This window comes from Macaca fascicularis, chromosome 15 (assembly GCF_037993035.2).
Source record: "Macaca fascicularis isolate 582-1 chromosome 15, T2T-MFA8v1.1".
Lineage (NCBI taxonomy): Eukaryota > Metazoa > Chordata > Mammalia > Primates > Cercopithecidae > Macaca > Macaca fascicularis.
Genome location: NC_088389.1, coordinates 14,576,796 through 14,646,866, shown reverse-complemented (window position 1 = coordinate 14,646,866; position 70,071 = coordinate 14,576,796). Strand labels below are relative to the sequence as shown.

General features: G+C 50.8%; 3 long non-coding RNA genes and 1 other non-coding gene across 4 annotated transcripts; 3 read left to right on the top strand and 1 right to left on the bottom strand.

The window, feature by feature from the left end:
• Positions 1-25,811: 25,811 nt before the first annotated feature.
• LOC141408597 (uncharacterized) lies at positions 25,812-36,185 on the bottom strand. Its single transcript, XR_012424280.1, has 9 exons — positions 36,087-36,185; positions 34,126-34,324; positions 32,149-32,382; positions 31,634-31,761; positions 31,309-31,469; positions 29,419-29,489; positions 28,905-29,154; positions 28,708-28,803; positions 25,812-26,114 (listed from the first exon to the last, which is right to left on the bottom strand). It is a non-coding gene; the product is annotated as an uncharacterized lncRNA (long non-coding RNA).
• Positions 35,784-43,466, top strand: LOC141408598 (uncharacterized). The gene is made up of 2 exons (XR_012424281.1): positions 35,784-35,814; positions 43,049-43,466. It is a non-coding gene; the product is annotated as an uncharacterized lncRNA (long non-coding RNA).
• Positions 36,444-39,306, top strand: LINC02913 (long intergenic non-protein coding RNA 2913). The gene has a single exon (XR_006692778.3). It is a non-coding gene; the product is annotated as a long intergenic non-protein coding RNA 2913 (transcript).
• A 1,738-nt stretch (positions 43,467-45,204) lies between the features above and the next one.
• Positions 45,205-47,968, top strand: LOC135967364 (uncharacterized). The gene is made up of 2 exons (XR_010581419.2): positions 45,205-45,313; positions 46,146-47,968. It is a non-coding gene; the product is annotated as an uncharacterized lncRNA (long non-coding RNA).
• Positions 47,969-70,071: the final 22,103 nt, after the last annotated feature.

Here is a 70,071-nt window from a genome sequence, read left to right as displayed (position 1 = left end):
TCCCCCACCTACTCCCATCCAGACCCGTCACCTGAGTGTCAGCTCCTTGAGGCCAGGGTCTGGTTCTGCTCTGTTCACTGATGCCTCCCCAGCGCCTGGTCCAGGCGCGGCACGCGGTGGACACTCAGGAAATAATTTTGTTGACTGCACAAACTCCACACATATTGCCCGAATCCCTCCCCACCCCTAGCCAGGGTCTGGCCGGGAGCTGGCACACACAGGGAATTACGGTCTGCAGAACCAGTAAACCACCAAAGACCCAAGACAATCTGGCAAGTCCTTATTGCATACTTGTCAAACTGGGTCCTGGATTCCAGGGCCTGTGGAAAGGAGGAAGACGCAGCCTGGTGGAAGGGGGGCCCCCAGCACCTACACTCTGCCCTTCCTGCCTCACCCCTGCTTCACCAAAGGCCTCCCCCGGGAGGTGGCGCCGGAACAGAGGTGCAAGTGAAATTAGGGAGCTGGTCTTGAGAAGATCTGGGACACAGCTTCCTTTGGTATCGTATTTAATTAAAGTGCCGGACCCCTGGGCTTGCTGTTGGCTTGTGTGTCTCTTTCCATCCATTTACTCTCTATCTGTGACTTTGTATGTAAGTGTGATGGCTCACGCCTGTAATCCCAGCACTTTGGGAGGCCGAGGCAGGCAGACCACCTGAGGTCAGGAGTTTGAGACCAGCCTGGGCAACATGGCGAGACCCTGTCTCTACGAAAAAATAGCTGGGTATTGAGAGGTGACAACATGCTAGCAGCCCTCACTCTCGGTGCCTCCTCGGCATTGGCGTCCACTCTGGCGGCACTTGAGGAGCCCTTCAGCCTGCCATGGTACTATGGGAGACCCTCTCTGGGCTGGCCGAAGCCGGAGCCGGCTCCCTTTGCTTGCAGGGAGGTGTGGAGGGAGAGGGGCAGGCGGGAACCGGGGCTGCGCGTGGCTCTCTCGCGCCAGCGTGAGTTCCGGGTGAGCGTGGGCTCCTCGGGCCCACGCACTCGACCCTGGGCAGTGAGGGGCTTAGCACGCGGGCCAGCAGCTGCAGAAGGTGCGCTGGGTCCCCCAGGCCTCAGCTGCCTCCACACGGGGCAGGGCTCAGGACCTGCAGCCCGCTGTGTCCGAGCCGCCCCTCAGCGGTGGGCTCCTGCGCCTCCCAACCACTCCCCGGTTCCGTGGCGCCCGGTCCCATCGACTGCCCAAGGACTGAGGAGTGCAGGCGTGGCTCGGGAGTGGCGGGCAGCTCTGCCTGCAGCCCCAGTGCAGGATCCATAACATGAAGCCAGCTGGGCTCCCGGGTCTGATGGGAACTTGGAGAACCTTTATGTCTAGCGAAGGAATTGTAGATACACCAATGGGCACTCTGCCTCTAACTCAAGATTTGTAAATACACCAATCAGTACTCGGTATCTAGCTAACCTTGTGGGGACTTGGAGGATTTTTCTGTCTGGCACTCTGTGTCTAGCTAAAGGATTGTAAACGCACCAATCAGCACTCTGTGTCTAGCTCAGGGTTTGTAAATACACCAATCAGTACTCTGTGTCTAGCTCAAGGTTTGTAAATACACCAATCACTACTCTGTATCTAGCTAACCTAGTGGGGACTTAGAGAACTTTTCTGTCTAGCACTCTGTATCTAGCTGAAGGATTGTAAACGCACCAATCAGCACTTTGTGTCTAGCTCAGGGATTGTAAACGCACCAATCAGCACTCTGTCAAAATGGACCAATCAGCTCTCTGTAAAATGAACCAATCAGCAGGATATGGGTGGGGCTGGATAAGGGAATAAAAGTAGGCTGGGTGCGCTAGCTAGTGACAACCTGCTCTGGTGTGTTTCTGTAGAATGCAAGCTTTGCTCTTTTGTTGTTTATTATAAATCTTGTTGATGTTCACTCTTTGGCTCCACGCTTTCTTTAAGAGCTTTTACACCACGGAGGTCTGCAGCTTTCCTCATAAAGCCAGCGAGACCACAAACTCACCAGCAGGAAGAAATTCTGAGCATGTCCCAACATGAGAAGGAACAAACGCCGGACACACCATCTTTATATCTAAGAACTGTTAACACTCGCCGCGAGGGTGTGTGACTTCATTATTGAATTCAGTGAGACCAAGAATGCACCAGTTCTGGACACAGTATGGTGGTACCAGTGTGCTTATGGTCCCAGCCTGGGCAACATAGTGAGATAACATCTCTTTAACATTTAAATACAGAGGAAGGAAAAAACTACTTAAATACTTCTATATCTAGCTACAATAATCTTTAAGAATATGTGTAAAGTAGGCTAGGTGCGGTGGCTCATGCCTGTAACCCCATTGCTTTGGGAGGTTGAGGATCACTTGAGGTCAGGAGTGTGAGACCACAGTGGTTAACAGGGTGAAACACCGTATACTAAAAACACAAAAATTGGGTGTAGTGGCACGCACATGTAAACCCAGCTACTCGGGAGGCTGAGGAGGGAGGATTGCTTGAAGCTGGGAGGTCGAGGGTGTAGTGCGCTGAATGCCCCACTGCCTGGGTGACACGGTGAGACCTTGTCTTGAATAAAGTGCAAGTCTGCATTTGGTTTCTCTGTACTTCCTTTCCTACGCTCTTTGCATTATTTAACGTTTGCTCAAATGATCACAAGACACACTCCTAACCTTCCATAGTTAACTTAGAGTTTACATGGGGCCACTGGATCAAATGTGGGAGGCTGCAGCAGCACGGGCCCATCGACTGCTGCCTTGTGCCCTTCACACCACCGTTGTTGTGTGTATGTAATTCCTGCTTTAGATAATGCTATATATGTTACAGAAATTAAGAGGAAAAAATGACATTTTCTTTTTACCAGATATTTGTCTTTTTTTTTTTTTTTTTGCAACAGAGTCTTGCTCTGTTGTTCAGGTGAGAGTCCAGTGGTGCAATCTCGGCTCACTGCAACCTCCGTCTACCGGGTTCAAGCAATTCTCCTACTTCAGCCTTTTGAGTGGCTGGGATTATAAGGTGCCCGCCGCCACTCCTGGGTAATTTTTTGTATTTTTAATAGAGACAGGGTTTCATTATGTTGGCCAGGCTGGTCTTGAACTCGTGACCCCAGGTGATCTGCTGCCTCAGCCTCCCAAAGAGCTGGGATTATAGGCGTGAGCCACCACACCTGGCCGCCTTTGCATTTATTCTTAAAGGATATTTTTGCTGGATATATAATTATTGGATTGAAGTATTTTTTTCTTCCTCTTTATAGTATTTAATTTTTTTTTTTTTTTTTTTTTTTTTTTTTGAGGCGGAGTCTCGCTCTGTCGCCCAGGCTGGAGTGCAGTGGCGCGATCTCGGCTCACTGCAAGCTCCGCCTCCCGGGTTCCCGCCATTCTCCTGCCTCAGCCTCCCGAGTAGCTGGGACTACAGGCGCCGCCACCACGCCCGGCTAATTTTTTTGTATTTTTAGTGGAGACGGCGTTTCATTGTGTTAGCCAGGATGGTCTCGATCTCCTGACCTCGTGATCCGCCCGTCTCGGCCTCCCAAAGTGCTGGGATTACAGGCTTGAGCCACCGCGCCCGGCCGTATTTAATTTTTTAAAGAGGTGGCATCTCACTATGTTGCCCAGGCTGGTCTGAAACTCCCCATCTAAAGTGATCCTCCTGCCTCAGCCTCCCAAAGTGCTGGGATTACAGGTATGAACCACCATGTCCAGCCTCTTTTTTTTTTTTTTGAGATGGAGTCTCGCTCTGTTGCCCAGGTTGGAATGCAGTGGCTCAATCTCAGTTCACTGCAAGCTCCGCCTCCCAAGTTCATGCCGTTCTCCTGCCTCTGCCTCCTGAGTAACTAGGACTACAGGTGCCCACCACCATGCCAGGCTAATTTTTGTATTTTTAGCAGAGACGGGACACCTTGTTAGCCAGGATGGTCTTGATCTCCTGACCTCGTGATCCACCCGCCTGGGCTTCCCAAAGTGCTGAGATTACAGGCGTGAGTCACGGTGCCCGGCCTAGACTCTTCTTTAAAAAAAAAAAAAAAATTCTTGGCCGGGCGTGGTGGTGCACGCCTGTAATGCCAGCTACTTGGGAGGCTGAGGCAGGAGAATCGCTTGAACCCGGGAGGTGGAGGTTGCAGTAAGTCGAGATTGCGCCACTGCACTCCAGCGTGGGCAACAGAGTGAGACTCCCTGTCAAAAACAACAACAAAAACCTCTTATTTTGAAATAATTATAGATTTAGAGAAAGTTCCAAAAACCGTACAGGGAGCTCTGGGCAACCTCAGCTAGTCTCCCCCGGTGGTATATCTTACATAACAGTATAATATCAAAACCAGGAAATTGACATTGGTACAATGTGTATATAATTGCATGCTGTTTTCTCACCCATATAGAGTTGTGTAGCTACTGTGGCAATCAAGGTGCAAAACTACCCCATCACCACAAAGACCTCCCCAATTGCCCCTCTGTAGCCACACCTGCCCCCTGCCCCCTACCCGATCTGTGGCCTAGCATCCACTCATCTGTTCCCTATGATTTTGTCTTTTCCAGGAAGATATGTAAATGAAAACACACAGTGTGTGATATTTTCAGAATGGCTTTTTTCTTTTTTTTTCTTGAGACAGTCTCACTCTGTCTCCCAGGCTGGAGTGCAGCAGCATGATCACGGCTTACTGCAGGCTCCAACTTCTCTGACTCAAGCAGTCCTCCTGCCACAGCCTCCTGAGTAGTTGGGACTACAGGCTTGCACCACCATGCCCAGCTAATATTTTTTCTTTCCTTCTTTTCTTAAATCCAAATACTTCTGAATACTTTTTAAAATTTTTTAGAGACAGGGTCTCGCTATGTTGCCCACGCTGGTCTCAAATTTCTGGACTCAAGCCATCCCCCTGCCTCAGCCTCCCAAAGTGTTGGGATTACAGGCATGAGCCACCACGCCCAGCCAGACTAGCTTTTTTACTCAGGGTAATGCCATTGAGATCTATTCAAGTTGCTGTGTGTGCTCCTTTTTTTTTTTTTTTTAATTTCTTGAGATGGAGTCTCGCTCTGTTGCCCAGGCTGGAGAGCAGTGGCATGATCTTGGCTCACTGCAACCTCCACCTCCTCGGTTCAAGTGATTCTCTTGCCTCAGCCTCCCAAACAACTGGGACTATAGGTGTGTGCCACCCCGCCAAGCTAATTTTTTGTGTGTGTTTTTAGTAGAGATGGGGTTTCACCGTGTTAGCCAGGATGGTCTCGATTTCCTGACCTCGTGATCTACCTGCTTAGGCCTCCCAAGTGTGTTCCTTTTTATTGCTAAGTAACATTCCATGGTTTGTTTAACCATTTACCTACTGCATTTACCAAAGGGCATTTTGGTTGTCTTCCAGTTTTTTGGCTCTAACACATGTGGATGTAACTTTTCTTTTCTTTGGGGTAAATGCCCAGGAAGAAGATTGTTGGGTTATATGGTAAGTGTATGTTTAGTTTCTTTTTCCTTTTTTTTTTTTTTTGAGATGGAGTCTCGCAATCTTGGCTGACTGCAAGCTCTGCCTCCTGGGTTCATGCCGTTTTCCTGCCTCAGCCTACTGAGTAGCTGGGACTACAGGCACCTGCCACCATGCCTCGCTAATTTTTTTGTATTTTTCAGTAGAGATGGGGTTTCACTGTGTTAGCCAGGATGGTCTCGATCTCCTGACCTTGTGATCTGCCCCACCTCGGCCTCCCAAAGTGCTGGGATTACAGGCATGAGCCACTGGGCCTGGCCAGTGTATGTTTAGTTTTTTTAAAGGCACTACTAAATGATTTTCCAGAGTGACTGTGATGTATTCCATTCCTCACAGCAATGTATGAGTGACTCAGTTTCTCCGTGTCCTCACCAGCATTTGGTGTTATCATTTTTTTTTTTAAATTTTTTTTTAGCGGTTCTATTATAACAGGCATGCGGTGATGTCTCACTGTGGTCTTAACTTTCTTTTCCCTAGTGGCTGGTTGAATATCTTATATGCCTATTTGCCGTCTGTGTAACTTCTTTGATGAAATGTCTCTTCGCACGTTTTGCACATTTTCTAGTTGGATTATTCGTAGTTTTTACTGTGGAGTTTTGAGAAGTCTTTATATAATATAGATACAAGTTCTTTGTTGGGTGATTTGTTAGGTAATTTGCAAATTACCTAATCTGCAGCTTCTCTTTTCACCTCTTATCAGGGTGTTTGGCAGAGCAAAAGTTTTAAATTTTGATGAAGCCCATTTTATCGATTTTTTTCCGATGTGGATTATGCTTTTGTGTTAAACCTGAGGACTCTGCCTAGCCCTTGATACTAACGATTTTCTCCTATGCTTTTTATTCTGAAAATTTTATAATTTTACATTTTGTATTTAAGTCCTCCATCCATCCTGAGTTAACTTTGCATAAGATGTGAGGCTTAGTTCAAGGGTCAATTTTTTTTTTTTCTTTTTTGCCTGTAGCTGTCTGATTGCTCCAGCACCAGCTGTTTGAAGAGGTATTTTCCTCCATTGACTTGCATTCGCACCTTTGTGAAATATCGGTTGGATGTATCTGTGTGGGTCTTTTTCTGGTCTGTTCTGTTCCACTGGTCTAGGTGTCCCGCCACGAATACCCCAAAGTCTCAATTATCGTAGCTACGTAATGTTTTAAAATCAGGTAGAGTGACTCCTCCCACTTTAGTAATATTTTCCAAAATTGTTTTAGGTTTTTTGTTGTTGTTGTTGTTGTTGTTGTTTTTTAAGACAGGGTTTCGCTCTTGTTGCCCAGGCTGGAGTGCAGTGGCATGATCTCGGGTCACTGCAACCTCTTCCTCCCAGGTTCAAGCAATTCTCCTGTCTCAGCCTCCTGAGTAGCTGGGATTACAGGTATGTGCCACCATGCTCAGCTAATTTTTGTATTTTTAGTAGAGAACGGGTTTCACCATGTTGGCCAGGCTGATCTCAAACTCCTGACCTCAAGTGATCCACCCGCCTCAGCCTCTCAAAGTGCTGGGATTACAGGCATGAGCCAGCGTTCTCGGCTGTGGGACTTCTTACTTCTTCGTTTCTGATCTGTGGGCCTTTTATTTCCTTTTCTTGCCTTACTGCTCTGGCTAGAATTTCCAGCATTAAACTTAGATTGTGAGAGTGGACCTCTTTACCTTGCTTCCAATCTTAGGAAGAAGGCTTTCGGCCTTTCACCATTCAATATAGTGTTAATTACAGATTTTTTTGTTGGAGGTGGTAAACGTTCTTCAGGAAGTTCCCCTCAATTCCTGGTTTTCTTAGAATTTTTTCATGAATGGTTATTGAATTTCATTAGATGTTTTCTCTGCGTCAATTAATATGAGCATATGATTTTTCTTCTTTAGCCTGTTATATGGTGGATTATATTGATTGATTTTCAAATATCAAACCATTCTACATCCCTAGAATAAACCCCACTAGGTCACAATGTAGAATTCTTTTTTTTTTTTTTTTAACAGGATATTGTTCTGTTGCCCAGGCTGGAGTGCAGTGGTTTGATCATGGGTCATTGCAGCCTCAACCTCCTGGGCTCAATTGATCCTCCCACCTCAGCCTCCTGAGCTGCTGAGACTACAAGCACATGCCACCACCACACCCAGCTAAGTTTTGTGTTTTTTTGTAGAGACAGAATTTTGCCGTGTTCCTCAAGCTTGCCTCAAACTCCTGGGCTCAAGCGATCCACCCCCTCAGTCTCCCAAAGGGCTGGGTTTATAGGCATGAGCCACAGTACCCTGTCCGAATTCTTTGTATATATTACTGAATTCTATTTGCCAATATTTTGTTAAGGATTTTGGCATCTGTGTTCATTGGGGATGTTGGTTTGTAGTTTTGTCTTTTTTTGAGCTGTTTTTAGTTGTGATACCAGGGTAATATAGCCCTCATAAAATGAGTTGGGAAGTGTCCCCTTCTCTTTTCACAAATTCAATTTCTTTAAAAGTATTCATGTGATTTATTTCATAGTGGGTGAGTGGTAATAGTTTGTACTTTTTGAGGAATTACCCATTTTATCCAAGTTGTCAAATTTATGTGTAGTTTCCCTAATATCTCCTTATTATATCTTCCAAGTCTTTAGGGTCCATAGAGCTGTCCCCTGCTCCATTCCTGATACTGGTAATTTGTGTCTTTCTCTTTTTTTCGCTTTGTCAGTCTTGCTAGTAGCTTCTCAATTTTATTGATCTTTTTAAAGAATCAGCCCTTTTCTTGATTTTTAAATATTATTTCTTATTTAAATTTTACTGATTTTGCTCTTATTTCCTTCTGTTCATTTTGGTTTTATTTCGCTCTTTTTTTCTAGTTTCTTAAGGTAGGAGATTGAATAAATGACTTAGATTTTCTCTATTTCTAATATAAACATGTAGTGCTACAAATTTTTCTCTGAGTGCTGCTTTGGCTTCATCCCATAACGTTTGATATGTTGTGTTTTTGTGTTCATTCAGTTCCATGTGTTTTTTGTTTTTTGTTTTTTTTCAGTTTCCTTAGAGACTTCTTTGACTTATAAATTATTTCTTTTTTTTTTTTTTTTTTCTTTTGAGACGGAGTCTCGCTCTGTCGCCCAGGCTGGAGTGCAGTGGCGCGATCTCGGCTCACTGCAAGCTCCGCCTCCTGGGTTCACGCCATTCTCCTGCCTCAGCCTCCCGAGTAGCTGGGACTACAGGCGCCCACAACCGCGCCCGGCTAATTTTTTTTTTTGTATTTTTAGTAGAGACGGGGTTTCACCGTGGTCTCGATCTCCTGACCTTGTGATCCGCCCACCTCGGCCTCCCAAAGTGCTGGGATTACAGGCGTGAGCCACCGCGCCCGGCGACTTATAAATTATTTCAAAGCATGTTCTTTAGTTTTCGACAGTTTAGAGATGATCCTGTTACTTTCCCATTATCTACTTTGGTTTCTACTTTGATTCTATTGTGGTCAGATAATACACTCTGCATGATTTCAGTTCTTTTCTTTTTCTTTTTTATTATACTGTAAGTTCTGGGTTACATGTGCAGAACAGGCAGTTTTGTTACATAGGTATACACGTGCCATGGTGGTTTGCTGCACCCATCAACCCATCACCTACATTAGGTATTTCTCCTGATGTTATCCCTCCCCTAGTCCCCCACCCCTCACAGGCCCTGGTGTGTGATGTTCCCCTACCTGTGATCATGTGTTCTCATTGTTCAACTCCCACTTGTGAGTGAGAACATGGTGTTTGGTTTTCTGATCTTGTGATAGTTTGCTGAGAATGATGGTTTCCAGCTTCATCCATGCCCCTGCAAAGGACACGAACTCATCCTTTTTTATGGCTGCCTAGCATTCCATGGTGTATATGTGCCATGTTTTCTTAATCCAGTCTATCACTGATGGGCATTTGGGTTGGTTCCAAGTCTTTGCTACTGTGAGTAGTGCCGCAATAAACATACGTGTGCATGTGTCTTTATCCTAGAATGATTTATAATCCTTTGGGGGTATATGCCCAGTAATGGGATTGCTGGGTCAAATGATATTTCTAGTTCTGGATCCTTAAGGAATCGCCACACTGTCTTTCACAATGGTTGGACTATTTTACACTCCCACCAACAGTGTAAAAGCGTTCCTATTTTTCCACAACCTCTCCAGCATCTGTTGTTTCCTGACTTTTTAATGATCACCATTCTAACTGGTGTGAGATGGTATCTCATTGTGGCTTTGATTTGCATTTCTCTAATGAGCAGCGATGATAAGCATTTTTTTGTATGTCTTTGGCTGCATAAATGTCTTCTTTTGAGAAATGTCTGTTCATATCCTTTGCCCATTTATTTTTATAGAACTGTTTGCTTTTTTCTTGTAAATTTAAGTTCTTTGTAGATTCTGGATATTACCCTTTGTCAGATGGATAGATTGCAGAAATTTTCTCCCATTCTGTAGGTTGCCTGTTCACTCTGATGATAGTTTCTTTTGCTGTGCCGAAGCTCTTTAGTTTAATTATATTCCATTTGTCAATTTTGGCTTTTGTTGCCATTGCTTTTGGTGTTTTAGACATGAAGTCTTTGCCCATGCCTGTGTCCTGAATGGTATTGCCCAGCTTTTCTTCTAGGATTTTTATGGTCCTAGAAGACCATTGTTTAAGTCTTTGATCCATCTTGAGTTGATTTTTGTATAAGGTGTAAGGAAGGGGTCTGGTATCAGTTTTCTGCATATGGCTGGCCAGTTTTCCCAACACCATTTATTAAATAGGGAATATTTTCCCCATTGCTTGTGTGTGTCAGGTTTGTCAAAGATCAGATTGTGGTAGATGTGTGGTGCTATTTCTGAGTCCTCCTTTCTGTTTCATTGGTCTATATATCTGTTTTGGTACCAGTACCATGCTGTTTTGGTTACTGTAGCCTTGTAATATAATTTGAAGTCAGGTAGCATGATGCCTCCAGCTTTGTTCTTCTTGCCCAGGATTGTATTGGCTATGTGGGCTCTTTTTTGTTTCCATATGAAATTTAAAGTAGTTTTTCCAATTCTGTGAAGAAAGTCAGTGGTAGCTTGATAGGGATACCATTGAATCTATAAATTACTTTGGGCAGTATAGCCATTTTCACGATATTGATTCTTCCTATCCATGAGCATGGAATGTTTTTCCATTTGTTTGTGTCCTCTCTTATTTCCTTGAGCAGTGGTTTGTAGTTCTCCTTGAAGAGGTCCTTCATATCCCTTGTAAGTTGCATTCCTAGGTATTTTATTCTCTTAGTAGCAATTGTGAATGTGAGTTCACTCATGATTTGGCTCTCTGTTTGTCCATTATTGGAATGTGTGTGATTTTTGCACATTGATTTTGTATCCTGAGACTTTGCAGAAAGTTACTTATCAGCTTAAGGAGATTTTGGGTGGAGACAATACAATCATGTATATTTAGTTGAATATAATATAATTGTAGTTGAACAATATACAATCATATCGTCTGCAAACAGAGACAATTTGACTTCCTCTTTTCCTATTTGAATACCCTTTATTTCTTTCTCTTGCCTGATTGCTCTGGCCAGAACTTCCAATACTATATTGAATAGGAGTGGTGAGAGAAGGCATTCTTGTCTTGTGCTGGTTTTCAAAGGGAATGCTTCCAGTTTTTACCTATTCAGTATGATATTGGCTGTGGGTTTGTCATAAATAGCTCTTATTATTTTGAGACATGTTCCGTCAATACCTAGTTTATTGAGAGTTTTTAGCATGAACGGCTGTTGAATTTTATCGAAGGCGTTTTCTGCATCTGTTGAGATAATCACGTGGTTTTTGTTGTTGCTTCTGTTTATGTGATGGATTATGTCTATTGGTTTGCGTATGTTGAACCAGCCTTGCATCCCGGGAGATTTCAGTTCTTTTAAATGTGTTGAGATTTGTTTTAGTGCAGAACATGGCCTATTTTAGTAAATGTTCTGTGAGCACTTGAAGAGAATGTGTATTCTGTTGTTGGATAGAGTGTTCTGTAAATGCTGACTAGATTAGTTTGGTTGGTGGTGTTAAATTCATCTATATTTCTGCTGATTATCTGTCTAGTTCCATCAGTTGTTGAGAGAGGGGTGTTGTCTTCAACTGTAATTATAGATTTGCCTATTTCTCCTTTCATCCATCAGCTTTTTCCATTCCATCAGTTTTTTCTTCGTGTAATTTGAAGTTCTGTTGTTTGATACATATACATTAGAAGTACTATGTCTTCTTAATGTGTTGACCCTTCTTTCAGTATGTGATATCCTTCTTTGGTGATTTTCTTTGCTCTGAAGCCAACTTTATCTAATATTAATACAGCCACTTCTGTTTTGGTTAATTTTTGCATGGCATGTCTTATTTCATCCTTTGACTTTTAGTCAACCTATAATGTTATATTTGAAGTGAGTTTTTCACGAACAGTTATATTTGGGTCACTAAAAAAATCCGCTCTGCCATATCTGTATTTTAATTGGTGTATTTAGGCCATTTGCATTTAATGTAACTACTGATGTGTTAGGTCTTAAGTCTGCCATTTTACTTTTTGTTTTATGTTTGTTCCCTCCGTTTTTAGTTTTTCTTTTTTCCCCTGCCTTCCTGTAGGTTATGTAAACATTTCTTAGATTTCCATTTTTATTGAGCTCTAGTGTATCTCTTTGTATAATATTTTTAGTGTTTGTTTTAGATGTTGCACTATACACACGTTAAGTTTTTATTTATTTATTTTAGGGTCTTGCTCTGTTGCCCAGGCTAAGGTACAGTGGTGTGATCCTAGCTCACTATAGCCTCAAACTCCTTGGCTTATATAATCCTCTCACCTCAGTCTCCCAAGTAGCTGGGACTACAGCTGCACACCACCACACCCAGCTAATTTTTTACGTTTAGTTTTAGAGACAGGGTCTTGCTATGTTATCCAAGCTGGTCTTGTACTTCTGGCCTAAAGCAATCCTCCCACCTTGGCCTCCCAAAGTGCTGGGATTACAGGCATGAACCACTATGCCTGGCTTATACACACATAATTTATTATAGTGTACTAGTATTGACATTTTACCAGTTTTGAGTGAGTATGGAAATCTTACCTTCATTTCAGTCTCTTTACCTTCCCTTGTATGTGATATAATTGCCTTAAATATTTTCTCTACGTATTGGGAACCACATCAGACACTATTATAATTTTTGCTTCAGTCATCAAACCTAATTTATAAAACTCAAAAGGAGAAGGGAAGTCTATTGACTTTACACATATTTTTTACTCTTTTTATTGTTCTTCCTTCCAAATGTTCCAAGATTTCTCCTTTTATTATTTACTTTTGGTTTCAAGAACTTCCTTTAGCCCATTTTTAAGGGTAGGTCTGCTGGTGACAAATTCTCTTAGTTTTAGTTCATCTGAGAATGCCTTGACTTTTCCTTCAATCTTGAAGGATATTTTCACTGGATACAAAATTCTGGGTTGACAGTTCTTTTATTTCAGTATTTGAAAACTGTTGTGCCACTTACTTCTGGCCACCATGGTTTTTTATGAGAAACCTCCTGTCATTCAAATTGTTTTCCCCTTTTTGAAAGGTATAGTTTCTTCCTTCCTGCTTTCAAGATTGTTTTATTTAGTTTTGTGATGTATCTTTTTATAATTCTCTTTGGATTTATCTTATTTCTGGTTTTCTCAGTTTCTTGAAACTACAGGGTTGTATCTTTTGCCAAATTTAGGAAGTTTTCATTCATTATTTCTTCTAATCCTTTTTTAGTCACATTCTCATTCTCCTTTCCTTCTGGAAATCCATTGGCATACAAGTTATTTTCTCTCTGGGATTTCCTTCCTTCCTTCCTTCCTTCCTTCCTTCCTTCCTTCCTTCCTTCCTTCCTTCCTTCCTTCCTTCCTTCCTTCCTTCCTTCCCTCCTTCCCTCCCTCCCCCCTCTCTTTTTCTTTCTTTCTTTTCTTTCTTTTTCTTTCCTTCCTTCCTTCCTTCCTTCCTTCCTTCCTTCCTTTCTTTCTTTCTTTCTTTCTTTCTTTCTTTCTTTCTTTCTTTCTTTCTTTCTTTCTTTCTTTCTTTCTTTCTTTCTTTCTTCCTTTTCTTTCTTTCTGTCTTTCTTTCTTTCTCTCTCTCTTTTCCTTCCTTTCTCCCTTCCTTCCTTCCTTCCTTCTTTTCTTTTCTTTTTTCTTTCTTTTCTTTGTTTCTTCCTTTCTTCCTTTCTCTCACTCCATCACCCAGGCTGGAGTACAGTGGCACCATCTCGGCTCACTGCAACCTCTGCCTCTTGGGTTCAAGTGATTATCATGCCTCAGTCTCCTGAGTGGCTGGGATTACAGGCACCTACCACCACACCCAGCTAAATTTTTGTATTTTTAGTAGAGACGGAGTTTCACCATGTTGGCCAGGCTGGTCTCAAACTCATGACCTCAAGTGATCCAACTGCCTCGGCCTCCCAGAGTGCTGGGATTACAGGCATGAGCCAGCATGCCTGGCCTATGATTAATGATTTTCAGTTGTGTTCTGCACATTTTCGGTATGATGTTCTGAGACTGTGGATCTTATTGAAATCTTCTGTTTTAGCATGTCTCCTTTGATACCACATTGGTGGGGGAAGAAAAACACTACCTCATCGCCGCCAGGCAGGGATGAAAGCCCAAGTTGCCACTCGGTCTCTGCTGACACCAAGTGAGGAAAAGGTGCCTCGTTACTGCCGGTTGGGGTGGAAGTTTCAGTTCCCCACTCCACTGACACTCCCCTGCTTGGGATGGGGAGGGACCTCTCATTACGCTCTCCTTGTGGTCTCCACTGATACTGTGGAAGGTGGGAAGGACATCACCGCTGAGAAGTGGTAAAAGCCCTGGCTCTTCACTAGGCTTCCTCTGATTCCACTTCAATGAGGAGAGGAAGAGGTGCTTCACTATCACTGGGTGGGAGTGTGAGTCCAGGCTTTCTCTGTGGTCTCTGCTGACATCACAGGACTTACTGCCTGGTGGGGATGGAAGTCCTGGCAAGGAATAGTGGGACTTGGTTACAGCCTCGAGAGGATAGAAGTCTAGGCTCTCCACTCTACCTTTGTCGACCAAGGTGGAGTGGGGCCACAGTTTTCTTATGATGTTTGGCTAGTTTGGGGTGGTTGTTGTCTAAAAGTTCTGTCTTGCCAGGCAGCCCCTTTCCTGGTATTTTGGCTAGAGAGAGGAGGCTTTCCTTGAGAGCTTTTTGTGTCAGTGTGTGTGGGGCAGGTCTGCACTTACTGCTTTTTTTGGGCTGCTGGGTTCTCTAGCCTCCCTATATCCAGGGATATATGAGGCAGAAAAGAAAAGCCAGGAATCTTAAGGTCCTACCCAGTTTGCCTTCTTCTTTCTACCTTTCGGAATCATTTTATGTTTGTTTTTAGCTGGTTTGCAGCTGCATTTAGTGAGAGGACTAGGGAGAAGCACATCCATTCCATCTTGTCTGGAACCTAAGTTGAAAGCATTTTTTTTTTTTTTTTCAGTGCTTTGATGTTCCACTTTCTGGTCACCTCCATAATTTCTGATGAAAAGTCAGTGATATTTCAAATCACTTTCTCTGGACTGAATACGTCACTTTTCTCTGGCTACTTTCCAGATTTTCCCCTTAGCTTTAGTTCTCAGCAGTTTTGTCTAGGTGTGGCTTTCTTCTTATCCTGCTTGGGGTTAGCTGAACTTCTTGATTCAGAAATTCTTTCAGAAAATATATAAGATTTCTGGTCATGACTTCTTAAAATATTTTTTTTTCTAACCTCCTTTCTGTGCCTCTAAAAAAATTAAAAGAGTAATTTAAAATCCTAAACTAGAGAACTCTATATCCAGTGGTTTCACTGGTGACTTCTATTAAACATTTAAGAAAAAATAATACATCATAAACTCTTACAGAAAAAGGAGAAAGAGGAAGTACTTCCCACTTGTTTTGTGGGGTCAGTATAACCCTACTGCCCAAACCTGACAAATACATTACAATAAAACTACAGAGCAATATCCCACAAGAATATAGATGCAAGCATTCCTAAGAAAATATTAGCAAATTTAATCTAGCAGTATATTATAATACATTAAGACCAACTGAGTTTTATCTCAGGAATGTAATATTGATTTAATATTAAAAATTCAATCAATGTAATACACAGTATTCACAAAATAAAGCAGAGAAACCATATGGTCATTCAAAACACAAAAATGCTTAAATAAAACTCAGTGCTTATTTGATGTGTATACACACACACACACACACACACACATACACAGTCTCTCACCAACTAGAAATAGAAGAGACCTTTCTCAGTCTACAAAAGGACACGTGGGCTGTGCATGGTGGCTCATGCCTGTAATCCCAGCACTTTGGAAGGCCAAGGCAGATGGATCACCTGAGGTCAGGAGGTCAAGACCAGCCTGGTCTAACATGGTGAAACCCCATCTCTACTAAAAATAAAAAATTAGCCAGGTGTGGTGATACTAGCAACTCAGGAGGCTGAGGCAGGAGAATTGCTTGGACCCAGGAGGCAGAGGTTGCAGTGAGCTGAGGTCGTACCACAGCACTCTAGTCTGGGCAACAGAGCAACTCCATCTCAAACAAACAAATATACAAAAACAAAACATAAAAAGGGCATGTATGAAAACTCTACAGCTGATATTATACTTAATAGTGAAACAGTAAACACTTTCCCCCTAAGACCAGGAAAATGGCAGGGATCACAGTCTCTCTCTCTATTATTGTGTTGAAAGTCCTAATTGGTGCAGTAAGGCAAAAAGAAAAAGAAAAGAAAGAAGAAAAGGAAAAATAGAGAAATAAAAAGCATGAAGATGATAAAGAAGTAAAACTGTCTCTATTTACAAATGAGATCATTGTCTATGTAGAAAATTCTAAGAAATCTACAACTACAATAAATAAATGAATTTAGCAAGATTGTAAGATATAAGATATATATGTGTTTATATATAGTTGATAATTATATATCTGTACACTAGCAGCAAGCAACAATGTTTTTTAAATTTCATTTACAAGTATAAAATACTTAGTAATAAACTTAACAAAAGAAAGAAATGAAAGAAGTCCTAAGATAAACAGAAATTGTGTGCTTGTGGGTCAGAAGACCCAAGTTTGTTAACAGGTCAATTCTCCCTGGATGGACCTATCGTAATCCCAGTAGCATTGTGAGAATGTGTAAATTGGCCCACGCAGTGGCTAACGGCTGTAATCCCAGCACTTTGGGAGGCCGAAGTGGGTGGATCACCTGAGGTCGGGAGTTCGAGACCAGCCTGACCAACATGGAGAAACCCTGTCTCTACTAAAAATATAGAATTAGCTTGGTGGTGGTGGCGCATGCCTCTAATCCCAGCTACTCGGGAGGCTGACGCAGGAGAATTGCTTCAACCGGAGAGGTGGAGGCTGCAGAGAGCTGAGATCGCACCCTAGCATTTCAGCCTGGGCAACAAGAGCGAAACTCCGTCTCAAAAAAAAAAAAAAAAAAAAGAGAATGCGTGAGTTGTCAATCTGATTCTAATACTCATATAGAAATGCAAAGAACCTAAGTTAGCCCCCCAAATCTTGCTGCAAGTTGAATAACTTATAGTACCTGATTTCAAGACTCAGGAACAAAGGCCAAAAAAAGAACAGATTCATGGAACTGACTAGAGAGTCTGGAAGTAGACCCACACTTACACAGCACATTGATTTTTGACAAAGGCACCAAAACATTTCTATGGGGAAAAGAAGTATTTTGAACAAATGATGCTGGAACAACTGGATGTCAGTATTGAGAAAAACGAATGTTGAATCTTCAAATTATACAATAAATGTAATTCAAGGTGGATCATAGGTCTAAATGTAAAAGCTAAAACTAGAAAACTTCCACAAGAAAACTCAGGGAAACACCTCCATGATCTGTTAGCAGTCCAGAATGCCTTAGATGGGACAGCAAAAGCAACAAACATTTAAAAAATCGATAAATTGGGCTGGGTGTGGTGGCTCATGCCTGTAATCCTAGCACTTTGGGAGGCTGATCACGTGGGCAGATCACGAGGTCAGAAGCTTGAGACCAGCCTGGCCAACATAGTGAAACCCCATCTCTACTAAACATACAAAAAAAATTAGCTGGACATGGTGGTGGGTGCCTGTAGTCCCAGCTACCTGGGAGGCTGAGGCAGGAGAATCACTTGAACCTGAGAGGCAGAGGTTGCAGTGAGCCAAGATGGTGCCATTGCACTCCAGCTTGAGTGACAGAGTAAGGCTTTGTCTCAAAAAAAAAAAAAAAAAAAAAAGTTGATAAATTGACTTCATCAAAATAAAAAGTCTTTATCGTTAAGAAAACTAAAAGGGAAACCACATACTTTGGGCAAATATTGCAAACCATGTATCTGATAAAAGGCTGGTATCCAGGTTATATAGGTAATCCTGTAAAATAAGAGGGTTTATGTGCTGAAAAGATTTCAACAGACGCATCATAGAAGAATGTATATGAATGGCCAGTCAACACGTTTGAAAGTGTTCAATGTCATTAGTTATCTGGGAAATGCAAATTAAAATCCGTGAGCTATTACTGCAGTCCCACTAGAATAATGGTCCCCAACCTTTTTGGCACCAGGGACCAGTTTTGTGGAAGACAATTTTTTCATGGCCAATTTTTCTGTGGCTGAGGGCGTGGGATGGTTTTGGGATGAAACTGTTCCACCTTAGAACAGGCATTAGTTCAAGTCTCATAAGGAGCGTGCAATCTAGATCCCTCGCATGCGCAGCTCGCGATAGGGCTCATGCTTCTGTGAGAATCCAGTGCCACCGCTGATCTGGCCGGAGGTGGAGCTCAGGCAGCAATGCCCCCTCATTGGCCGCTCACCTCATGCTGTGCGGCCCGGTTCCTAACAAGCCATGGACCTATACTGGTTTGTGGCCTGGGGGTTTGGGACCCCTGCACTAGATGATAAAAATTTTAGGCCGGGCGCGGTGGCTCAAGCCTGTAATCCCAGCACTTTGGGAGGCCGAGGAGGGCAGATCACGAGGTCAGGAGATCGAGACCATCCTGGCTAACACGGTGAAACCCCGTCTCTACTAAAAATACAAGAAAATTAGCCTGGCGTGGTGGCGGGCGCCTGTAGTCCCAGCTACTCGGGAGGCTGAGGCAGGAGAATGGCGTCAACCTGGGGGGGCGGAGCTTGCAGTGAGCCGAGATCGCGCCACTGCGCTCCAGCCTGGGGGACAGAGCAAGACTCCGTCTCAAAAAAAAAAAAAAAAAAAAAATTAAAAGATTGATAGCATCAAATGTGGATGAGGATGTAGAAAAACTGGAACTCTCATGAATTACTGATGGAAGCATAAAAGGTGACAAGTACCTTGGAGGAAGTTTCACTCTTAGAAAGTAAAACATACATCTATCTACCCTGTGACCCAGTAATGCCACTTCTAGATGTGTTCCCAAAAGAAATAAATGCACATGTTTGCAAAAAGATTTTTATGTAAATGCTTGTAGCAGCTTTATTTATAATACCCTTAGACTGGAAACTACCCAAATGTCCATTAACAGAAGAATAGATAAACAAATTGTGGTATATCCATACTATGGAATACAGTTCATCAAAAAAAAAAAAAAATAAGAGAGAGAGAATGAACTATCAATAAACACAACACAGATGAACCACAGACATTATGTGGAATGAAAAAAGCCAGACACAAAAAGATACAAATGGTGTGATTCCATTTATACCAAGTTCTGGAATAGGCAAAACTAATCTATGGTGAAAAAAATTAGAAAATTGATTGCCTCTCGGGGCGCAGGATTGGCTGGGAAGACAAAAAGTAACTTTTCGAAATGTTGAAAAAGTTCTTGATTTTGATAATGTGTGGGTTTCACAGATGTATGCATTTAATAAAATACATAAAACCCCATAAAATGGTACACGTGAAATTTGTGCATTTGTAAATTGTACATTTGTGAATATGTAAATTTTACCTAAAAAGTCCTGAAATGTAAACAAAGATTCAGAATAACATTACACAGGTCAGCAGTCACAACAGCACCTCGGCCACCAGGACTGCGGAGCGTGCTCAGCTGCCTCTGCTCGGCCGCCCTGTGACTGGATTAGGGCAGAGCTCTTAGGGTCTGACCACGCTTGCTTACAGAATCACAAAACAAAGTCCTCCGCATTCCGGAGACCGGGGCTTCCTGGACGCTGCCCCTGCCACTGCATTGCTTTGCCTTGGGTAGCTAGGCAGTAGCTCACGTCTGCTGTCCTTCACAGGCACAGCTGGCTCATTCTCCTCTGACCAACCTGGTGGTCACGGGACCATCCTCCTCTGTACAAAGATAAATGCTGTTCCCCTCAATCAGTACTGACCTGGGAAACAGGACGACTTGGTTCTAGTCACAGTTCTATCAAGATTTGCCTATGAGGCCAGCCCTTTGGGAGGCTGAGGTGGGAGGATCGCTGGAGTCCAGGAGTTCGAGGCCAGCCTGGACAACATAGCAAGACCCCAACTTGACCCAAAAAAATTATCTGGGCACGTTGGCGTGCACCTGTAGTCCCAGCTATTTGAGAGATTGAGGATCGCTTGAACCTGGGAGGTTGAGGTGGCAGTGAGCTATCACACCACTGGACTCCAGCCTGGGTGACAGACCCTGTCTCAAAAAAAAGAAAAAAAAAAAAAGATTTGCTTGTGATATTTGGGCCACTCTCATTCACGTGTTCATGAATTACCAAATATTCTTTTGAGCCAACCCTGCTGTAGGTTCTTGGGACACATGAGTGAGCAAAACAAAGGAAAACTTTTTTTTTTTTTTTGAGACGGAGTCTCGCTCTGTCGCCAGGGCTGGAGTGCAGTGGCGCGATCCCAGCTCACTGCAAACTCCACCTCCCGGGTTCATGCCATTTTCCTGCCTCAGCCTCCCGACTAGCTGGGACTACAGGCGCCTGCCACCACGCCCGGCTAATTTTTTTGTATTTTGTTTAGTAGAGACGGGGTTTCACCGTGTTAGCCAGGATGGTCTCGATCTCCTGACCTTGTGATCCGCCCTCCTCGGCCTCCCAAAGTGCTGGGATTACAGGCGTGAGCCACCGCGCCCGGCTGAGGAAAACTTTTGTCCTCTTCCAAGTGGGAGGACGCTGATGGTGGCACACAGAGTAATGGTCCCCAAAGACGTCCACATTCTGATCCCTGGAACCTGTGAGTGTGCTTCCTCATGTGGCTGAAGGAATTCTGCACGTGCTATTAAGTTAGGAATCCTGAGATTGGGGGATGATTGTGGATTATCTGGGTGTGCCCAAGGTAATCACCGGGGTCCTTATGGTGGGGGAGGAGGGTCAGAGCTAGAGGAGGCGATGTGGTGATGGAAGCAGAGGTTGGAATGATGCCTTTGGTGGAAGGAGCCATGAGTCAAGGAATGTGGGTGGCCTCTAGAAGCTGTAAAGGCAAGGATGTGAATTCTCCCCTAGAGCTTCCGGAAGGAATGCAGTCCTGCTGACACCTTGCTTTCAGCCCAGGGAGACTCATTTCAGACCTACGACTCCCAGAGTTATAAGATAATATTGTGTTGTTTTGAGCCACCAAGTTTGTGGTAGTCTGTTAGAGCAGTGACAGAAAACTGACTTAAACAAAACACCTACTACATAAGCAGATTCTCCGTGATGCGTGAGAAGATAATGGACCAATAATTCTGAGCTCCTCTTTGCCTGGGAGAGAGGCGGCTGTCGGGGTGTCTGTTTGCACATAGAGTAATTGGGCAATGAACTTGACAGTATTTGCACTCCTCTCTAAAGGAGAAGCCTTTTGTTTATGATAGGAGAGAGCCTGACGATAGTGGTAAAATCCTATTGCACAGTCCTGGTGGGCTGCTTGTACACTGCTTGTACGTAGGTAGAGTTTAATTGTATTAAAATGTGCAAATGGCTGGGTGCAGTGGCTCATGCCTGTACTTCCAGCACATTGGGAGGCCGAGGCAGGAGGATCACTTGAGCCCAGGAGTTTGAGACCAGCCTAGGCAACATAGTGAGACCCCCTTCTCTACCCTCCCCCCACCAAAAAAAAAGAAAACAATAGCTGGGTGTGGTGGTGCACACCTGTAGTCCCAGCTACTCAGGAGGCTGAGGCAGGAGGATTTCTGTTGCCTAGGAAGTCGAGGAGGCAGTGATCTGTGCTTGCACCACTGTACTCTAGCCCGAGCAAGAAATAAATATCCCATCTCTTTAAAAAAAATTAAACTAAATGTCCAAGTGATCATATGTATAGACTCCCATATACAAGATGGAGAAACTGAGGCATGAGAAGAACCGGCTACTGACTCGACCCAGGGCTGCATAGTGGGATGGTGGTTTCTGACCATCATTGGGCTGGCAGTTTGAGCCCAAGTTTCCTCTTCACATGAAAATCAGAGCGTCTCGGCCGGGCGCAGTGGCTCACGCTTGTAATCCTAGCACTTTGGGAGGCCGAGGCGAGTGGATTGCCTGAGGTCAGGAGTTCAAGACCAGTCTGGCCAACATGGCGAAACCCTGTCTCTGCTAAAAGTACAAAAAAAATTAGCCAAGCGTGGTGGTGTGCGCCTGTAATACCAGCTACTTGGGAGGCTGAGGCGGGTGAACTGCTTGAACCAGGGAAGTAGAGGTTGCAGTGAGGTGAATCGCACCACTGTACTCCAGCTTGGGCGACAGAGTGAGACTCCGTCTCAAAAAAAAAAAAAAAAAAAAAAGAAAGAAAATCAGAGCTTCTCTCACACACACTAAGTAAAAGCACTGTGCCCACTCCCGCAATGTCCCTGTAGAAATGAGCACATCTGAGTGTTCTGCCCAGTGCCAGGCTGGCTTAGCGTGGATGCCCCAGCACACAGCTCTCTTCCTTTCCTCGGCACCTCCGCAACTCTCTAAATCCCCCGGGAACATCGGGGACACTCTCTGCTGTTGCTTTACGCCTGTTTTAACTTGCCTCCCACTCTCCAGCCAAGGAGGGGGCTGGATTCACGTTCACCTTTGTTACTTGAAGGCAAAACTGGTATCAAGTTTGTTGCCTCGTGATGACCACGGATTCAGCTGCTGTAGCAAAACCCAAAATAGCAGCGATCTGAACGAGATAGCCAGTCCCAACATCTGCAGCCCAATGTCAGTACCCAGACTCCCCTGGGCTTGCCACTCTGCCATCCTTAACACACAGCTTCCACCTCGTGATACACGATGGCTGCTGTGGTTCCTGCCACTGGATCTGCATTCCAGCCGGCAGGAAGGGGAGACCAGGAAGAGGGACCATCTTCCTTTAAAGGGCGGGGCACACATCACTCATTGCCATTCACATGCTGCTGGCCAGAGCCTGGTATGTGGGTGTGATTCGTCACAAGGGAGGCTGGGAATTTTGTTTGTTTGTTTGTTTTTTTGAGACAGAGTCTTGCTCTGTCGCCCAGGCTGGAGTGCAGTGGCGCAATCTCAGCTCACTGCAATCTCTACCTCCTGGGTTTGATTGATTCTCCTGCCTCAGCCTCCCGAGTAGCTGGGAGTACAGGTGTGCACCACCACGTGCAGCTAATTTTTTTTTTTTTGTATTTTTAGTAGAGACCGGGTTTCACCATGTTAGCCAGGATGGTCTCGATCTCCTGACCTTGTGATCCACCCACATTGGCCTCCCAAAGTGCTGGGATTACAAACCTGAGCCACTGCACCCGGCTGGAAATGTGATCTTTTGTTGGGTGGCCAGGGGCCCAGCAGAAGTTTTTATTACTCTAGAAGAGAACAGATGATTTTTTTCTGCCTTAAGAACTGCTTCAGCTCTCAAAAATGTTCCAGAGAAACACTGAGCTTTCTCGGAGGCTGGGGACATGGGGATGGGAGGCAGGTGTGACCTAATAAAGGCCTGGAGTACAGGGTACGGCTTTCTTCTCACATTGGAGCAGCTGAGACGGTGATGGCCTCAGCTTGATATTCCCACCCATGCCAGGGGTGCATGGCTGGGCCCCCTGAACACCTGGGATAGAAGCAAGAGGCTGGAGCTGATGCTGGAGAAGGCAGCGGGTGATGGGGGTCTGGATCCCCTTGGGAACAGCTCCTCGGATGTGGACATATCTTAGAAGCCAGTCACTCCTGTAGGCTGCTTTTGTGACCTCTGTCGCAGTGCAGGGTCCCCAGTCAGGGGCTTGCTCTGCTTCTGCTGCTGTCCCTTGACACTGGACACAGCCTGTGTTGGACAAATGCATGCAGAAAAAGCACTCACAGTTCCAGGATCAAGTCACTTCTCCTTGCTTACTGAATACTGGTCTTGTGTGAGCAACACTGAGGCCCCAGGGCTAATCATGATCCTTCCAAGCCATTTGTGCCAATCCCGCTCCCCATTTCCAGTGATTAAAACAGAGGTGAGCATGTGACCCAAAGTGTTCAGTGAGGTAGAAAGGGAAGTGTGCTGGGGGCTTTTGGAAGGACTACCAGTCACTCTATAAAGACAGCGAGTTGTTCTGGATGCAGGTGTGTGAGGATGTGATGTCTGGAGCTGCAGCAGCCATCTTGCAACAGCGAGGTGACAAATTTGAGGTTTAAGAAAACAATGCCCCAGGAGTGGCAGAGTGAAAGGGTGGAATGCATCTGTATCCTTGACTCTTGAACCACTGAGCTAACCCCAGGACTTCTTAATCTTACTAATACTTTTTTCTTTCCTTTTTTTTTTAACTCAATTTTCCAGGCTGGAGTGCAGTGGCGCAATCTGGGTTCACTGCAATCTCTGCCTCAGGCTCAAGTGATTCTCCCATCTCAGCCTCCCAAGAATCTGAGATTACAGGTGCACACCACCACATCCGGCTAATTTTTCCTATGTTGATTCTTCCAACCTATGAACATGAATTGTCTCTCCATTTATTTAGATCCTTTTAAGTTTTTTCATCAGTATTTTATAGTTTTAACATTTAAGTCCTAAACCTCTTTTGTTTATATATATATATATATATATTTATTTATTTATTTTTAAGACAGAGTCTTGCTCTGTTGCCCAGGCTGGAGTGCAATGGCGCAATCTTGGCTCACTGCAACCTCCGCGTCCTGGGCTCAAGCAATTCTCCTGCCTCAGCCTTCTGATTAGCTGGGATTACAGGCATGCACAACCACACCTCGCTAACTTTTGCATTTTTAGTAGAGATGGGGTTTCACCATGTTGGCCAGGCTGATCTTGAACTCCTGACCTCAGGTGATCCGCCCGCCTCGGCCTCCCAAAGTGCTGGGATTACAGGCATGAGCCACCGCGCCCAGCTCTTTTTTTTTTTTTTTTTAAATAAGATGGGGTCTTGCCATGTTGCCCAGGCTGATCTTGAACTCCTGGGCTCAAGCAATCCACCCACCTTGGCCTCCCAAAGTGCTAGGATTATAGGCATGAGCCACTGCGCCCAGCTCAGTAATTCTTCTTGAGTAAACTTTATGGTTCAAACCACTCTGAGTCAGGTATTCTGTAACTGGTATCAAGCAAGGCATTCAAGCATTCGCCTGTCCTTGTGCTAAAATCTTCGGCAGTTCTCCACGATGCGGGGCATAAGGACTAAAAGTCTTAGCCTGGCTCACTAAACCCAAGTCTAGTCTTCCCACCAGCCCTCATCTCCCTCCCCTTGGCTCACTCTGTTCCCACAGCACTGACCTTCTTAAGATTGTTCTTTTGACTCACCAGCTTCTCACCACCTTGGGGCCTTTGCACCTGCTCTGCCCTCTGTCTGGAATGCCGTCTCCCTGCACCTGCACCTCCCAGCGCCACCTGGCCAACGTCTACAGATCCTTTTGGCCTTTGTTTGTGTGGCCTTCAGCGAGGCCTTCTTCCAGGTCGTCTCTTGTGGCGCTCATCCCATCTGGAATGACATGTTTATCTGTAATCTTGCTCTTTCCTTGCAATTAGAACCTTATCACAGGCCAGGTGCAGTGGCTCATGCCTGTAATCCTAGCACTTTGGGAGGCTGAGGTGGGTGGATCACCCAAGGTCAGGTGTTTGAGACCAGCCTGGCCAACATGGCAAAACCCCGTCTCTACTAAAAATACAAAATAATAATAATCATAATAGCCAGATGTGGTGATGGGTGCCTATAATCCCAGCTACTTGGGAGGCCGAGGCAGGAGAATCGCTTGATCCTGGGGACAGCGGTTGCAGTGAGCCAAGATTCTGCCACTGCACTCCAGCCTGGGCAAAAGAGTGAAACGCCATCAAAAAAAAAAAAAAAAGCACCTTATCACAGCTGGTCCTGAGCCTGCTTTTCCACACTGTAGTCCCCTGTACCTGGTATAGTGTCGAGTCCACAGCAAGTGCACAGTTGTTTCTTAAACGAATGAAATGGTTCGTGAATCATTATTTCACTGCCTGCCTCTCCTGTTGGTCTCCAAGGACACTTCTGCTGGGAATACCTCACTCAGCTCTCAGGAATCCATCCCTGGCCAATCCCCCACATGCCTGCTAGCACTCCATTCATTTGTTTACAAGTCTCTCTCTCACACACACACCCATCACTATATTCATCTACTGCTACATAACAAATAATCCCCCAACATAGAGGCTTAAAACAGCAGGAAACATTTATTATCTCATTGTTCCTGTGGGTCAGAAATTCAGAAGCAGCTTAGCTGAGTGGTTCCGGCTCTGAGTCTCCTCTGAGAGTGCAGTCAGGGGCCGCAGTCATCCGAAGGCTCGACTGAGGCTGGGGGATCTGCATGCTCAGGGAAGGTGTGAAGGCAGGTAGGTGATTTGTTTCATTCCATCAGCCCAGCCCCAGGGAGTCTTTTGGAGCCAAAGGAGGGTTGGTGATGGTTTTGGAGATTTGGGGAGGAGTGGTGGCTGTGCCCAGCCCTTTAGGCACTGATGAGAAAGAATATAACAATTAAAAGCTTTCGGGGAGTGCATGAAATGAATGAATAAATAAATAGACTGGGCACGGTGGCTAACAATCCCAACACTTTGGGAGGCTGAGGTGGGAGGATCACCTAAGATCGGGAGTTCAAGACCAGCCTGACCAACATGGAGAAACCCCATCTCTACTAAAAATACAAATTTAGGCTGGCATGATGGTGCATGCCTGTAATCCCAGCTACTCGGGAGGCTGAAGCAGGAGAATCGCTTGAACCTGGGAGGCAGAGGTTGCAGTGAGCCGAGATCATACCACTGCAATCTAGCCTGGGCAACAAGAGTGAAACTCTGTCTTAAATAAATAAGTAAATAAATAACAAATGAATGAATGAGAGATCTTGAGGAATTCCCTGCTTCACGGTGAAATTCTGTCTCCTTTGTGTCTTGTGTCCCAAGATGTGTCTTGGGCAAAGAGCATGGGACAGAGCCACTGCAGCCCTGCCCAGGGAAGCCTGGGGTGAGTGAGGTAACGACAGGTGAATTCTCCCACTGGGGGAAGTGCTCAGAAAGTGTGGGCGGGGCCCAGAGGCTTCTATGTCACCTGCAGGGATTTTCTATGGATTGGAACATCTTCCTGTGGCTGCGGTGGCTGCTGTTGGTGAGCGGGGGGTGTGTGGGAGGGGGCAGCCTCTCTGCTTTACCTGTGGCTCCCCAGCTGCCTTTTCTGGGGCCTGGGGGGGCTCCCTCCCCCACAGCCTGTGGTCCTCACTCCCCTAGGAGAATGTAAATATCATTTTGCACAATCTGAGCTCCAGGGAAACTGCCCAGACTCAGTTAATCCCTGCTTTCCTTGCTTTAAGCAAACCCGGTTTATGGAAGTCTCTGGGATTACAGTTAAGGTAAAAACACTGTTTCGCCTCCGGGTCTGCCCCATGCATTGGGCCGACACCAGCATTGCTCCAGGCAGCCTCTTGTTTCCTGTGGTAGCATTGTGAAGTTTTGGGCAGAACGTGGCTGCACTGTGCATGGGGGCCCTGAAGACACTCGAAGAACAGCGGAGGTCCTTTCAAGTGCCAGTGCTGAGCCCAGACAGATGGAAGACCTTGGACAAATTGCCCGGCACCCCTGAGCCTCAGTTTCCTCGTCTGAAAAGTGGGGTGGTGATGACAGCACATCTCAGAGGGCTGGGAGGACGAAGCCGCCAAGTGACAGCTGTGATGGATCCACAGGGATGGCACAGGGGCAGCCGACCAACCCAAGAACCGCAGAGCCATGGTGGGCCCAGCCCCTTCCTGCTCCCCAGGCAGCCAGTGAGAAGCCCTGCTGCTGAAGGGGATGGCTACGAGGACGGATCAGTCACACCACAGTGTGAGGTCTCTGTGCCTTCCAAACTCCATCCCAAGTGTTTATTGCCTCGATAATGAAGGGTGGGAACCCCAAAGACCAAACAAACAGCAGATGAGAGAGACAGAGAGGGAGACAAAGAGAGAGAGAGAAACAGAGAGAGAGAGAGAGAGAGAGAGAGAGAGAATGGGTCTGCACTACGGCCTGTGCTATAACAGGAGACAGAGGGACCCTCTTGACTGGGGTCTCTGGCTGAGAGTGGGGAGGCCCCCTGGGGAGGTCTGTTCCAAGGTCTGAGGAAGGAGGAGAGGTGGATGGGGCCTTGGGATTAGGGAGATGGGGCGGGGCCACCGTGTGTTGGCTGTGGGGCCTTGGGCAAGGAGTTAACTTCTCTGTGCCTCGGTCTCCTCCTGTATAAAATGGGTATGACAGAGAGGAATAGTCCCTCCACCCCCAAAGGGTTTCGAGGATTAAAGAAGTGAACAATTGTCGGTGCTTGGAGCAAAGCCTGGCTCTGGCAGTGGGCTTTGTATTCATGTTTGGTCAGTATATAAGAGTAAATGCTCAAGACCAGCTGGGGCACCACAGCGAGATCCCACCTCCACAAATAATCATAATAAAAAAAAAAATTAGCCGGACATGGTAGCATGTGCCTGTGGTCCCAGCTACTGGGGAGGCAGGAGGATGGCTTGAGCCTCAGGAGGCTGCAGTGAGCCATGATCACACCACTGCACTCCAGCCTGGGCGACAGAGTGAAGCACCATCTTTTTTTTTTTTTTTTGAGACGGAGTCTCGCTCTGTCGCCCAGGCTGGAGTGCAGTGGCGCGATCTCGGCTCACTGCAAGCTCCGCCTCCCGGGTTCACGCCATTCTCCTGCCTCAGCCTCCCGAGTAGCTGGGACTACAGGTGCCCACCACCACGCCCGGCTAATTTTTTGTATTTTTAGTAGAGACGGGGTTTCACCGTGGTCTCGATCTCCTGACCTTGTGATCCATCCGCTTCAGCCTCCCAAAGTGCTGGGATTACAGGCGTGAGCCACCGCGCCCGGCCTAGCACCATCTTTAGAAAGAAAAAAAGAGTGACTGTCCTCGCTACCCACAGGCTTCCCACCCATAGGCCTGCAGGTCCAGCTGCTTGTTGGAGCCGGCCTGAGGTGGAGTCGGGTCTTCGCTTTCTTTCTCTTCTTTCCTGCCACCCCCACCCCAGCTCCTGTTGTTCCTCCCCTTGTCCCGGAGGAAGAGGACACTGAGTGGCACCTCACCACACTTCCCCTGAGGTCCCAACACAGGTGGGTGGTGGACGCTTCCTAAGCCCCTGCTGTGCCTCCTGCTGACATGGTGAGGATACGGCCAGGAGGCTGGGGAGAGATTTTAGGAGATCTGAAGTCTCTGGAGATCCTTGATCTTGGGCGAGGGAGGCTGACGGCAATGGAGTCTCTTCCCCAGCAGGGCCGCTCACCTCCCCTGAGGACAATCAGCCAGACCTTGGGTGTGAGTCTGCCCACATGGGTCAGGACGGAGCCCCTCGAAGCCATCCTTCCACCAGGTTAGCTCAGACCTGACCTGGCCGTATCACTGTTGGGGGTCTGATGGTCACAGGGGTACCTTAGCCTCATTGAGAGAGGTGGGGTTCAAAGAGCTCTGGGACCATCTCAACCCCCAGACAAGTGAGCAAGTCTGGACCTCAGTCTCTTCTTTTGTCCAGTGTTCTGCAGATTCAGAGAAATAACAAGCATCAAGTCTATGCAGGCCAGAGTTTAACGGATGTGTCGGCCACTCAAGGGGGTGATGTCGAGGGGACAGGGGACAGTTGTACACCGCTGTGCCAGGCCTGCCCTGGAGTTCCGAGCCACCTTGCTGAACACCAGCACCCACGGCTGCACGGCCCCTGCGGGTGGCGCTGTCCTTGCTTCCCAGCTGTGTGAGGGACAGGACCTAGTTATTGCTTGTTTGTGCAGGTGTGATGCTCCTACCTAGAGAGGGCTCTGAGAACCTCCCAGTCCGCTTCTCCACTGTCCTCCCGCCGGCTGTGCTGGTCAGAGTTCTGCTAGAGAAACGGAAGCAGTCAGAGGTCTGTAGTAGGAGATTATTGCAAACAATTGACTCATGCGATTGTGGGGGCTGGAGAAGCATGTCTGAAATCTGGAGGGCAGCCTGTCGGAAAGGGCAGCCGGAAATCTCCACCTGGGAACACACTGCCGTCCACAGGCAGTGAAGCCCAGCCCCTTAAGACTTTTCACCGGACTGAGTCAGGCCCACCCAGAGTATCTGAGACAATGTCCCTTTCTTTTTTTTTTTGAGATGGAGTCTCGCTGTCTCGCCCAGGCTGGAGTGCAGTGGCGCGATCTTGGCTCACTGCAAGCTCCACCTCCTGGGTTCACGCCATTCTCCTGCCTCAGCCTCCCGAGTAGCTGGGACTGCAGGCCCCCACCACCATGCCCGGCTAATGTTTTTGTATTTTTAGTAGAGGCGGGGTTTCACTGTGTTAGCCAGGATGGTCTCGATCTCCTGACCTCGTGATCTGCCCGCCTTGGCCTCCCAAAGTGCTGGGATTGCAGGCGTGAGCCACCACCCCCGGCTGGAAGTCATGGACTTCAATCGCATCTGCAAAATACCTTCCTGGCAACACAGAGATTCGTGTTTGATTCAAGGGGTGGGGACTGCAGCCTCCCCTGAGTGGACACAGGAAACTGACCATTGTACCATCCCTCCTCTCTCTCTGGTTTCTCGCTCCTGCCAGAATGAACACTGAGTATCAGCCACTGGCCCCATGGAGCCAGGGTGGGGGCGGGGTGGGGAGGTGGGGAGTGAAACCAGTGCTGAGCTCCTGAGTCAGGCCCTACTGGACCCTCCGGACTTTCTCCCGGCTCCACCTCCCTGCCCTCTGGGATAAATTCCACCTGGGCCCCCAGCCCTTGGCCCCAGCTCCTCCTTCAGTGTGAATCCCTGGCTTGTGAAATCACAGACTGGCCTGCGCAAGCCCCACGTGAGCCCAGCTTGGAGTGGGGCCAGCAGCCTCCCTTACCGCCCTCAGGCAGCTGCCAGTCTCCTGGGGGAGCCGCAGAGCCTGGAACCCGGGTCCCAGGTTCGCAGAGCGAGCTTGCAGAGACTCTCTGTTTTCCCTGATTCTCAGCTGTGCTCTGGGCCGGACTCGCCGGTCAGGCCATAGCTCTTGGCTGCAGGAAACCAGGCCGTGGTTGTTTTGTTTTGATTGCACAACCCCGGTGCAGGAGGCCAGGGTGGACATCTGCTGTTTTGGCCAGCCCAGCACCCAAGCCCCCCTTTTCTGGCAAGAGCCCCCCAGTTGCCTCATGGGGACCTCCCCCCATGTATGCAGCCTGGGGAGTGGGCTGTCAGCCCAGATGCTCCTGTCCTGCCTGGCCAAGGGATGGGCCTTGTCTTTGTCTGTTTTCTGTTGCTTGTAACAGAATACCTGAAACTGGGTAATGTATAAAGAAAAGGAATGTATTTCTTACAGTTGTGGCAGCTGAGAAGTCCCAGGTCGAGGGGCCACATTTGGTGACACCCTTCTTGCTGGTGGGGATCTGTGCAGAGTCTCCAGGTGGTGCCGGGCATCACATGGCAAGGGGGCAGAGTGGCCCATGAGCTGGCTCAGGCCTCTCTTCTTCTTCTAATAAAGCTACCAGTTTCCCTCCCATGATGACCCATTAATCCATTAACCCATTCCTGAGGGCAGAACCCTCATGCTCCAATCACATCTTAAAGCTCCCACCTCTCAATACTGCCCCATTGGAGACTAAGTTCTCCATGACACATGAAATTCGGGGGACACATTCAAACCACAGCAGGCCTGGAGCCCCATCTTGGTCGCCAGTCCTCCTACCCTGAAGATAGATGCTCACCTGGCTTCATCTTGATGGCCAACCCCTGGGGCGGTCACTGAGGCTTTCCTTGCTCTGGAAGATGCCCTGGTTTCATCCCATCCTCACCGAGGCCCGCCTGGATCTCCGGCCTTTGCTTCCATTCTCTGAGGTCCCTCTTGATCTCATGATAAAGCTGCTTCCTGCTCAAGTGAAACAAAGTCAGTTTCTCTTGCTTATAACCACAGAAACCTGACTGGTTAGCCACTGAATGCCACCCCTGACTCTGCCCTGACTCACTGCATGACGCTGGGTAATATGGCCCCTCTCTGGGCCTCAGTTTCTCCATCTGCATGGCTGAACTCACCTCCCACGCTGATGCCCCATGGCCCTGTGGCTGCTTTGGTCATCGTGGCTGACTTGGACTGGTGTGTTTGCTGCTGAGGATCGGTGGGGGCCTTCCCTGCCCTGACCCTGGAGGTCTATGGGGCGTGCCTGGTTGGGGAGAGGGGATGACAACAGGGGAATCCTCAGCTCCTGTGTAGTTGGGCTCATAAGGACCAATGTCCTGGTACCAAGGCTGTTGCTTTAATAGGCAGTGGTCCACTTCTCTTAAGCCCTTGTGCTTCAAATTTTTGGGAATCTGATAAAGGCTTTAGCTGCTTTCCTTAGACCAAAAAACCTTCCTCTACTCCCCTTGTTCCTTCTCTGCACACTTCATTTTCACTTGTATTATTTTTTGAGGCAGGACCTTGCTCTGTCACCCAGGCTGGAGTGCAGTGGCGTGATCACAGCCCCCTGCAGCCTTGTCCTCCCGGGCTCAAGCGATTCTCCCATCTTAGCCTCCCGAGTAGCTGGGACTATAGGTGCCAGCCACCATACCTGGCTGATTTTTGTTGTTGTGTTGTTTTAGTAGAGACGAGGTCTCGCCATGTTGCCCAGGCTGGCATGTTTTAAGGTGCAGTTTCCAGAGGAGGTGTAGGAGCAGCCTTCAGAGGCCTGTCCTGACCCTAAGATGACCAGCCTCTGGGTTTCCAGATCACAGCTTTGGCACACAGGTCAGAGGCCAGGTACACTGGACACTTTGTTAGTGTCGCTTCATGTCAACTCATCCACCTGAAGAGGACAGCATTTGAGGTAGAGATTGCTATGTTTTCACCAAACCCTGGTTCATTGGCTTCCTCCTGGGCATGTAGCTGGACTGCATTTCCCAGCCTCCTTTGCAGTTAGGAGTGGCCACATGACCCAGCTCTGGCCTGTGCAATGGGAGCTGAAATGATGTGGCTCCTCTGCCCCTGGTTTAGCTTGGTCCACAAGCATCCTTCCATGCTATCCTCCACGCTCCCTCTTTCTTCTCCCACATGGTTACGGCAGAGGAGGATAAGGCCTTAGGTGATGACAGGGTCACGGGATGAAGGGGCCTGGGCCCCTGAGTGACCACATGGAGCAGAGCCCTTGCCCCTCCCTCCACCAGCCCCCAGGAGACTATAATGCAAGCAAGAAATAAACTTTTCTTCGGGAGCTGTTTCTTAACATTTGTTATGACTAAGTCAACGTTTTCATCATCCCCATCCAGGGGAGGTGCTTTTCCACTGAAAAGGAATCCATCTTAGGGCTCCTTTAAAATAGAGAGCTCCTCCAGTGCCTTTGGCCTGGGATCCCTGAAGCTGGAGAGTGTCTGCCTCTGGCCCTGAGCCTAGTGCCTGTCTGAACCTCAGGGCATCTTCTCTGGGGCTCTGATTTACGGTGACTCTGGGCTTCACCCCTTGCCCTCAGGTTCCCACCCCTGCTTTCCTCCTTCCTCGGGTCTGTAGTCTGTGGCCTTCCTCTTCCATCCTGTGGCCTCCCATTTACTTTGACCATTGTCTGGGGTTGAAAGACCAAGGTTCAGGGGTCAGGGGTATCTATTTTTTTCCCTTCTCTCTGACAAATTGCTCCCTGTGGGCAGGGCCCGAGCTGGCTCACTGTGAACTTCCTCCTGCACAGCAGAAGGTTGAGCACATAGGGGCCACTCCTGGAACGCTAAGTTCTTTGCAGTTCCACAGCGTGCAAGGCCCTGAGGGAGTTGCTCCCAGGATCCCATGTTCCTTGGGGCACTTGGATTCCAGAGAGAGAAGCTGGCCTCTGCTTCTGGCTCATTTCCTAAGTGAGCCACTGCAGGTCTCCAGGAAGGTGGAGCCCAGGAATCACAGGCTGGGCAGCTGGCTCTGGCCTCTTTTCCCAGCTACACACAGCATTCTGGTCCCTGTCCCCAGCCCCTCCATGGCTGGGAGACCAAGAGACAGGTCTAATGCCCTGCCCAACCTATCCCCACTGTGGGAAACTCCATCATCCTTCCTCCTAGGGAGGACCACTGTCCAGCTTTTAAATAATTAAATTGGTCTCCAAACCACCAGCTACCAAACCCTTCTGTCCTTGATAATCTTCCAAAAAATTTACAACAACAACGCTCCTTGCTGTGTGCCAGGCCCCATGCTAAGCCACTTATACCCTAGATACCAATCCCTGAGGATGGATGTCGTCAGTATCCCCATTTTACAGATGAGGAAGGTGAGGTTCAAAGGCTTCCTGCATCCCGTCGACCCCGCCCTGTACCAGCTTCGAATGCAGTGGCAGGGGGCCACGATCTTATGCCCAGGCCTGGTTCTCCCACCCCCCAGCAGTGGGAGACAATGCTGGGGAGGGGGCACGAGGCCGCTCCCTCCCCAGGGGGCTCCCACAGCTCCCAAGCTCACTGACACTCGGGTTTCCTTCCTCTCCCCTGGCCCTCCCCTGGCCCCCTCTGCTGTACCCCCAGCTTGTCCCACCCACCCTTGGGCTCAACCCATCTCCCTCCCCGGTTCCCACCGTCAAAAGCACCTGCTGCGGGGCTTGGCTCTGTTTGGTTTCTCCAGAGCCTGCCCAGGGAGCTCTGCCTCTCGGAGGTTGTGTGCTCACTTTGCAAAACAGCAGAAATTTATAGCCCAAGTAATTGATCACGGCACTTCTGCCTCCCTCCATCTCTCTCAGGCTCCTAATTCCCTTCTCCCGCTCTTCTCTTTTTTTCTCAGCGTGCCATCTGTGGTGTCAGAGAAAAGGAAGCCAAAAGTGGGGGGGTGTTTCTAGTCCCAGTTCTGCCAATTACAAGTCACATGAACCTCAGTTTCCCCATCCGCAAAACGGAGAAGCTAATAATACCTGCTCCCAAGTGTGCCGGGCCTGTGGATGCCGGGGCCGGGAGCAGCGCCCAGACAGAGTGACTTCTGGGCCCGAGCCACCCTGTGGGGTGCGGGGTGGGGTGGGGGCCCACCTTCCCAGTGGGGACAGTGGGGCCAAGAGGGCTCAAGTCATTCACTCAGGGTCGCAGATCTGGTAAACAGCAGCTCTGGGGCTTGAACCAGGTGAGTTGTGCCTCGACGCCGGAACCATTAGGTGACACTCCCCCCACGCCAGCCCCAGGGTCCATCAGAAAACAGGTGAGCCTCATCAGGCCTCCCAGACCCCTATTTCACTCCATTCTGGAGCTAACTATGGGGCAGAAGCAGAGGCCACTGGGGCAAAGCGAACAATTTGCAAACTAGAGAGCTGCGAGGATGGAAGGAAACTTCACAATCACTCCCATAGCTCTTCAGCGCCGGCCCCCCTGGATCAGACCCCTCCACTGTCTGCGAGACTCACTGGGACCTAAGAGCTTTCCTGGCCCTCAGTCGCTGCCTCTCCCTCCAGAGAAGCTGTAGGACTAGGGGCCTCCCTCCCGCCAGGCCCCTACACCTGCCAGCCTCCAGGAAGGCCCACAGAACCTTCCAGAACAACTCGCAAATGATCCTGAAGAGCACTTCACTCGGCCTTCAGTGGTAGATGAGGCACCAGGCCTGGGAGGGGCGGCCCAGGTTCCCGGCCTGAGCCCTAGGGGGCCTGGGGCTGGAAACTCCCCTCTGAGCCCCACTCCAGGGCGGGGCTGAGGCCGCTCCTGCCCTCTTCTGTTTCGGGGGATGGGGGACGAATGCTTCCAGGGGGGAACTTGCTTGTCTTTTCCCCCTCCGCCCTCAGTCTAGCTTGTCTCTGCCTGTGCACGTCTCTCTGTCTCTCGCTGTCTCTGTGTGTCTTTCTCTCTCAGCCCCCAGCCCGCAGGTACGGGCTTGCTTCCTCCCATGCGTGGCCCCCAAGACCGAGCACAGCCCCTCTGGTGTTTGCATCCAAGGTGCCCGCAGCGCCCCGGCCTCCTCCCTTCCCTGGGGGCTGCTCTGGGCAGGGCGGTCCGCAGCTCGGGGGCGGCGGGCACGTTCTGTTCCCCGCTTTCGGGCGGGGACCGCAGGCTCCAGCCCCGGCGGCTGCCTGCTCCCGCCTGGCTGGCGGAGATGAGAGCCGGCTGCAGGGCTGGAAGCGAGGCAGCAGCGCACAGAACAAACAGAATTTTTTTTTGCAACTAGAGGGGGAAGCACAGAGCTAAAAATAAAACGAAAAGATCAGTATCTGTCAGTCTGACAGCTGATTGGCTGCTCGGAGATGCATATAATTACCAGCAACTGGCGCTGGGTAGGCAAAGCCGGGAGAAACTGCTGAGACGAGGTTAGGATTTAACCTTTAAATTCTGGAGCCATCGGAAACCGAGGGGAGGACGACGGGTGTCGGTGCTAATGAGGCTGGGGGCGGGCGGTGGGCGGTGGGCCTCCGAGTCCGGGGCAGGTCTCGGGGGCTCCCCGGGGAAGGCCCTGCGAGCCCTTGGCCCTGGCGGCCTCCGCCATCAGACTGGGAATGTCTCTGATTGGGTGGCCAGGAGGCGGTGGCCCTCCTCCCCGCCCACCTGAGGGATGTTTTCTTCCGCGAAGCTAGGGTCTTACCTGGGAGGCAGGGAGGGAGGGGGCTGCCTGAGGCCCTGGGCCCCTCCGGGACCGGCGCACCCCGTCTCACCCACATTCCTTCGCCTTTCCCCGCCCGGTATGGATTTCCAAAACCCATCCTCGCTCCCCTCCTTCCTTCACCCCAAGTCACCCCTGTTCCCAGCTCTGTTTCTTGCCCCACCCAGGGAGGGCTTTTCTGCACCTCAGGCTTGTCCTAGGGCCCCGAGAGAGACAAAAACTGTGGCAGTTGAGGGGTGTTGTGCCCTCCCTAAGCCTCAATTTCTTCATCTGTTAAAGGGAAGTGATGAAAATTGGGTCCACCTGACTGCTGGTCAAATGCCAGGGCTGCTGTGGGCCCAGCCTTATGTTGGCTCTTTCACCTGAGCCAGGAGTCAGGAAATCGGGGTTCTAGTCCAGCTGGGAATTGTCCCAGTGTGAACTGGGAATAAGAGTTCCTGCCCTCTGACCTCTCCAGGTGGCAGTGGGGACCACGTGAGATGGCGTATGTGGCCTTGAGCAATAAACCGCACCTGTCGGGGGAGGTGGGTGAGGACACCTGCAGCCCCTCGAACCCACCACTTTTCTCTTCCAGGCCCTTGCCCAGGCTGTGGCCTCTGCCTGGAACCCCTTTTCTTCCTACGCAAACCCTTCCCTTCAGTGCCTCTTTCCCTGGGAAGCCCTCTCTGTTGCCCAGCCCATCCTCTTCTGCCCACTCTGGGTTTCGCACCCCATGCTCAGGCCGATTGCCTGCTTTGCAGACAGGGCTGTGAGCTCCACGAGGGCAGGAACCACATGGCTGTTCACAGCTGTGTTGCCAGGGCCCGGCCTGGAGCCCCTCAGGAAGTGAGACATCTGAATCCTCTGCTCTGTGGCCACCTTGGCCAGGGCACCCAGGCTTGGAGCAAGCAGCAGCTTCACGGGTGGGGAGCCACGTTTCCCCAGCACATCGACAGGCCCTAAGAGGGCATTCACTTGGTTCTGCCCTCAGAGCACTGATGCCCAGGGACACTGCCCTTTATGTGTGCCACCTAAGAGAGGATGCAACCTTAGAGGGGGCAGGGATAAGCATGGTCCCAGGCCCTGTTGTCCCCTCCTAAGATAGTTCCCAGTTCTGCCTGGCCAGCCCTGGCCTTTTGCCTGTGCTGTCTGGGACAGTGGGTCGAGCCGCCGCTGAGCGGTGGGACCTAGAAAACCCACACTGACCTATAGGAGGCGCCGCCCAGAGCTCCGGACTGAGGTGGATGCAAAGGAGAGGTGGGTGAGGGGGGCAGAGAGAGATCGTGTTAGTAGCTCACACGTCAATCGTCTAGCTGTGTGCCTGCCTCTCTCATGTATTTCATGGGGATTATTTCCTAGAATTCCCACAAGAGCCCCCTGCAGGCGGTGCGATTGCTATCTGTGATTTGCAGATGAGGAAACTGAGGCACAGAGTAGTTAAGCAACGCACCCAGGACCCCACAGCTAGGGAGGACAGAGGCTGGATCCAGGCCAGTCCCCTGTCTCCTGGGACCAGGCCCAGCGCTCCCACCTCTCTGATAAGGATAAGAAGGAGGGAGTGGGAAGGGAGATATTCCCGAGGCAGCTACCATGAGACCTCCCAGCAGAGAGGCTGGAAAATGTCTTTTGTGTGTGGTACGCAAAGGAATTCCCCTTTGGTGTCTCTTTGAAAGATTTCGGGAAGATTTAAACTGCTTTTCAGTGATTTGGGGATGTCAGACTGGTGTTTTTCTGAGCGTGACACCGTGATGAGACCGGCCCCCAAGGCAGCCCCGTTTTACACAGGTTATGTTAATAGAACTTCTGCAGCTGCAGAAGCAGCTTCCGCCGACTGAGCGCTCACCCCGGGGTCCATGCTAGACTCAGCCTTGACTCGGATGCCCACCCTGAACCCCACCCAAGAAAGGAATTATTTAATCCCTGTGTTATTTCCTTACAACTGATGTCAGAATCTGCTCATCTCCAAATTCGCTATCTCCCCCTGTTAGGAGTGAGCTTGGTGAGGGCTCCAATCTGGTCTCTCCCATTCATGGCTGAGTCCCTGGCACCCAGCATCAGCCCTGCATGGAGCAGCCAGTCAATAAAGCTTTGCTGGACACATTTCAGATGAAGAGACTGAGGGTCAGAGAGGTCACATGGCTTGCTTGGAAGAAACATCAGATTTGTCTGTCTCAAGAGTCCACTTCTGGCTCCCACCTCACACAGCTGCTTAAGAGACTCCCCAGCCCAAGAGAGCCTCAGAGCCCGAGTCTTTCCTCCCTCTGCCCATTCTCAGGCCTTATACTAAAGCCAGTGAGGCCTCTGAACTGCTGTCTGCCCCCCAACCTTTTCCTTCCTTATCTAGGAATCAGGCAAAAGTTGGCCAGAGTTAGCTCAGTCTCAGGGAAGGCATTCTTCTAGAGTCACTCGGTTTTGCATGACCCGATTCAAATTTTCCATGTTTGTCACTTTGATTCCCACTCTGAGTTTTCTCAGTACATATAACCTTCCCATGTGATGACTGGCCTGGGTATTCATATGTGCATTTGATACCTGTTGCTTATCTCCTGGGGGACCCCTGGTTCAGGGGGGTTTAAGCAGGTGTCCTGGTGAGACTGGGGTTGTCATCAGAGACTCTCAGGGTTGGAGCGTGGCCCTGCCACTGAGTGGCCTTGGGAGTCTCGTTTGACCTCTCTGAACCTTGAATTCCTCACTTGTGAAATGGGGACACGTTGACCTCCTGCATGGCAAGTGTCTTGCTTGATGTCTGGCCAAAAGACCAATACTACCGTCATTCACTGCCAGAGAGGCCCTGCACGTGGATTTTAGAGTTTGCTCCGTTTTGTTTGTCCTAAGCAAATGTCCGACCATGTACAGGCTGATGGATTTTGTAGGTGCAACGTCCCTAACACAATCAACCTCTCTCCTCAAAAGACCATGAGCATGCCCGGATTCAGAGGGCACCGTGTGTGGGGCTGGCGTGGGCACGTGTCTGTAGCTGGGTCTGGCTTCTAGGGTTCCAGGCTCAGGCAGGAGGGTGGGGTCCCAGGAGGTCATCTCTCTCTCCTTAACCTGGACCCTTTGGAAGTTGGTTTCCAAATATCCTGAATTCCTGTTCCTTACTATGTGGCTCAGTACAACGCTTGGCCCGGCAGCAGGAGCCTGGTTGGTGTTAGTCTGCTGGGGAACGGGAAAAAGAAGAGAAACGTGAAGCTTTCCCTTAAAAACAAAAAACAAAAACAAACTCTCACATCTCCCACCAATAACACACCATCTTTATCCCTAAACTTTAAGAAAAGTTGTTGCCAGGCGCGGTGGCTCACGCCTGTAATCCTAGCACTTTGGGAGGCCGAGGCAGGTGGATCACCTGAGGTTGAGGCTTTGAGACCAGCCTGACCAACATGGAGAAACCCTGTCTCTACTAAAAATACAAAATTAGCTGGGCGTAGTGGCGCATGCCTGTAATCCCAGCTGCTCGGGAGGCTGAGGCAGGAGAATGACTTGAACCCAGGAGGCAGAGGTTGTGGTGGGCCAAGATTGCACCATTGTACTCCAGCCTGGGCAACAAGAGGGAAACTCCATCTCAAAAAAAAAAAAAAAAAAAAAAAGAAAAGAAAAAGAAATGTTTTGGAAAACTATCTGCCTGAACTCCAGGCAGTACCAGAACCTTCCTTGTGTCCAGCGTTGCATGGGGAGTGTCAGACAGCAAGGCCCCACTTGTGGACAGGTCTGTGCTCTGCGACATGCCAGCCTCTTCACTGCCCAGGTCATCCTCACCTCTACCCCATGAGGTGCAACTAGATGAGACTGCACTTCCCAGATGAGGAAGATGAGGCACAGAGAGCTGAGAGGCCCGGCTGAAGTTCCCACAGTGAGAAAAGTCAGTAGCCCAGCTGTGGGCCTGAGCCCCGGGTACTCTAGTGAGCAGGATGGAGTCCTGGTCTTCGGCCAGGCTCAGCTTGGTGGGGGAGACACATCCCCAACCCCAGATAGACTTTGAGTTCCGGAAGCCGGGCACTGGGGGAGCTTTCTGGGAACAAGCATGAACCACACATGGGTACCTGCCCTGGAGTCACTCGTGTCTCCCAGGAGAGGGGGACACATGCACAGACTGTGAACACATGGGCCTAAGAGGGGCCACCCAGGGCTGCAGAACTGATCCATCCCATACAAAATCACTGAAAAGACCCCCACAGACCTTGCTTAAAAATAGTCTGCTTGGCCAGGCGTGGTGGCTCACGCCTGTAATCCCAGCACTTTGGGAGGCCGAGGTGGGTGGATCGCTTGAGGCCAGGAGTTCGAGACCAGCCTGGCCAACATGGTGAAACCCCATCTCTATAAAAATACAAAAGATTAGCTGGGTGTGGTGGCGGATGCCTGTAATCCCAGCTACTCAGGAGGCTGAGGCAGGAGAATAGCTTGAACCTGGGAGGCAGAGGTTGCATTGAGCTGAGATCACACCGCTACACTCCAGCCTGGGCAACAGAGCGAGACTCCATCTCAAAAAAAGTCTCCTGGCGGTGTGTCCCCAGCAGAGTTCAGGTCCTTCATTGTAGATGGATGGTGCATCTTTTACATCTCAAAGTGGACTCCTTTTGAAGCCACATTTGAAACCCAGTTGACATTCCCTTCCTGAGAATGTCCCGGTTCATGGTCCTGGAGACCTCTGGACCTGGGTGTCCATCTACTAGACACGGAAAAACCATTTCTAAGTACCCCTTGTGGACCAGGCTTACACCTGTAATCCCAGCACTCAGGGAGGCTGAGGCAGGAGGATTGCTCGAGCCCAGGAGTTTGAGACCAGCCTGGGCAGCATGGTGAGACCCTGTCGCTACAAAGAGTAAGATGATTTGCGGGACATGGTGGTGGGCACCTGTAGTCCTAGTTACTCGGAGGCTGAGGTAGGAAGAGCATTTGAGCCCAGGAGGTTGAGGCTGCAGTGAGCCATGATTGCGCCATTGCACTCCAGCCTGGGCAACACAGCGAGATCCTGTCTCAAAAAAAAAAAAAAAAAAGCCCTTGTGTCCCTCCCCTGCAATCCTGTGCTGGGCCCAGAGGTGGCTTCCAGTCCAGAATGGAGAAGACGCATTCCGGTTGTCATGGGCTCTGGGGACCCCACCTCCTCCACGCTGCTGGCAGATGGAGGAAATGTGTCTGGGACGGAGGCTGCAAGCTGAAGTTGAAAGTTGATAGCAGCACCTACTGTATCCATCTGACCTTGCACCTCTCACCTTTAACCTTTGCACTCACCTGACCAGTATCTCCAAGGCCTCCAACCTCCTGTGGTTGTGGGCTGGAAGTGAGAGGGGTAGGGGAGGGAAGAGGTCTGCCTGGAAGGAGCCAGGGAAGCAGCTGGGGTGGAAGCCCCGCAGAGACCCCACTTCCTGGAATGCTTCTGGGCTGGCCGCACCCCCACCCTTGGTGCAGGTTTCTACAAGAAATTCAAGTGTGTCTGCGGCTGGATTCTGCCAGGCTCCCCTGCAAACCTGCAAACAAGAGCCTACATGTCCTTGAGGACAGCTTGCAAGAGAACATGGGGCGAGGAGCAGCTAGTGAAAACCCAGGATGAGTGCACGAGGTGTCCCTTCCCATCCTGGGCCTCTCAGGGCAGCCTGTGGCCACCCCCATCGCCAGCAGGGTTGGGTGGGAGTGGGGAAGCAAGGACTTTATTTTAAAGAAAAGATGGGTCAGGCGTGGTGGCTCATGCCTGTAATCCCAGCACTTTGGGAGGCTGAGATGGGCGGATCACGAGGTCAGGAGTTTGAGACCAGCCTGGCCAACATGGTGAAACCCTGTCTGTACTAAAGATACAAAAAAAATTGCCAAGCATAGTAGTGCATGCCTGTAATCCCAGCTACTTGGGAGGCTGAGGCAGGAGAATCATTTGAACCCACCCACGAGGTGGAGGTTGCAGTGAGCTGAGATCGCACCATTGTACTCCAGCCAGGGCAACAGGGTGAGACTCTGTCTCAAAAAAAAAAAAAAAAAAAAAGCCAGGTGTGGTGGCTCACGCCTGTAATCCCAGCACTTTGAGAGACTGAGGCAGGATAAACATTTGGGGTCAGGAGTTCGAGACCAGCCCAGACAACATGGCGAAACCCTGTCTCTACTAAAAATACAAAAATTAGCCAGGTGTGGTGTCAGGCGCCTGTAATCCCAGCTACTCAGGAGGCTGAGGCAGGAGAATCACCTGAACCCGGGAGGCGGAGGTTGCAGTGAGCAGAGATCATACCATTGCACTCCAGCCTGGGCGACAAGAGCAAGACTCCATCTGAAAAAAAAAAAAAAAAAAAAAAAAAGATAAGAGAGCAGGTGCCACCACAGATAAATAATCCAGACAAATGCCTTCCCTTCCCTCAAATTTCTCAACTAATTCTCTCTCTGTTCCCACTGGGAAAGTCCCTCCTTCTGTTATTTGCCCCAAGGCCCATGTTTGGCCAACAAGCAAACTGCATTTGTTAAGTAACATAAGCGTTCTCATTTTGGGTTAGTGAAGGGCAGAGATGATGCCTGTTAACTCCCATCAGCTCCCAGCAGACTGAACAGGCACAGTGGGCTGACACCCTCCCACCCAAAGCAAAAAAACGTGGTGGAGGAAGCCTGGGGTAGCCTGGCCCACAGTAAAGGTGCAGTAACCGGTCAGGGACTGGGAGAGGCTGTGAATAGCATGGAGCCAGCCCCCCGCACCAGAGAGCCTTTGAAGGCTTGCTCCATGGAACTCCCACTTGGGAACTGCTGGGCTAAGCCAGTTGGATGGAGGTGCAGTTCTGACCATCCCCGTGGCCACTCTCACTTCCCCTGGACAGCAGGGTATCCAGGGAGAACTCCGTGGCTATGGGATCACCCTGACTCTGCCATTTAGTAGGCTGATCTTGGGGAGATGGCCACCCCTCTCTGAGCCCTTGGGTCCCCAGGGCCTCCCTCCTGGGTTGGGAGTGCTCCGTAAGGACCAAGTGTCTTTCATGTTGCTGTCACCTCTCTTTCAGGTCTCCTGACTTCCCACCATGTCATGCAATGATCATCTTGCTGGATTTCTGTGATGAGAGAGGGATGCTGTGGTAAAGAATAAACACGGAGGCCGGGCGCGGTGGCTCAAGCCTGTAATCCCAGCACTTTGGGAGGCCGAGACGGGTGGATCATGACGTCAGGAGATCGAGACCATCCTGGCTAACACGGTGAAACCCCGTCTCTACTAAAAAATACAAAAAACTAGCCGGGCGAGGTGGCGGGGGCCTGTAGTCCCAGCTACTCGGGAGACTGAGGCAGGAGAATGGCGTGAACCCGGGAGGCGGAGCTTGCAGTGAGCTGAGATCCGGCCACTGCACTGCAGCCTGGGCGACAGAGCGAGACTCCGTCTCAAAATAAATAAATAAATAAATAAACACGGAAATGGGTCTTGGGAAATTCTGCTGGAGCCCCATCTCTACTAAAAATACAAAAAAAAAATTTAGCTGGGCATGGTGGTGGGTAGCTGTGATCCCAGCTACTTGGGAGGCTGAGGCAGGAGAATCACTTGAACCCGGGAGGCAGAGGTTGCAGTGAGCTGAGATTGCGCCACTGCACTCTAGCCCAGGCAACAGTGTGAGACCGCATCTCAAAAAAAATTTTTTTTGAGGAGTGGTCTGTGATGGGACAGAGGCCCTGGAAGGGGAGGCAGGAAGGCAGGTGTGGCTGCCCCTTAGCAGGCACGCCAAGGGCACCCTGCAACCAGGGTGCATCCAAGCGCTCCCCAACCTTAATGTGCCTTGACCCGCTGTGGGGTCTCATTCAGATGCAGGTTCTGAGGGAGCAGGCCTGGGCAGGGGCTCCCAGGTGAGATGGAGGCTGTGCCAGCTGGGACCACATTCTTTGTAGTAAGGATGTCACGAATTGCCTTCACCCTCAGTGCCCGTGCCTGAGCCTCTGGCTGGAGGGAAATGGGCAGGCCACTTGGTGTCTGCAGAGATGCCTCCAGAAAGGCCCGAGAGCCCCAGAATGCGCGTGCCAGGAAACACGAAGCAACATGAGGGTAAAATTATGTTTTTAACAAAAGAAAAGACCTCTGCCTTGTAGCATGTAGACAGATTTCTATTCCCACCCCCACGCAGCCCCAGGGACCTGAAAGAATGTGGTTTTCTGAGCACAGACTTCCCTTGCTGAAGGGGGTGGATCCGCTCTTAAAAAGTTGCTTGTAAAATGAATTTTTCTATCAAATGCTATTTTCCAGTGGCTTGTGTTTTAAGACCATGGTTTCATTCCCACTGAGAAATACCCAGCTCTGAGGCCTTGGTGTTCTGGATGCAGCAACCATGAAGGGGTGGGGGCTTAAGGGTGCAGCCCAACCCATGTGTCCGTGTGTGGCAGAGCTGATTTGGAGCCAGCACTAGGATTTGAGATTCAAAGTCTGAATCCCAAGTGCTCCCCAAATGGGCTAAGGTACCTGGCCAGACCCTGGCCCAACACCGATTGTAAGATGGGAGGAGGCCAGGTGCGGTGGCTCACACCTGTGATCCCAGCACTTTGGGAGGCCGAGGCGGGCAGACCATGAGGTCAGGAGTTTGAGACCAGCCTGGCCAACATGGTGAAACCCTGTCTCTACTAAAAATACAAAAAAAAATTTAGCTGGGCGTGGTGGTGGGTACCTGTAATCCCAGCTACTTGGGAGACTGAGGCAGGAAAATCGCTTGAACCCGGGAGGCAGAGGTTGCAGTGAGCCGAGATCACGCCACTGCACTCCAGCCCAGGCAACAGTGCGAGACCGCATCTCAAAATAAATAAATAAATAAATAAATAATAATAATAATAATAATAAGATGGGAGGGACCAGAGGTGGCCCAGGGCAAACCAGCCCCTCAACCAGAAAAGGAGCCAGGAGCCAGGGGCCCATCATGGCAGAACAGCCATCTGGTCCTTGTATCTTATACTGTAGGTCAGACTCTGGATATTATTATTATTATTATTATTTTTTTTTGAGATGGAGTCTCTCTCTGTTGCCCAGGCTGGAGTGCAGTGGTGCCATCTCGGCTCACTGCAATCTCTGCCTCCCGGGTTCAAGCGATTCTCCTGCCTCAGCCTCTTGAGTAGCTGGGATTACAGGTGCCCGCCACCGCACCTGGCTAATTTTTGTATTTTTCGTAAAGACAGGGTTTTGCCGTGTTGCCTGGGCTGGTCTCGAACCCCTGACCCCAAATGTTTCTCCCGCCTTGGCCTCCCAAAGTGCTGGGATTACAAGCATGAGCCACCATGCCCGGCCGGACTCTGGATATTAGGCTGTGAGTATTTTTGGTTATTTTTATTTATTTTTTTATTTATTTAGAGACAGGGTCTTGTTCTGTTGTTCAAACTGGAGTGTAATGGCATGATCTTAGCTCACCACAGCCTTTTAATTTTAGAGATAGGGTCTCACTTTGTCACCCAGGAGCTTTGAACTCCTGGGCTCAAGAAATCCTCCCGCCTTAGCCTCCCGAGGAGCTTGGACAACAGGTGTGTGTCACCATACCTGGCTTTTTTTGTTGTTGTTGGAGAAGTGGTTTTACCATGCTGCCCAGCCAGGCTGGCCTCCGGTGATCCTCTTGCCTCAGTCTCCCAAAGCGCCTGGGATTACAGGCATGAGCCACTGGGCCTGGCCTATTTTTAGTTTTATATTGGGCACAATTGTTTAAAGTATTCAAGGAATCAGTTACCATGACAGTTTGGCTCTGTGTCCCAAAGCGTGCTCTGAGGCTCTGACACCAGAGTTCCACAGTCAAAGGCCCCTGAGAAGTGCTATGTTAAGGGAACGGCTTCCTCGCCTGGAGGGGTCTACTTTAATATGCCAAGGAGCATGGGAATCTTGAACAGGAGACTGGAATCCACAGTCTTCCTCCCTTCAACTGACCTTAGTTTTCCAGAGCAAAGCCTGGGATCAGCATTCCAAGGAACACACTTTGGAAACATAATCTCTGGGAGGTTCTCATAACTAAAAGGTCTCTGTCTCAATTAGTTCCTTACCTACTGTGGAGTACAAATTATCCCAAACTTAGTGGCTTAAAATAGGCATTTTAGTATCTCAGTTTCTGTGGGTCAGGAATTCAGATGTGGCTTAGCTGGCTGGTCTCTCTTAAGGTTGCCATCAAGATATCAACTGGGGCTACGGTCATCTGAAGGCTTGACCAAGGATAGAGGATCTGTTTCCTAAATGGCTCACTGACATGGCTGACAAAAAGCCTTCAGCTCCATGCTGTGCAGACTTCAGCAGGCTGCTTGAGTTTCCCCACAATATGGCGGCTGGCTTCTCAGAGTGAGTGATGCAAGAGAGTGAGACTGAAGCTGCAGTACCTTTTATGACCTAGCCTTGGACAACATATGCAGTCATTTCCTCAGTATCCTATTGGTTATGCAAGGCCAGCCTGATTCATTGTGGAAAGGTATGAATGCCAGGAGGCGGGAATCGTTTGGAGACCATCTTGGAGGCCAACTGTTGTAGTAACCATCGCTTTGGTACCAGGACAGATAACTTGCCTCATTCGCACAGTTGCTTTTTCTTACCATTTTGTAGGCATGAGTAACATTGGGAAGTGAACCTGTTAACTTGTGATATGAAGAGAAAAGGAAGAGACCAAGAATTTATCAGCCACACCAAGCCCTGGCGGACAGTGGTACTAATTACCCAGCTTCCCTTCCTGGGTGCTCACTCTGCACCAGGTACCTCATGGGCCTCAGGGTCCTATGCAACCCCTGCCCCCATACAGCAGGTTCCACTGATAATTTTGAGTCAGGTCACTCATGCCTATGAAATGCATGAAATGGGATTTTTTTGTGATGTTGGCAATGGCAACACACGCAGCTCTGCGTGATGGAAGTTGAGACAAAATCGGTAACCTGAGTGAACCTGTGTGGAGAAGATTTGAGCAGAGAGTAAACTTAGGATGGATAAATGCCCATGATAAACAAATAATAAATAGATGAGATAAAATATTTATTTCATGTATAGGATAAGGATTAAGTCCGTTAACAAGACGAGGAGTCAGGGTGAGCCTGGGGAATCCCTGGTTTCGCTGGAACCTCTTTGCTGGGAGAAGTGTCACGTCTCCAGGCTGGGGCAGCGGCAGGGCTCCCTGGTTGGGAGGCCTAGTGGTGACACCTGGAACACCTGGTGGTGAGCCCCAGAATGCCTGTGTCCTAGGCCGACCCATACTGATCATGAGCTGTGTGATCCAGGCAAGTGACTTCACGGACCTCAGTTTCCCATCTGCAAAATGGGATGATAACAGCAAACTTCACCACTTGTGATGAGGATTCGGAAGGTGAATCCTTGGCCCAGCACAAGGTCTGTAAGGTGTTTCACATGGCAGAGTTGGTGGCGGGTCACCAAGGTGGTGGTGTCCCAGGTTGAAGGAACCTTTCTAGAAATTCCATTGCCTGGAAGCATCCAATGACACACAGTGGACCCTGAACCACGAAACAGACTGTAGTGACTGCCGGGGCCTCCCGCAGGGGTGATCCCCGAGGAGGCTGGGAGGAACTCAGCCCTTTCTTCTGCTGGGGGCATGTGCAGGCATAGAGACTGCCCGGCCCTTTCCTGTCCTGTTGTGGCATGATTTTCGACAGAGGGAGGATTCTGGGCATGTTTTCCCTCGTAAGTCTCACCAGGCTGAGCAGGACTTAGAGGAACTCCGGCTACGTTTGCTGTCCCAACGAATAGACCAGGTATAGAGAGAACAGGCCCTATGAGAGATAGAGAAAGGAAGGGAGCTTTGGTGGGGGAGATTTTGGGGTCTTTCCTGTGGGTACCAAGGTTCTGGGCAGCTGGGTGTGCTGGCCTCCTCTCTGGACATGCTCTGTGGGCATCCTGGCTGTAAATTCCAGGTCCCCCTGCCAGGGATTCCTTCTCTGAGTCTGCAACGAGAGTGAAACTCCATCTCAAAAATAAAATAAAATAAAAAAGCGAGGCGGCTGTGGGCCTAGATGATCTCTCAGCCCCTCCCAACTTCAACACTCGGATTATTTGCTGCATTTATGGAGCTCCAGCTGTATGCAGGAGTGGTGTCTGGGAGATGGGAAGTGCTGACCCCACCCCGGGAGGAAGAGCCAACCTAAGCCTGCTGATTCTGTGTGGCCTGGGATGGCAGAATGGCCATGTGGGCTGCAGGAGAGCCTAATACCAGGCCCAGCTGCCATCTGAAACGTGTCCTGTTGGGGGCACTTTGGCGTGGTTCGGGTGTTCTGGTCTTAGAGTCCATTCAGTTTGTACATGAAAATATGCTAGCGGCCTCTTTCCGTTAAGGTTCTGTTTTTTGTTGTTGTTTTGTTTTCTTGTTTTGAGACGCAGCTTTGCGCCTTTTTTTTTTTTTGAGACGGAGTCTCGCTCTGTGCCCCAGGCTGGAGTGCAGTGGCGCAATCTCGGCTCACTGAAAGCTCCGCCTCCTGGGTTCACACCATTCTCCTGCCTCAGCCTCCTGAGTAGCTGGGCTACAGGCGCCCGCCACCGCACCCAGCTAATTTTTTGTATTTTTAGTAGAGACAGGGTTTCACCATGTTAGCCAGGATGGTCTCGATCTCCTGACCTTGTGATCCGCCCGCCTCGGCCTCCCAAAGTGGTGGGATTACAGGCGTGAGCCACCGTGCCTGGCGCAGTTTTGCTCTTGTTATCCAAACTGGAGTAAATGGCATGATCTCTGCTCACCGCAACCTCTGCCTCCCAGATTCAAGCGGTTTTCCTGCCTCAGCCTCCCGAGTAGCTGGGATTACAGGCATGTGCTACCATGCCTGGCTAATTTTGTATTTTTAGTAGAGACGGGGTTTCTCCATTTGGTCAGGCTGGTCTTGAACTCCCAACCTCAGGTGATCCGCCTGCCTTGGCCTCCCAAAGTGCTGGGATTACAGCTGTGAGCCACTGAGCCCAGTCTTTTTTTTTTTTTTTTTTTTTTTTTTTTTTTTTTGAGACAGAGTCTCGCTCTGTCACCTAGGCTGGAGTACAGTGGTGCAATCTTGGCTCACTGCAACCTCTACTTTCTGGGTTCAAGTGATTCTCCTGCCTCAGCCTCCGGAGTAGCTGGGACTACAGGTGCGCACCACCACACTGAGCTAATTTTTGTATTTTTAGTAGAGACAGGGTTTCACCATGTTGGCCAGGCTGGTCTGGATCTCCTGACCTCGTGGTCCGCCTGCCTCAGCCTCCCAAAGTGCTAGGATTACAGGCGTGAGCCACCACGCTCGGCCCAAGGTTCTGTTTTTATTCAGGCATCTTAGGGCTTAGAGGTAAACTTGACCATGTCATTCCACACATAAGCCTTTCCCCGGCTCCTCACTGACCTCAGATGATGGTCCATGCTGGGAGTGGCCTCAAGGCCTTCTGGGACCTGGCATGGGCCAAGCTCTCCCACCTGGGGGCTTTCCTCCCCTTCCTCTCTCTCCTCCAGAAACACAAATTGAAACATGCCAACGTCTCTCTTCCCTCTAGAGCCTCACACTTGCTGCCTCCTCTGCCTGGAACTCTCCCTCTGCTCTCACAGGGCTTCCTAAATGTCACTTCCTCCAGGAAGCCCTCCCTGATGAGTTGAGCCACTTTAGTTTGTGCTCAGGCTCACCCTGCACGTCTTGGTTGCACTCATCACTGTAATGATCTAAAACACATGTCTGCTTATGACACCCGCATCACACCCCCCCCCGCCCCCCCCGTGCTGGGGCCACTCTTGGATTTTCATGCCTGTTGCCAGCACCCAGGGGAAGCTCCGGAAATGTCTGCTGGGTGAGTCATGAACACGCAACCTGTTGATCCAGGTTGGTAATCAGAGGCCGGGCCTGCCAGCAAATCACCTGACCCAGTCACCCATAGCCTGGGAAGGACTGTGGCGGCCGCTACCCAGCTCCTCCTTCCTCCGCTTGAAGGCTCTGCCTGGAAGGAGCGAAGGGGTTAAGTGTTTCTGGCGGCCTCGTGCTGTGTCTGCTGCAGATCCCCCTTCCGGGGCTGCAGCAACCCGAGGTTGGCGAGGAATGTTTGCAATGCAGAGCTAGGAGGAGGGCGGGCTGCTGGAGGTGGGGGCCGAGGCAGGCCCGCGGCCAGGCTCCCCAGTTGAGCAATGGCCCTGCTGGTTCCTGTAACTCAGACCCCTCCCGCCTTTTCCCGCCCTGCCGGCTTCCTCCACCCCGGCTGGGCTGCCTGCCGGGCAGTGGGGGCGGCCTGCACTTGGTTGCAGAGGGAGGTGGAGGGACAGAGGCCCAGATAGCCTGGAGGTCAGGACTGAAAGAGAGGGGCTCCCTGAGAGACAGAGCAGGGGTGCAGTCGGCTCAGCCACCCTAGCCCAGAGAAGCGGGGCCCTTTCCAAGGTCACACAGCGAGACACCAGTGAATTGGGCCACAGCTCTTGGTCTGGCCTCTTTAGTTCCCATAACTCTAGGCTGCAACTCTCACACACATCACGGAGGTCATATTGCCACTCAGCTGGGAAGCTTTGAACCACAGGGAACCCTCTCCCAACTGAAGGCAAAGCCCTCTCACCCCAGTGCCCTGGGTTGGCCTCTTCACCTAATCCCCAGGGTCTCGGAGAGGACAGTGCACCCCCTGGTCTAGGTGCACCCCCCATCCTGCCATTAACTCCCCAGCACTGCCCACTGCCTGGCCGGGTCTTGGGGACCTTGTTCCTCGCTTCTGGGAGTATGAAGGAAATGAATAAAGGCCAAACTTGAGCTGGTTCCCGAAAACTCTCTGTCCCCTCTTCCTCCGGGTCTTTTCAAGGAAGGACCGAACCGGGCACGGTGGCTCATGCCTGTAATCCCAGCACTTTGGGAAGCTGAGGTAGGTGGATCACCTGAGATCAGGAGTTTGAGATCAGCCTGGCCAACATAGTGAAACCCCGTTTCTACTAAAAATACAAAAAATTAGCTGGGCATGGTGGCGGGTGCCTGTAATCCCAGCTATTCTGGAGGCTGAGGCAGGAGAATCGCTTGAACCCAGGAGTTGGAGGTTGCAGTGACCTGAGATCGCGCCCTTGCACTCCAGCATGGGTAACAAGAGCAAAAAAAAAAAGAAGGACCTTCGTGAGTACCACATATTCACGTGGGCTCAGACACAAAACTCAACTCTTTCTCCACAAGCACCCCCCTCCTTTGGGGGGAAACTGTGTCCCTTGACACTATGGGATGAGCTCCTCCCTCTGCCGGCAGTATTTCCTTCCCGGGGGACCTCTGGGGAGGTGGCCTTGCAGTCAGGCACACCTGGCTTGAATCCCAGCAGCACCACCTTCAAGCTTCCTGGCTTTGCCACACCTCTCTGAGCCTCGGTTTCCTTATTTGTGCCTTGGAATTCAGAGAAGCCCCAGTCTCACTCGGCTAAGGCTCAGGGCCAGTTGCCTTTTCCTGGCCCCACAGATGAATGGTCAGTTTGGGGGTATGCACCCATCCCTGCCCTGGGCTTTGCCCAAGACAGGCTGTGGGCAGCCCTCAGAGGCGCCAGCGTGGCCACACCTGGCTGAAATCAGCGGGTGGTGGGAGCACACAGCAGGGACCCGGTGCCCTCTAGAACACAGCAGTTCCCGTGAAAATCAAAACACCCCATTTTACAGGTAAGGAGGCTCAGGGAGGAATGGCTTGCCACACCATGCAGATATAAAGAGGGATATTCACCCAGAAAAACATACCAATAACACCAAGGGCCCTCCTACACACTGTTCTGCCACTATTTATTGAGCACTTACTACATGCCCGGCAATGAGCCAAGTGCTTTACGAGGCTGACCTATTTCAATCCAACGACATACCTAAGAGGGAGGCATGTGGATCCCCCTTTTTCGGAAAACAGTGAGGTTGATGCATTTGCCCAAGATCACACAGCTCATGGGGAGTGCAGCCTGACTTTTAACTCGGGCCGCCTGCCTCCAGAGCCTGTGTTCTTGGCCATCCTTCTCTGCACCTGGCTTAGAGACCCAGGCTCTGCGTAGAGGGGCCCAGTGTTCTTGGGTTAGTCCCTTAAGTCCCAGAGTAGCAAAAGGGAAAGGAATTATCTTCAGTGATGGGGTGGGGGTGGGCACTCAGAGAGGGGACCCCTCTTACAGCAGGGCACACAGCCGGCTGAGCCAGGACCCACCACACTCACTCCCCGGCCCCTGGCTCCCAGTGGATGGCTCCTCCATGGCCGGGAAGGAGCCCCACGGCTGCTCCTGCAGGCAGATGGACAGACCATGGCCCCCTCCCACGGCCTGCGGGCTGTGTGGCATCGCCACCTCCTCCCGAGCAGGCTGCCTTTAAGAAACCAGAAGATTGATTTCCTGGCAGGCTCTACGCCGAGGAGCCCGTCCAAATGGTTTGCATGTCTGCATTTTTTACTGCTCCGTTTAATATGTATGCAAATGCCGGCCGGCTGCGCCCCCCGCGCGGCTGCACAGTCACACGCGGCGCCCCATTAAAGCGGCCGTCCCGGGCGCGCGCCTCATTCGAGGCGACGGGCTCCTGGCCCTGATAGATGGGGTGCGGGGACGGAGACAAATGACGGCCTTTGTAATTTCTTTCTGTCTTTTTCCGGGGGAGGGGGAACTCGCAGAGGAGATTTAAATATATGCAAAATTGTTTGTGGGCTGGGGGTGGGGCGGAAACCTGAAAGGGGCGGGGGGAGAGGAGCCGGTGTATTCCTGGTGGGAGTCGGGCTGCAGGCTGGAGGGGAGCGGGGCCCCCACAGTCACCTTCTGGCGGAGACAGCCGAGCGAGCCGCTCTGCTCCTGATAAGCAGGCCCAGTCCTCTGGGAAGCGTGGGCTTCAGCCGCAGAGAAAAGGAAAATGCTGGTTATTTTCGGCCCCGTTACACGCGGGAAGCCGGGGATGGTGGTTTTTCCCCCATCGCACCACCACTTTCTTTTCTTGGGCTTCCAGGGCTTATAACTTAATCGGTGCGGTGTCATTTAAGTTTCACATTACCCCATGAGGTGGGTCTCGGGATCACACCCATTGTGCAGATGGGGAAACTGAGGTTTGAGGGCGTGAAGTCCCTTGGGGAGGGTTGCAGAGAGAGTGGGTGGGGCTTGGGTCCCTCCAGAGCGCTGTCTTTGACCCCCACGGCCCTCTGCTGTCTCTCTGGCTCTCGGCGGTGGGGTGTCCGCGTGCCTGCGTGTGCCCCAAATCTGTCCGGACTCGCCCCATACCATGAGCCAGTCCCCTCCTCCTGCCTGCCCCCCACGCGCGCTAGGTGACACAGGCCCACAGCCCAGCGAGCTGGGGGACTGAGCCTCACATTTTCCAAATATTGCTTAAGCCTAAAATCCGAGATGCTGGTTTTAAAGGAATCTTTCCTAATTTCTCAGGATTTTAGGCCACATGGCAGCTGGGGGCAGAAACGTTTCTGAGAGGAGGCTCCAACCTCAAGAGAGACCCACTGTGGAACAGACCACTCAGACCCACTGGAGACCCAGAGTTACACACTGCTGTGTCCGTGTGTGCGCGCCTGTGTCCGTGTGTGTGCGCCTGTGTCCGCGTGTGTGCGCCTGTGTCCGTGTGTGCTTGGGTGTGTCATGTCATTGTGAGTGTGCTGGTGTGTGTGCACCAGTGGGAGTAGGGGAGTGTGTATTAGTGCGTGTGTGAGTTTCAGTGTGTATGTGTTAGTGTGTTACAGGAAAGAAGAGAGGGTTCTTGGACTTCGCGCAAGAAGGAATTCAGGATGAGTCCACAGTGCAAAGCAAAAGCAAGTTTATAAAGATTAAAGTACAAGGGATTGGGCGCGGTGGCTCACGCCTGTAATCCCAGCACTCTGGGTGGCCGAGGCGGACGGATCATCTGAGGTAAGGAGTTTGAGACCATCCTGGCCAACATATAGTGAAACCCTGTCTCTACTAAAAATACAAAAAAAAAAAAAAAAATTAGCTGAGTGTAGTGGCACACGCTTGTAGTCTCAGCTACTTGGGAAGCTGAGGTAGGATAATCGCTTGAATCTGGGAGGCGGAGGTTGCAGTGAGCCGAGATCATGCCACTGCACTCCAGCCTGGGCAGAGCAAGAATCCGTCTCACACACACACAAAAAAATAAAGAAGAAAAATAAATAATAAAAAAGAAAAAGAAATAAAGGATAGTGGTAAAAAGACAGCTACCTCCACAGACAGAGTAGGACGTTCCCGAACGTTCCCGAACTTTCCCGAAAGTAAGAGGAGGACCGCATCCACCCTAACTACATGCTTGTATGTAGGGGGAGATTTGCTCTGCTACAAGTGTTTGTGTAAAGGATTAATTTTCTTAATTACTATATTTTGCAAGAATCGATATTATTATCTTTAAAGCAAAATTAGGAATGCCTTTGTTCTCCAGATATGGGGATATCTGGACACTCCTAAGTCTGGGTCTGTTTTAGTAAACTTTATTAGTTTGTTCCCTAACATCTACAGGCTCGGAATACCTACCTTTCTGGTAATGTGGCCCAGCGGGTACCAGTCTCGTTTTCCAGCCCTCACTCAAACGGAGTCGCTCTGGTTCGAACACCTCTGACAAGGGTGTGTCTGCGTGTCAGGGTGACTATGGGGCTGTATGTACAGACGTGTCGGTGTGTACACGTGTGTGTCAGTGCGCATGTATGAACGTGTGCTGTCCTTGGCTGGCAGGCGGCTGGAGTGCGAATTTCCCTGAGGGCTTTCACTTCCCTGTGGTTCAGGTTGGGGGCTTCCCCGCTCTCCCCCAGCCCCAGAGCTGCCCCACTAGGCAGGGAAAGCCTCTGGAATGAGGGAACAGGATATGGCTTCAGGAGGCTCCCACAAGCCGGAGGCAACCCTGAGCTTTGCATAGATGGGAAGGACTTGGATTGCTGGGGCTGGGCTGGAGCCTGGGAATCCTGGGCCGGAAGTGAAGGGCACAGACAGCTCTCTAGAGAAGCCCTCTGCGTGTGCGTGTGTCCCTCCAGATCTGTGCATGTTGAGTCACTCGGGGAAGTGGCTCTCCTCATGTAAATGTCTTCAGGATGAAGGGAGGTCCTTCTGGTGTCTGGACTTGAGCTCCTCTGGGGGCAGAACCTGGGCTCTGGGGGCTGCTATTTGGGAAATCACCTTCCCTGCCACCCCCTGGGCCAATGGAGGACACTGGTGGGGTCCTTGAGCCCTGGTGGGGGTAGGGTGTGTGTGCATGTGTGAGAGAGAGCGAGCCAGAGAGAGTGTGTGTCTGTGAGCAGGGGTGTATGTAAATGTGTGTGAGTGAGGATGTGTATATGTGCGTTGGTGTGTGTGAGTTGTGTATGTGTGAGGTTGTGTCGGGGTGAGGGTGTGTGAGTTGGTGTGTGTGAGTGTGTGAGGTTGTGTTGGGGGTGAGGGTGTGTGCGTGTGAATTGGTGTGTGTGAGGGTGTGTGCATGTGAATTGGTGTATGTGAGTTGTGTGTGTGTGAGATTGTGTTGGGTGGGGGCAAGGGTGTGTGCGTGGGTCTGTGTGTGAGTTGTGTATGAGGGAGGATGTGTGCATGGGAGTTGTGAGTGAGGGTGTGTGAGGGTGTGTGTGTGAAAATGTGGGTGTGAGTTGGTGTGTGTGAGTTGTATATGTGTGAGGTGTTGGGGGTGAGGGTGTGTGAGTTGGTGAGTTGTGTGTGTGTGAGGGTGTGTGAGTTGGTGTGTGTGAGTTGATGTGTATTTGAGTTAGTGTGTGTTGGGGTGCATGTGAGTTGGTGTGTGTGAGTTAGTGTGTATTAGTGTGAGTTGTGTATGAGTTGGTGTGTGTTGGTGTGAGTTACTTGTGCATGTGAGTTGGTGTGTGTTAGTGTGAGCTGTGTATGTGTGTGTGTTGGTGTGACTTGTGTATGTGTGAGTTGGTATGCGTGTGAGTTGGTGTGTATGTTAGTTGGTGTGTGAGTTGTGTATGTGTGAGTTGGTGTGTATGTGAGTTGATGTGTGAGTTGTGTGTGTGTGAGTTGTGTATGTGTGGGTTGGTGTGTGAGTTGTGTATGTGTGAGTTGGTATGCATGTAAGTTGGTGTGTGTGAGTTGGTGTGAGTTGTGTATGTGTAAGTTGATGTGCGTGTGAGTTGGTGTGAGTTGGTGTGTGTTAGTGTGAGCTGTGTATGCGTGAGTTGATGTGTGTTGGTGTGTGAGTGGCTTTTGTATGTGTGAGTTGATATCCATGTGAGTTGGTGTATGTGAATTGGTGGTATGTGAGTTGGTGTGTGAGTTGTGTATGTGAGTTGGTGTACATGTGAGTTGGTGTGTGAGTTGGCTTGTGAGTTGTGTATGTGTGAGTTGGTGTTCGTGTGAGTTGGTGTGAGTCCGTGTGTGAGTTGGCATGTGAGTTGTCATGTATATGAGTTGGTGTGAGTTGTGTATGCGTGAGTTGGTGTGCAAGTTTGTGTGCATGTAAGTTGGTATGTGTGTGAGTTGTGTATGTGTGACTTGGTGTGCGTGTGAGTTGGTGTGTGAGTTGGTGTTAGTGTGAGTTGTGTTTGCGTGAGTTGTGTGTTGGTGTGTGAGTGGTTTGTGTATGTGTGAGTTGATATCCATGTGAGTTGGTGTATGTGAATTGGTGGTATGTGAGTTGGTGTGTGAGTTGTGTGTATGTGTGTTGGTGTACATGTGAGTTGGTGTGTGAGTTGGCATGTGAGTTGTGTATGTGTGAGTTGGTGTTCATGTGAGTTGGTATGAGTCCGTGTGTGAGTCGGCGTGTGAGTTGGCGTGTATATGAGTTGGTGTGAGTTGTGTATGCGTGAGTTGGTGTGCAAGTTGGTGTGCATGTAAGTTGGTATGTGTGTGAGTTGTGTATGTGTGAGTTGGTGTGCGTGTGAGTTGGCGTGTGAGTTGGTGTGTGTTAGTGTGAGTTGTGTATGCGTGAGTTGATGTGTGTTGGTGTGTGAGTGAGTGGCTTGTGTATGTGTGAGTTGATATGCATGTGAATTGGTGTATGTGAATTGATGTGTGTGAATTGGTGTGTGAGTTGGCATGTGAGTTGGCGTGTGAGTTGTGTATGTGTGAGTTGGTGTGCATGTGAGTTGGTGTGTATGTGAGTCGGTGTGTGAGTTGGCTTGTGAGCTGCTGTGTATGTGAGTTGGTGTGTGAGTTGTGTACGTGTGCGTTGGTGTGTATGTGTGTTGGTGTGCGTGTGAGTTGTGAGCGTGTGAGTTGGTGTGTATGTGAGTTGGTGTGTGAGTTGTGTATGTGTGAATTGGTGTGCGTATGAGTTGGTGTGCGTGTGAGTTGTGTGTGTGTGAGGGAGGGTGTGTTTGTGGACAGGTGTGTGTGCACCTGGACTTGCCGGGAAGGTTGGGAGGGGCACATGAACCGAGGTTCTGTGACAGGCATTTCTGAGCTCCCCTGGCAGATCTGGCTTAGAAGGAGCTGCAGGGACCAGCACTGAGGGCCCTTCTGGCTTCCCTGGCCCAGGCCTCGGCGTCTTCCTGGCCTCATCTCTCTAGTCTCTGCAGTCCCCTGGGCTCTCCAGTCCCTCAGGGCGCTCTCCCTTGGAAGCCTGTGGAGAATGTCACCACCTCTCTCTGCCCACCCAAGTCTCCCCGGGCACGGCAGACAGGATGGCCCCTCAGGCCGGCACCTCCCAGAACCCACGTCCCCACAGTGGCCCTGGGGTCCCCTCTGGCCTCACACCTGCTCCTCTTCCTCTCAAGATTTGCCGGGTGCTGGGCCCCAGAAGCCAGACCTCCTGGCATGTCGCGGTCGTCCTCACCGCTCGCTCCCTCCCTGCAGCATTCCGCAGCCCCCGGCCCACCTGCCTCCCACCGGCTTCCTGACCCAGGCTCCCAGGCACCTGGGCCTTCCCCTCGCGGCCACCTAGCTGTGTACTTTGTTTGGCTGCTGTCACCCCCAGGAAGGCGATCCCTGTGAGAACCCAAATAGCAGGTGCCCATCTGGGACGCCCACCCCCCCAGGGGAGGTTTCCTGGTCCTCACTGTGGTGTGGCATGGCTCATTCAACCTGGGGCTCACCCTCTGTGTCCATGAAGCCCAGCCGACGGTGACCCTAAGTCCTCCCTCGACTCGCCTGTGTTTGGGGACAGCCCATCCTTCCTGCAGGCTTTGTTTTGGTGTCACCCTGCCTGAGCTGGCCCCAACCACAGTAACAACAGTGATGCTGATGGGTGACTGCTGCCTGGAGCCTGCTCACGTGACCATGTAGAGAAAGTTCCTTCTCTGAGGACCATCTGGAATGGACGCCTGCACTAACCCTCTCTGAATACACCCTCCCCATGGGGCCCTCTGAAGCATCCCGTAGAGCCAGCCCCTACCCACAGACCCTGAGTCCAGAGAATGCGCTGGGTGGTGAGGCTGGGGACGGATGCAGAGCCCTAGGTCTCCTCCCCAGAAGTAAGTACGGGGTTTGTGTAAATTGCTTGGTCAGGAGGGTGGGACCTGGGGTCTTCACTAGGCTTCCCCCAAACTGGGTTGAGCACGTAGTAGGTGCTCACTAAATAACTGTTGAAACAGATAAGCAAGGAGATTGGGTATGGTGACTTACACCTGAAATCCCAGCACTCTGGGAGGCTGAGGCGGGCAGAGCACCTGAGGTCAGGAGTTCAGGACCAGCTTGCCCAACAGGTTTAGTGATGAAACCCCGTCTCTACTAAAAAAAAAAATACAATTAGCTGGGCGCAGTGGCACATGCCTGTAACCCCAGCTGCTCGGGAGGCTGAGGCAAGAGAATTGCTTGCACTTGGGAGACGGAGGTTGCGGTGAGCCAAGATCATGCCACTGCACTCCAGCCCCGGGGGCAACAGAGCACGACTCATCTCCAAAAAAAAAAAACAGAGGATGGAAGGATGGATGCAGGCATGGGTTTGGGCCACACAGTCTTGCTGGGCCTCCTGCCCATGGCCCTCCTGGGGTCCACACCCTCGCCCCCAGCTGGCTGTGGTGCTGAGTGTCACCTGGTTGGGTCAGGCCCTGACGCTGAGCAGGTTCACTGTGGCTCTCAAAGACCTTGTTGTTGGGGCTGAAACGCATCTGCACCTCCCCCTCAGTCCTCCGTCCCTCAGGGCGGGTGTTTATTCCCAAGCAAGGGGTCACCCAGAGAGCAGCCCGAAACCTCCCTTGAGTCCTGAGGAAGGGGCAGCCAGAGGCTGGTCTGGGAGGAGGTGCAGCAGGCGTTGGGAGCAGCCACTCCAAGTTCAGTGACCATGTTTGTCTGAGCTGAAAAATGAGGACACAGGATGTAGCTGAGGGCTTTCTCAGGTCGGTTCATTTAATGAAGGGGAAAAAAGCCTTCCAAAGGTATGAAAGTTAAAGCTTATTTAGTTATGTGGGGAATAGCTTGTTTTTGTGGAAGGAACCTGAGTTTCCAAAACCAGGGTTTTTCTGGGAAGGAATAATTCCATTTGGCTAATATTTGGGGGGCACCTGGACCAACCTTGTCTTTAGTGGGAAGCAAAGCAGGCGTGATCCTGGCTTCACAGAGCAACATAGGGAGACCGACAATCTTCCAATAATTTCACAGTTCAGAGGCCTTTTAGGAGGTAGCTGATGAAGCGGGGGAGCGGGATGGGGTCGGGGAAGAACATTCCAGGTGGGGAACAGCATATGCAAAGGCCTCGTGGCTGGAGGGAGAACTTTGAGTTTGAGGGACAGGAGGGCAGCCCCGAATGTGACGAGCGACAGGGAGAGGAGGATGGCGATGTGGGCAGAGGTCAGTCCGGGCGGTGGCCAGCAGCCATGAGAGTGTGATGGGCTCTCTCTGGCAAGCAGTGGGAGCCATGGATGGTTGGACACAGCCGTGACCTGGTCATCCTGGTGGATATTGATGGTGATGAGGAGAAGGATGGTGTTGATAATCGTAGGAGGCACTGAGTTCTTACCACGTGCCAAGCACCATTTCACAGATCGAAGTGAGAGCTGGGGAGGTGAAGTGACTTATCCAGGTCACACCACTGGCGAATGGCAGAAGTGGGACTCAGACCGCATCTGTCTGGCCACACAGTCCACACGCTCGTCCTGCATGTCCTGTACACACTGTACACAGAGCTGCCCTTTGTCTGGATGCGGAAGCTGAGGGACGTGCAGACGACCCCGTCACCTGCCTCCCTGTGGTGCTGACTCCTCTCCGCTCTGAGTTCCAGGCTGGGTGGGATTGCAGGTCACAGGGTTGGCTGGAGCTGGAAAAGCCCAGCTCAGTTCCTGCTGAGGCCCAGCAGGGGAAGTAGAGGTTGCAACATCAGCGGAGGCTGAGGTTCCGGAGAAGTTGGGCCCCCAGCGTGTTCACTGGGGCACAGGTCACGCCACAGCCGCAGCCACACTAGCTTGTTTGGGGGTCGAGGACTCCCACAACATCCCCGGGAGGCGGGTGGCACTGGGACCTTCATTTCTTCATTTCCTCCTGCGGAAGCAGAACCAGGTGACTGCGCTGCTGTAGACCCACCAGCGGCTTTGAAAAAACCCTTATCAGGCCGGGCGAGGTGGCTCATGACTGTAATTCCAGCACTTTGGGAGGCTAAGGCAGGCAGATCACTTGAGGTCAGGAGTTCAAGACCAGCCTGGTCAACAGGGTGAAACCCTATCTCTACCCAAAATACAAAAACTAGTCAGGTGTGGTGGCAGGCATCTGTAATCCCACTACTCGGGAGGCTGAGGCAGGAGAATCGCTTGAACCTGGGAGGCGGAGGTTGCAGTGAACCAAGATTGTGCCACTGCACTCCAGCCTGGGAGACACAGTAAGACTCTGTCTCAAAAAAAAAAAAAAAAAAGAAAAAGAAAAAGAAAAGAAAAGAGAAAAGAAAAAGCTCTTATCCCCTCATTAATCATTAGGGAAATGCAGATGGAAACCTGGACGAGATGTCCCCTCCACCCATGAGCATGGCTACCATCAGGAACCAGAAAGAACAAGGACTGGTGGGGAGGAGATAGATAAACTGGATCTCTCGAGCATTGTTGTGGGAATGAAAATGGTGCAGCCGCCGTGGAAAACAGCATGGCAGTTCCTCAAAAAAAGTAAAAATAGAATTACCATATGATCTAGCATTTCCACTTCTGGGTATGTACCCAAATGCATTGAAAGCAAGGCCTCGAAGACATATTCATGCTCCCATCTTCATAGCAACATCACTCACAATAGCCAGAAGGTGGAAGCAACTCAAGTGTCCTTGAATGCGGGAATAAACAAAATTTGATACGTACATACAATGGAATATTATTTAGCCATAAAAAGGAAATTCTGACACACGCTATAACATGGATGAACCTTGAAGACATTGTGCTAAGTAAAATAGCCTGTCACAAAAGGACAAATACAATAGGATTCCACTTATGGGAGGCTCTAAAGAAGTCACATTCGTAGAGAGAGAGTGGAATGGTGATGTCCAGGAAGGAGGAGTTAGTATTTCACGGGTACAGAGTTTAAGTTTTACGGGATGAAAAGAGTTCCTTGGGTGGATGGTGGTGACGGTTGCACAATAGCGTGAATGTTTTTTAACACTACTGAACTATACACTTAAAAATGGTTAAGATGGCACATTTTATGTGTATTTTAAAAACTTTTTATTCCCAGTTCTCCTATGTTATTGACAGTTGGCTTTCTTTTTTTTTTTCTTTTTTCATTTTTCTTTTTCGAGACAGGGTCTCCCTCTGTCACTCAGGCTGAAGTGTTGTAGAACGACCGCGGCTCACTGCAGCCTTGAACTCCTGGGCTCAAGCAATTCTCCCACCTCAGCCTCCGGAGTAGCTACCACATCCAGCTAGTTTTTCACTTGTTTGTGGACGTAGGGTCTCATTATGTTGCTCAGGCTGGTCTAGAACTCCTGGCTTCAAGCCATTCTCCTGTCTGGGCCTCCCAAAGCGCTGGGATTACAGGTGTGAACCAACTCCTGGCCTTAAGTTACTTGCTTTTGTGAGAAATAAAAATACCAGACGGTAATTGGCATTAGAGCAGTCAAGAATCTCAGATGCTAGTGTTCCTGGACAAGTAACCTTGCCTCTCTGAGGCTCAGTTTCCTCATGGGGAGATGGGGTCGTGATGGCACCTCCCTCCTGGAGCCACTGTGAGGGTCCATGATGCCTCCAAGATGCTCTGCCTAGCGGCCAATGTGCAGTGGGCACCCAGCCACCCCTAGGACTGGCAGGTCTTCCTTGAGCCTTTGGGGTTTGGGATTTAAGCAGCATAGGCCTTAGTCAGAGGAGAAAAAAAATACCTTACCTCACCATCCACATGGGGAAACAGGGGCCTGGAAAGTCAAAGGACTTGCCAAGGTCTCTCAGCATCTCCTGAACTGGAATGTGGTTTTCCAAGAGTCCCCTCAGGTCCTGGGCCAGGCTTCACCGGTGCCTGGGTGTGCAGCTGTATTGGTCAGCAGGGCTCCGTCTGCTGTGATAACAAATGAACCCCACATCTGAGCACCTTAAAATGGTCAGTTTGTTTCGCATCCAGCAAAGTCCGCTATGTATCCAGGCGGTTCTTTTATTTTTTTGGAGACAAGAGTGTCTCTCTGTTGTCCAGGCTGGAGTGCAGTGGTGCAATCTCAGCTCACTGCAGCCTCCGCCTCCCGGGTTCAAGCGATTCCCCTGCCTCAACCTCCCAAGTAGCTTGTATTGTAGACGTGCACCACCACCCCCAGCTAATTTTTTTTGGTATATATACACATATATATACACACACACACACATATATATACACATACATACATATATACGTATACATATACACATACATATATACACACACACACATATACACACACACACAAATTTTTAAAAAGTATATTTATTATTATTATTATTATTATTTTTGTAGAGACCGTGTTTTGCCATGTTGGCCAGGCTGGTCTTGAACTCTTGACCTCAAGTGATCCACCTGCCTTGGCCTCCCAAAGTGCAGGGATTATAGGTGTGAGCCACCACACCCAGCCTCAGGAAGGAATTTTTAACAGCCGAATCCTCTTCCACTGTGCACTCTTCACGTTCATCGTCAGTTCCCCTGGATGGGTGTTTAAGGCATTTCCAAAGTTCTGATATTAAAAACACGGATGCAGTGAGTTTCTTTCTGCATTTCCCCTTGTTGCCGTGTGAATGTGTCTGTGGTATAAATCCCTAAAAATGGAATCGCTTGGTCAAAGGGTGGATGTATTTAGCAACCTGATGGCTTTCCAGGAGGCAGGTGCTGCCTCCCGGTCACGAGAAGCTTTTAAGAAGAGCTACTGATGGAACCCAAGTTGGAGTCCCAGAGACCAGGGTGAGTTTTCTGTCCCAGGGGGTTTTCAGATGGGACACTGGGGAGGAGAAGCAGAAACAGGGGCTGCTCTGCCCGTCTGAACTCTATGATCCCAGTACTAATACTGGTAGCTGTGCCATCCCCAGTATACAGACAGCACCGTGCTCTAGGGAGGGTGAGTCAGTGGCCCCCAGCTGCCCAGCAAGCAGCATGTGACCCCCCAGTTCCTAGCCAGGCCTGAGTCCTCTTGGGTTCGGAGATCCCAGCCCCCTGCTGTGATCCTTAGGGGTCCCTTCTTGACTGGCATCTCCCAGAGGCACTTGTGTTCCCCAGAGCTTGCTCTCCGCAAGTTTCAGAAACTCACCGCCGCTTCTGGAGACTCCACTGGGTCTAGCTCTCGGCTGCTCTGGTTGCGCAACCACTTTCTGCATGTTTTTCTTTTGTGATTTTCACATCTGCCTCATCTTTCTGCAAGAGCATCTTGGTAGTTATACAATTTTTCTCTTGATTTTAAAATCTTCAGCCAGGCACGGTGGCTCACACCTGTAATCCCAACACTGAGGCAGGTGGATCACGAGGTCAGGAGTTCAAGACCAGCCTGGCCAAGATGGTGAAACCCCGTCTCTACTAAAAATACAAAAATTAGCCTGGTGTGGTGGCAGGCGCCTGTAATCCCAGCTACTCGGGAGGCTGAGGCAGGGAATTGCTTGAACCCGGGAGGCGGAGGTTGCAGTGAGCTGAGGTTGCGCCACAGAGCTCCAGCCTGGGCAACAGAGTGAGACTCCAGCTCAAAAAAAAAAAAAAAAAAAAAATCTTTCTTCTTTCTTGGTTGGGCAATGTCGCTATTGTTTCTGAAAAAACAATATACCCTTATTGTACCATAAATTGATGAGTTCAAGCAACACTGGAAACTACAAGAAAGAAGGTAAAAGTCGTCAACATGCCTCACCCGGAGATAACTCTGGTTAATGTCTAGGTGGACGTCCTTATGCAGAGTGTACACATTTCTCCCCATCCCCTCTAAGGACAATGAAAATCTCTCCCTTTCTTGCTGAAGGTGGGGGTGTGTAAGTCACTGGAGTGGATCTGAAGGCCTGAAAATCTCCATTCCCTCCCCTCCCAGGGCATAAACAAACAGCCCCCCAGCACCTCTCCGGACACTACCAGGTTGAAAGCCACCGCTCAAGCTCCGGGGAGCAGAGCTTGGTGCCCGCTAAGCAGGTGCTAATGATTCTCCCATTCCCAAAGAAAGTTCCATTCACTCCCCAAGGTTCCACTCCCCTACCTTCCAGACACCCCAGTTTGTGTGTTGAGTTCACACAAAGCCATGTTGGCCTCTGTCTGCTTTGTGGTTCTGTCTCCAACCCCCCACCCCCCATCAGCAACAATTGACTTTTTCTAAGAGCAGAGCAGGCCCCAGCTTGGGCCTGGGTGGCCCCATTTGTCTGGGCCTCTCTGGTGATGTAGATGGTTGGTCCACCCCTGGGACGTCAGGATTTTCCTGGGAGGACCTTCACCTGCAGGGAAGAAAGAGCCTGGCCTTGCTTCTCAGGGAGGAGGCATGACCCAGCTGGCAGTGTGGTGGAGGCTCTAGGACCCAATTGGACGCAGGTGTAGACAGTTCTGTAAGGACAACAGGCACTTGGAACCCATGCAGCCCTACTCTGGGGCCTCTTGGAGGCACAGGGCTCTGGCAAATTGGGACAATATCCACTGGGGAGTGGCAGATGTTGCTGTCATGCCCAGTGAGGGGTGGCAGGGGCGAGTGGTGGAGGGTGTAGCAGTTTCCACGGCAGGGGCAGCTTTGCCCTGCGTGGCACCAGGGTGGCCTCCTTTAGTTGTTCCTCAGACCTGTTCCTGAGCATTTGTGAGTCTTCCTGGTGCCCGAAGAAACCCCTGGGGACAGCTTGACATGAAACAATAGTAGGAAGAGGGCAAGAGCCTGTGACACCGTCAGGGTGATTCTGTGGCTTCCTCAGGGGAGGGTAGGTGGTGCAGAAGCTTGGGTTTTGGAATCAGACAGACTGGAGAGTGTCCCAGTTGAGTCTTATACTGGCTGTGTGACCTTGGGCAAGTCACTTAAGGTCTCTGAGCCCCCATTTCCTCATCCACCCTACAGGCACAGTAGTGCCCACGTGGCGGGCTTGGATGAAAGACAGAACTCGATGCCCAGGCCTCCTCGCCTGGCAGCACTGCTTTGTTCTGTCTGCTTGCCCTGGGGGTGGTGGCCTGGGAAGAGCTGAGTTACAGAAGCTGGGGGACTTCAGGAAGCCACAGTTCTCATCCCAGGGGCTCCTAAGTCTTGACAGCAGTGGGGTCCAAGCTATATTTCACGCCTGCCTTCCCATCGCAATCTTATTCTTTTTTCTTCTTGAAATGAATCTGACCTAAGTGATCAATACAGAAGGATGCCAGGGTAGGGGCTGTGAGACCCCACCTGGCCCTCTCCATTCCCCACCAGATGCCCCCTAGGGTCTATGAAACAGTTGGAAAACCCCCTGGCCATAAGAGGTGCTGGCAGCAGATAAACGGGGGGGTGGGGTGGGGTAAGGGGAGTCATTTTCCAATGCATTCCTCACTGCGCTGGCTTAGAAGAAAGACACTCCTCGTATCAGGTGCTTCTGAGGGTCCTGCAGGGCCTGAGGTCGCTAAGCCAGGAGGCCCACCTTTCCCCCTTCCCACAGGGTAGGAAGACGCCCCTCCTTGTGGCACAGGCCAGACCTGGCTAGAGCCCTGCTCAGTGCTGTCTGGCCACTGACCTGGGGCAAGCCCTCCTTCTGAACCTCTGCTGTCTGGGGCAACCCTAGGGCCCTGGATCGGAGCTGGGTGGAGAGGACAGGAGGAGCTATCAGGCCCCACGCACCGCCCCTGGTGCCAGTCAGTCAGTCAGTACCTGATCAGTGGTGCTTGCCATTCTTTTTTTTTTTTTTTTTTTTTGAGACAGGGTCTCCCTCTGTCACTCAGGGCTGGAGTGCAGTGACACAATCTCAGCTTTCTATAGCCTCAGCCTCCTGGGCTCAAGCTATCCTATGTACAGGGCGCGGCAGTTTGCAGGGGCCAGGATCCTGGTCCTCGGTCAAGGGGAGGGAGGCCTCACCGGGCCCCGTTTGCAGATAAGGAAACTGAGGCTCCTGGAAGCCAGGCCACAGACTGCGAGTGGGTGTGGCCCCTCGACCTGGCAGGCTATGACTGGGGATGGAGCACGCTTTCCCCCATCTCCTCGCACCAGTTTTAGGAACCCCGGCGGCATCCTTGTATATATATATATATGTATACATGTATATTTCTTCCTCCGCTTCTCCTTTGTGTCTGAGGCACTGTGGGGACTGTCAGAGGGGTCTGGAAGCCTCCCAAACTCTGGCAAAGACGCCCAAAGAGAGCAAGTTTGGCCCCAGAGAGCAGGGAGCCCACCCCTGCCCCATCCCACAGAGGGGGAAACCGAGACTCTGCCAGCTGAGGGGCTTGTCCAGGCCCCCTGGGAAGCCGAGGTGGCCTCAGCCTCCAGGCCAGGCCTTCCTGGGACTTCAGTCCTCTCCTGCTCCTCCTCAGCCCCGCCTTCCCCACAACCCCAGCGTCCCCAGTCCTCTGGAGGAAGATTTCCGTGGTCCCGGTTGGGGGTGCCAAACTGCCAGCGACAACAGCGTTTTTTAAATCCTAGACTCGCTGACTCGTGTGATTATTCTTATTTAAGGAAGGGAAAGTACTGGGAGTGGGGAGCCGGTCACCTCTGGGTGGGGGCACCTCCGGGTGGGGGCGGCCCCTCCTGCCTGCCTTGTGCCCAGCTCCAACCTGGGGAGGGGGAGGAGAGGGGAAGCAGGAGGAGGAAAGGGGGGGAGGGGGATGGCAGAGGATGAATTAGGAGGATGGAGAAGGGGGAGGAAAAGAAAGGGGGAAGAGGGGGCAGAAGAGGGCGGAGGAGGAAGGAAAGAGGGGGCTGGGGTAAGGGGGAAAGAGGGGGCTGGGGTAAGGGGGAAGAGGGGGCTGGGGTAAAGGGGAAAGAGGGGGCTGGGATAAGGGGAGAAGAGGGTAGGAGGGAAGAAGGGGCAGGAGGAGAGGATGAAAGAAGGAGATGAGAGGGGAAGAGGAGGCTAGGGAGGACGTGGGGTGGAGGGGGTGAGGAAAGGGGTAGGGGAGGAGGATGGGGAGGAAAATGAGGGGAGCACAGAAAGGAACCCCCCCGCCCCTGCCTCGGCGGCTCCCTAAGCAGATAGGAGATACATAATTTACTACGGAAATGCAAAAAGAATTGGGAAACTCTCAATTTATAAATATTTATTTTTACAAGTTTGCCCCTCCCGGGTCCCCCTTGCAGGCCCTGGTCTTTCCTCTCTGGGGCCCTGGGGCGCAGGTCCTTCCTCTCTCGCTCCCACTCGGGCCCCTCTTCCCCTCCCCGCCTTCCTTCTGCCGTCCCTTCCCCCTCGGGCGGTCTCTGTCTCCCCCAGGTCCTCTCCTTCCTCTCTCTAGCCTGTGTCTCTCCCTCGGTCTCTCCCTCGAGTGCGTCTCTGTCTCTTGGCGGGACGGGGGCGATTTTTGAGTCTCCCCCCACCGTGGGTTTCTCTCTCGCTGTCTCGCCCATCTCTCCATCTGTGCCCTCCCACTAGCCCCGCGCCCCCCGGTCTCTCCCACCCGAGGACCCCAGCTCCCGCCAGAGGGTCCGGGGGCGGCAAGAGCCCCAGCAGGCTCCTGGGTGGGGGGGAGGGGTCGTTTCCCTGGCAACGGCCGGTCGGCTGGGCGGGGCGGGGATTGGGTTGAGCCCCGCCCCTTCCCCGCCCCCTCGCCCTGGCCGCGGGTTGGGGGCGCTGGGTGAGGCTTCCGAAGCACGTGGACCTGGCCGTGGGGGCGGGCGGGGGCTCCCTGGGAGGCCGGCCCGGAGGAGGGGCGGGCAGATAATCAGCCAATCAGTTAATCAATCGGCGAGTCAATCCATCAATCACAGGCCCCCAGAGCGGCTAGGGTTGAGCGCTCAGGGTGTGGAAAGAGCTGAGTTCTAATCCCTGCTCGGCCTCTTCCTGGCCATGTGGCCCCAAGCCCAGAAGCCCCTGCACAGCGCCGAGCCTCAGGGTCCCCTCTGCGCAGTGGGGCTGTGGCAGCACCTGCCTGCAGGGCTGACAGTCCTTCCTGGTGGCCTGGTGGTGCCTGTCCACCCCTCCACCTCACGGATGGGAAACGGGAGCTGCTGAGAGGGGAAGTGGCCGGTGGGCACAGAAGGGATGGGGCGGGGAGCTCGGCAGCATCTCCTCGCCCAGGCCGTTTTTTTCTGAGCGGGGCCTGCGCTGAACCCATCCTTGGCAGCACCTAGCTCAGTGCCTGACCCTGCACAGGTCCCGGCTTCAGGTGGGAGAACCCAAAATGCCCCTTTAATCGCTCCTCCCAGTCCCTCTCCTCTCCTCCTGGGGTGGGGAACTGAGTCCAGGACAGGCCAGATGGATGCGGGGTTGCCTCGCTAGACCCGTGCCAGCCCCTCCTCTTAAGCCTTCTCTAGGCCTGACACATGAACTGGGGTGGCATGGTTGTTAGTGATGGAGGAGTCCTCAGGCAGCGTCTGCGGGGTCAGCAGCTGGAAGGGTCTCTGGATGCTTCCTGCAACTCAAAACCAGGTGTTTGTAACCAACAGGCAGGTCTGCTCAGCCTTCTGACCAGCACACCTCCCAGCCCCGCCCCTGCCTCCCTCCCAAGCGGGCTGGGGGCTGGAGTGGAGGCTGATGAAGGGGCTGGTGGGAGGGCCCTCTCCAGGAGGGCCTGGGGAGTCACGGGAAGGTGGCTATTTATAATTTCAGCAGCCCCTTTAAGCCCCGCTCCAGGCCTGCTGCCAGGCTGGTTCTGTTTGAAGCTCCCAGCTCCAGTCCTGCTGCAGTCCTGCTCTCAAATCCACATCCTCTGGCTGCCTCCCGTGCAGGGAATAAGCCTGGCCTGCGGAGCTCTCCCAGGGCTGGGGACAGCTGCAGGACTACTCCGTGTCCCCAGCCCCCTATGCTGGGCAAGCACATCACACACACACACACAGACACATTTCCCTGTGCAACAACAAACTCACCCTTTTTAATTTTTTTGTAGAAACAGGGGTCTCGCTGTGTTGCCCAGGCTGGTTTCAAACTCCTGGCCTCAAGCCATCCTACTGCCTTGGCCTCCCAGAGCGCTGGGATTGCAGGCATGAGCCAACGTCCCTGGCCTACAAACATGCTTTACTTTTTTTTTTTTTTTTTTGAGACGGAGTCTCACTCTGTCACCCAGGCTGGAGTGCAGTGACCGGATCTCAGCTCACTGCAAGCTCCGCCTCCCGGGTTCACGCCATTCTCCTGCGTCAGCCTCCCGAGTAGCTGGGACTACAGGCGCCCGCCACCTCGCCCGGCTAGTTTTTTGTATTTTTTTAGTAGAGACGGGGTTTCACCATGACAAACATGCCTTTCATAGACTGGCATTTCATGTGTGTGGCCTATGGGCCCCCATCCCAAGGCCTGCCCTGCCCTCTGCAAGAAGGATGTTTTCAGAACTTTGTGGTCCTCCCCAAAGGTTCTAGGTTCTATGCCCCACCTCCTTAGAGCCCCAGGGCCCCCAAGTGTGTTCAGAACCCAAACCAGCCTAGGAACTGATAGGAAGAAAGAGTGGAAGTTGTGGTGGGGAAGGACTGTCGGGTCTTGAAGGAGGGGAGTTGATTCAGACGCCCAGGGCAGCCCTTTCCCGTCAGGTCCACCCAGTGGCCTCGGCCCATTCCCACTGCTGGGCTCTGTGCCCGGGCTCTCGGTGTCTTACCTGCCCCTGGTAGATGTGTTCTTACTCCCATTTTACAGATGGGGAAGGTGAGATTGGGAGTTTAGGTAACATACCCAAGGTCCCGCAGCTAGTGAGAAGGGTAGGGTTTGAGCCAAACTCTGTGGGGCTCTATGGGTCAGGCTGTCCCCCACTTCTGCACTGGCAGCCTGGGTACTTGGCAACATCCTGCCAACTTTTCCCTGCTGCTGGGCTGGGGCTTCC